This window comes from Thunnus thynnus, chromosome 11 (genome assembly GCF_963924715.1).
Source record: "Thunnus thynnus chromosome 11, fThuThy2.1, whole genome shotgun sequence".
Classification (NCBI taxonomy): domain Eukaryota; kingdom Metazoa; phylum Chordata; class Actinopteri; order Scombriformes; family Scombridae; genus Thunnus; species Thunnus thynnus.
Genome location: NC_089527.1, coordinates 6,094,143 through 6,166,231, shown reverse-complemented (window position 1 = coordinate 6,166,231; position 72,089 = coordinate 6,094,143).

The window sequence follows — 72,089 nt, the reverse complement described above, 5'->3', positions numbered from 1 at the left end:
CTCACTGCTGAGCCTAAATACAGCCTCAACGGGCTGCTAGCACAGCTGTATTGTTTATAATAATAGATTGCATCCACTCTCTCATCTTCCTCCTTTCTTTCATGCACTTTTCACCGTGCAGTTTTATATTTTAAACCTTATTTTATAATAAAAAACCTTGTGAGAAAGAAAGCTGCCTACTCCTGAAAAGATTCTTCCTCACTGACCTCATGACACACAACAGTAATTAGAGCCAATTAAACCCTGTGAGTGGCATTTTAATTCCTGCCTACACATTTGTTACACTTCTTTAGCCACTTGGATGGAAAATATTGCTCTTGTCTACCATCCGGACTGCATCTAATGTAATTTTAATTAAAGTTTTTCTTTCCACAGAGCCTCTCTCTCTCTCTCTCTCTCTCTCTCTCTCTCTCTGCTTTGTCCTTGGAGGTAACACGTTTGGGCGTGTAACTGTAGGTATCACATTAAGCTGCCAAGACAGTAACAAATAACTCTGGTGTGGTGATGATCATCATGACTCAGTGTGCAACTATTTCTGGTATCCAGCTGACTGCAAACAAGTAGCAAACCACAAAAATATGTTGATGACTTTATGTAAGTCAGGGTTTACACTGCATGAAACATCCAAAACTCATTTTAACGTCACCGTCGAATGAAAACGGCATTAAAAAAAATGTTAATTTAGTGACAGATTCCACATGAAATGAGAACGTACTGACTGAGGAATGTGTTTCTGTAGGCTCGTAGCTGATTCGTCACGGCTATCACGTCGCTATGTGAACACAGGATGGGTTTATCTCGGCGAATATAAGGTATCGTGAAACAGATGTCATACAGTGACTTCACAGTAAATCTCCTGACATCGAGGTCTTCGGTGATTTAGCAGTCGTTTCAGTACCATGATGATTCATTTCATATGTGCCTGGTGCTAACAGAACAGATTCTGTAAACCTGAAGGAAGACACATTTTTCTGACAAACATTGTGCCACAGTTGAATATTGCTTGAATTAGAGGTCAGCGAATAACAAAAATACTTTTGCAGGTACTGTATGAAGTACAGAGGACAATGTGATGCCCTTCACTCCGACTGCTGCAGGGACATTGTGCCGGGAAGTGGAAGAAAGAAAGAAAAGTACAATTATTTATAGTCTGAGCACCACAACCACGGGTGATATCCATAAAATACTTTGCTCTTTAAGAACTGATCAAGGATCGGTTACATAACCACACAGGACAAACTTCAGTATGAGATGAATTGGTCTCGGAGGAGCACGGGGGGAATAATAGCTCAGGATATATATAAAGTAATTCAACCTTTATTTATGCGAGGGGGAAGGTTTGCTGAGCGTGCATGCTCTTTTGCAGCGAGCACCATTTACACAGATACGTTCACACCTGGGAGCTATTCGGCACAGAAGTTTTCTAGGCTTTGACCGAGATAGGGTTTTTTTTTTTGAAGGTTGATACAGATACACTGAAATAAATGATTTGAAAAAATGCTAAATTACACTTCAAATTGGATAATTTTAATATATGTCCCATCGGTGAGCCAACCAATAAAACAAACATCTGATTTTTATCAGGTTTGCGTGCAGTCTGACTACAAATGACCCATATTTGAGATCAGAGAAACACATTGCACTCTGACATAATAAGCAGCAATTTAACTTATTGGCAGTGTGAAGCTGCAGAGAATCATCATCTTTATCTTACATCTGCTGCTCGAGGCTACTAACATTATTATGTTTCTTCACCACAGTTGGACAAATCACTCCAAACATTCAAACAATTACTAACTGCATATTACTAATTTAAAAAGTAGTTAAATTACTAAACTAATTACTCAACAGCAAAAATAATTACCTGTTGCGTAACTTTCTGTTACTCAGCTTTAATCAAAGGTGCCTTTAAACATCTCCAAAGCCTCAACGCCTACACACGGTATCTGCTGTATTTAACAAGTGTAAAATGGATTTAAACTATTCATTCAGTGCATTTACATGCATCTAAGTAAGCAGTTTTCTCCAGTAAACTGATTTCTTAACTGTCATGTAAACCAGAGAACTGGTTTCTCTGGTAAACGAGAGATTTCTCCTGCAGTACATTGAATTCTCTGCCATGTAACTGGGTTTCTAATTGGCTTTTTACAAGTATGCATGTGCATAACAAAAGACTACAGATGAGGAAAAACGCAGCTGAGTGACTAGATGAAAAAGTTTGACAAAAAGTGAAACACAAAAGTAACCTGAAGTCTAAATAAATTGGTTTCCACCTCTAAACATCTGTCTGTTCGCTTAAATTCATTCACTTTTGTGCTGTGAGGAAGAGCGCTGCTCTGTCAGTCTGCTCCCACACACACACACACACACACACACACACACACACACACACACACAGAGAGTTTAAAAGTCAGGAAGTAGTGTCTTCTATTACTAATAAAGTTAAAAATCAGTCAGCCACGCTTAATAAGGTCTGGTTGTTAATCTGCTGCGTGTGCACACAGATTTTTACAGTTTACAGTTTTTCACATAAACACAGTGAAATGTGTTTTGAAGCAGCCTGCAGTTCACTGAATAAAAAAAAAAGTAGTGTTGTGCGTCACAAAGTAATACCCTACTGCCAAACACTGTTCTTCATGGAGTTCATGTTAGTTCATTTTTCATCTTTCAAGTGAGGACTGGTGTTTTAGCCCTGAAATAAAATCCTACACAGCAGCTAATTCTCACGTCTCAGATACTTTCCACCACAACTTCCACACATCACAACACAACCAGACTGTTATCATTTCTATCTGGACTCACTCAGTTACTAGGGATGTGCCTGGTATTTGTATTTGTATCTGTATTTTGCAAAATTATTTGTATTTGTATTCGAATAAAAGTGGAAAGAGGCTTAAAAATCCTGTTTTTGTTTTTATTAGGATTTTAATTTTAGAAAATTAAAGTGTTATGATAAGTGTTATCATGAAGCGTGTGTCAGAAGGCTCAGCTTTATCTCTGGGGAACACCCACAACTCCGGGAGTGATGTCCAAATTAGGAAATGTGCGTCATGTAGCAGGTGGATGTGACTCCCCTCGTTGAGACCTGCTGATAGACGTAACAGCGGAGCAGAGGAGAGACACTGAGATAGTGATGTAACTGACCTGCACGCTGGTATTTGACTTGTTTTTTTGTTTTTTCCCAAAAACAAATAATTTTTTAAATATTTGTATGAAACAAATATTCGTAAAAACCCCACTATTTGTGCTTTGCCGAATAACATATTTGTGTTCGGGCACACCCCTATCAGTTACAATACGAAGCAATAAAATACAGTTTATTATGTAATGTCAGGTGGAGAGCGGGGTGTGGATCGATCCTACTGTTTCACAGTTTGTGCACTTTTTTTTATCCTTCTTCATTTGCTTTAATTAAGTCGCTGCTAGTGTCCATACAGCGTCTCAGAAGCCCCGCCTCCGCCCGAGCATCCACCTGTAGGCTCTACAACGTTTTTTTTTTATCGTGAGTCCCTGCTGTGCTGAGCTTTGTGTTTCCTTGTGTACATACATTCACATAATAATCCGTTCCACGTGAGCTGACTGATTGAACTGTTAATTTACATCACTGAGGTTAAATAATCAGTTAGTTTAATTCATTTTAGTGTAAGTGAGATAAGACCGAGGATGTTTTTTTTTATTATACAGTCTCATGTTAAAGTGAGAGCTGAACACACACACACACAATTAGATTTGCACACAAACTGATACATGCACCTCAAGACCACCGGCAGGAACCTTCATCATGCACGATCAAGCATCTGATTTCTGATTAGAACTTTCAAAGACCAAGACGAGAGCTGAAAGAGGCCGTCTGTGCGGCGGGAAATCAAAGCCAGGTAATCTGGCTTGCACGGCGATAGATAGCCGAGGTGAAACGAGTAATGCTGATGTGCTCTGATCGTATAAAGTGAAGGATATCGCACCACCCACAGAGAGCGAGGATTTAGGATGTCAGCCTGAATGCAAAAGAGATCGCACCCTGTGATACGCCTGAGATTGAAGGATTTCTCACCAGACCTTTTCCTGTCGTCCCGGTCTCATCAAACAACACCTGTCATTCATCAGCTTTGTCATGAGAGGGTTACACATTTATGCTCATTTGAAAATCAAAGCCTTTGCTTTACACTTAGGGGTGTGCCCGAATACAAATACATCATGCAGCAAAGCACAAATAGTGGGTTTTATACGAATATTTGTTTCATACAAATTATTTGTTTTTGGGGGGAAAAAAAAGTTTGCAGGTCGGTTACATCATTATCTCAGTGTCTCTCCTTCCCTCTCCACAAAGTTTGGTTGTAAAAAATAGGCAATAAATGAAAAGTGCAAAGCAAGAATCACCTTTGAAGATCTTCTGCATGTTACACTCTGTGCTGTCTCTGTGTTATGGGTGTATAAATAGGTAGAGGTCTGCCTGAAATGAGTCGATGAGTAAAGTAGCCAGTGCAGTCGTCTATGATCTGGGATCTCTTTCCACTTTTATTTGAATACAAATACAAATAATTTTGCTGATGTGGGAGACTCCAGTTTGAGACCTAGTGTGGGGACCTCCTTCATAAGGTAGTTTATTCATAAACACTTATTGTAACACTTTAATTTTCTAAAATTAAAAGTGTAATAAATACAAAAACAGGATTTTTAAGCCTCTTTCCACTTTTATTTGAATACAAATACAAATACAAGTAATTTTGCTGCCTCAACAAATACAGATACAAATACAAATACTGGGCTCTCTGCACATCCCTACTTTACACAAGAAACTGACCAACAACCAGAGTCAGAAAGTAGACTTGTGACAAAAATGCAACTAGAATTTCAGGGAAAAAAAGGGCACAAAAAGCATCTTCAACACTTTTTTGACGGACGTTACTGCTTTCACATGTTGCTCAGCAGTTTCTTAAAACTTGTTTATTTTTTGTGCCATATACAGCACCAGTCAAACGTTTGGACACACCTTCCTGTTCTCTTGAATTAGAAAGTGTGTCTGGTGCTGTAAACACCATGTAAATACAGTTATTATCACTGCTAGATTCTAAGTGAAAACCCCATTTACACCTGGTATTAATTTTCATTGTACTCATGCTGTGTTATGTAATTTAAGTAGGCGGAGCTGGCCGACGTCTATCGACATGAAGCATCTCGGTTCAAGGGAGGAAATGCAGGTTTTTCCTGAGAAAGAGCAACAACATCCAAGGTGATAGTCATGAGCAGGCGGAGCCGGTGTAACGTTACTTCTACTGTAAGATAATCAGAGCCGGCGTAGACGCTTGCTAGTACTGGCGAGTTTCCCTGAAGTGATGCTGCTGCTGCTGTGTTGCCTCTATTTATATTTTTGTTGTCATCTGTATCTTTTCTGATGGTTTGTTTGAGATATCAGTAAGAGGCAGACTCTGGTGATCTTTCATCCACCTGCAGGTGTGGTCTGGCTAATCTGATTCCAGTGCATTTACAGTAAACCTTGCAAACCCAAAGATATCCAGATAGAGATGTTAACACTAGGTGTAGGGTTATTTTTTTTATATTATAGATAGAAATAGTGGAGAGAGAAGGGCAACAAAGGTCCCCAGCTGCAGTTCATGGTGGTGTCCTCAACCTTAAGCCATTACTTTTTAATGAAACTTTCTACAGAAAAAGGATCCAAATGCACCTGAACTCAAGAAGGCATAAAATGCCCTTGCACAAAAATAATCCAGCTTTAAACCATGTCAACACCACATTTCTCTTTACAGCAGAAAGCGAATAACTGGACAACCTTGACACACTCCTCTCTAATCTTCCCTCCTACTACAACCTTCTGCTGCCCGCCGAGTAGCTACAACAGTCAGGGGGGGTGAGCGCTATGCTAAAGAGCGCTTTAATGGCAGTTAATTGAGGAAGAGGAGATCTGTTTTATTCCTCCAGCTCAGATCTTTGGAGGTGAAAGCCATGTGTGCTTCTGGTTTCTTCATCCTTCCACTAATAAAACCCTCCATTCCTCTCCTCTATATCCTCGTCCCAAACATTAAGATAAAGTCATTGTCTGCATGCATCCTTGGCAGGCTGCCCGCGACTCTCTCTCTCTCTCTCTCTCTCTCTCTCTCTCTCTCTCTCTGTGTGTTTTTTTTTTTTTTATATTTTACAGTGGCGACACGTATACACATCCCCGTGGCAATGTGAATAATGAGAACATGTACTTGAGAGGAGAGGAACAAATAGGGAACCGGCCGAAGATGGAAAAACAGGATAAAATAAAGATGACCTCCCGATTGGTTTAGAGGTTTCTGGGTACATACAATATATTCCAACAGCATGTATGGAAGATACAGTGTATGAATTCAAGCATTCTGTTGAACCAAGAGAGAAAATCCACTCCCTGAGGCATTCCTCTGAGGCTTTCATGGCAGACTGACCATGAAGGGAAATTACAATTACTATCAGAAATGGTGTTGTGGGTGGATGTGTAGGTCGGTGAGTGTTGCATCTGCTTGCATTTGTGTGTGTTTTTTTTTTTTTTTTTGCCATCAGCAGCAGCAGAGAAAATACAAGGTCTATCCAAACCTCTTCAGAATATCTCCCTCAACCAAAAGGATTCCTCTAGTACGGCGCTGCTGGGGCCTGATTGACAGGCCTACAATGCCTCATTACCATTCAACACAGAGATAAGTACAGATAAAAAAACACAACATTAAAAAGGCTGCATCAGGAGTAATTAATCAGCACGCACACACACACACACGTCCACACACACACACAGACAAACCCTGTTGAAACTCGTTTTAAACAGGCCTTTTATGTTCGGTCTTAATTGGTCAGCACAATTGGTAACGCGAGCCGCCATCGTCGGTCACATGTGAAGGCAGCGCTTCTCTCTCTTTGTTACGTTGCCAGCATGGATGCGGCGATCGCTGTCCCCGTAATCAGCAGGCCCCGTGCTTTGAGGTTTCACATAATAGAGGAACTATTCTCAACCAGCTACAATCAGTGGTTAAGTGTGTGTTTATATTTTTTTTTTGCAAAGGCAGGACAAAATATAATACTTCTTCTCATTCAGCTGATTGGGGAGAATTCAACCCCCCCTTCCTGAAGGAACTGAGCTATGAATTTGATATCTTTTGTTTAATCGTGCGGCTTGTTGATGATGTAACAGGGTGCTCGGATCTCGTCATGTCAGACAGCTAAAACTCATCCTCCCTGAGGTATATTCACCGATCCCCTCACAGTTTTCCTCGGAGCCACCGCATGTTTTGTGCTGAGTAAACACCAGCGTTTTCCCAGTGGCCGCAGGAGCAAGGCGATCCGCTTGTGCCACTTCCGCCATTTTGTTTGTCCTCTATAAGCTTGTGCTATTACCAGGGAGCCAAGTGGCAAACAGGCACAAACAGCACAGCTCAGCTTCCAGTGATCCAGGTCAGGGATAAGGGATTGAAGAATGAAGGGTATCTGATTTCCCCTGTTTCCCACCCGGATAAACACTCCCAACAAGCAGCACGGAGGGGTTTCCTCATCTTACAACAAGTCTTGTTAACGTGTTTTTTTGCTAATTAAGTGTGTTTTGAATTATCCTGCAGACAATTTGAGTCGGGAAAACCTCATCATTGTCATCACCCACCCCGACCCGAGGCGTCTAAACAAACATTAGATTGTTGTTAGCTGCTGTTAGCTGCCCAGTTGTTGTGTTTACATGGTTTAGGGGGAGGAATGGGAATTGTAGTCTCTCTCTCTGTTGTGTACATAAGAAAAATGCCACCCAAACCCAATGAAAATGTTGATATCACTGGTCGCAGAAGGAAAAGATAAATACACGAGAGGAGAGTCTGTTTGGAGTGATGGAGTTAAGATAACAAGGAAGAAGAAAACACGATCGGGCTGACTGGCGGAGGGATAAACAGTTTGATAATGATTCAAAAGGGTTGTTTAAAAGTTAAAAAAAATGAGGGTGATGTGTTAGGAAATAGATGAAATCGTCCTTGACAGTCACTCAACAAGCGAGCGGAGCTGTGAAGTTAGATACTTCGGGACACATTTCGCACATTTTTTTTTCCAAGTCGGGCATCATCTCCTTTTTTGTCTGTTTTATTAACAGCCTTTTTTCATCTTCACTTTCTTTTTATACCTTTAATCTTCATTCTAACACCCCCCCCCCTCCCCCCACCTACGCACCCACGTTGTGTTTTTTCCACCTTTGCTTTGACAGGAAAAGTAGTTTTCCCAGTTCGTTTTTTCTCACCTGGACCCACTCCTTTTTTATTTATCCACCTCTCACTTTCTCTTTTATCATGCAAATTTCATGAGCTAAGCATTACATGTTTTTTATTTTATCCAATATGATTTCTAAATAATATTTTTCTCTTTATCTATTTGAACCGGATTGATGCAGTTTCCAGATTGTGCAATTTATTATAAACATTCATTAATCTGCTTAAAAATCATAGAGAACAGTTGTTCCTTCTAACTGCAGGTTTCACCTTGTAGTCATCATGTTCAGACATCGTCTTTAGTTTCAGAAGTAATCCAGAGATTGTTGGATTATTTACATTGTTAAAGTGTAACTAGGAACTGCTAAGAGCTAATTTAACATGAGTTTTCATGGCTATAAAAAACTGGGCTCAAGTGTAACCCAAAGCTACCTGGATGGGAACAAAGGTTGTAAAATCTGAAAATACACTCACATGAAACACAATCAAATTAACAAAATCCTTTAAAAATTAACCTTTTTTTATTTTACACTGTAAAAACTTTTTTTAAAAAACCAATATACAAGCAAAAAACCTCAATAATTTCCAGATTCCTGATTATTTCTTTCATAAAATCTGTGCATGAACTTGTACTTTATAATACCACTGATATTCAAAATGAAGTCATTACTAAAATAACATTTATAACAAAGCTTAACTAAAGCATGACTCATGATGATTTAATATATGAGGTAATGCAGGATGTGTCATGAATTCCTGCTCATGTCACCATGACTTTATGTGGTTAGATCAACCTTAATAGATCAGTTAAGGAATGTTGATTCACAGTTACTGATATTATACTTTATCAATTGATATGTGACCAAATTAGCTTTATTCCTCTCATATAAAAGTTTATTTAAGGGCCATACATTCCCTCTCTGTTTAAATATATATATATATATATATATATATATATATATATATATATATATATATATATAAATGCAGCAGGTTGTGAATACTGCTGATTTTTGTTTGTTTCTTTGTGTTTTGTTTTGGCTTTTTTTTCCTTCTGTATTTGTGTGTCATGGTTTTTGGTCTTGTCTTAATTGTAGGTCTTTGTAATGTATTATGTTGTTGAAAATCAATTAAAAACAAAAAGCTTCATATTTCTGAGAGAATAGACCCAATGGTATTTTTTTGGACACATTTACAACATAGAGGCTGAAAGATCAGTTGGTGTTGTTGATTTTTATTTATTTTTTTATTTTTATTGTATTTGTGTTGTTATTGAAAGCAGTGGAGTGTATCAGTGCAGAAAGTTGAATGATCAGAGACCTTCATAATAAAAATATGAAGTTGCAAAATGCATGATCCTGAAATGAACTTATGTGTAAGAGGAATTCAACTAATTTGGTTGCATATCAATGAATGTATGAAGTAACTGTGAATGAACTTAACTGATGATCTATCGAGTGTGAACTAGTCACATAAAGTCATGTTGACTTGATCATTTGTTATAGTGAGAAACAAGAATTCATGACACATCCTGCATTAAACCAGCATGATTCATGCATTAGTTAAGCATCATGTAATTGTATGATTTGTACCCTGATTATAAAGTGTTACCAAAAATAACAATATATGACATATCTGGTTTAAAAGATAAGATAAGATAAACTTTAATGTCCCTGTAGAGAAATTTATTCTGGACTCCATCCTGCAGTTCCACAACAGCACAATGACTTCTATACACATGCACAGTTTGCTTGTACACATATACACATACACGCCTACTGACGATGGCAACATATTGCACAACATCTACATCACATGTGAGTGTAGAGAAGCTTTATGAATGTTTATAACGGTTCAGTCTGCTCTTGGGAACCTTGAATCTTCTACCAGAAAGTATGACATAAATATGCATACAAACATGGATAATATTAATTGTTTAAAATGACGGTTTTGCAAGCAGGGATCTTTAACTTCTGTCCCATATTGTTCACATAATCTTTTTAATCCTCCCTTTATTACAATAATATTACTGCCCTCTTACTCTCAGACTACTATATAATTATTACCACAGTCTCATCTGCAGCTCCTATTGTAAGATTCCCTCATGGACACAGCGTCCACATTTGGAAATATAGAGTATACTGAGCGTCAACTACAGCAGAATACTAATGTCCATTGATCTGTTGAAGACATAACATTTCAATCCCAGAGACAGCATCTTCCAAGCCTCCGAAGTTATTACGATCAATGTGCAATAACCATAAAAGCTATCGAGCTTGAGGTTGAGGTTTGGGGGAGGAGGGAGGAGGAGGAGGAGGGAGGGATTAACAATCATGTACATTTAAATGAAAGGTCGCCACTCCGCACCGCTATCCGTCCATCCGACGTCACACACGGCTCGGTCTCACAGTCTGAGAGGAAACATATTGTGTTTGTCAGTGGGAGACAAAGGCAGGAAAAGTTTTCTCGCTAACTTCGAGAGGAAAGTGGGAGTTAATTAAAAAAAAAGTGAGACACCTCGCTGAATATGTTTAGCGCTGTTTCTAAACAGGCTTCTCAACGCCCAAGAGTAAACGAGAGAGAGAGAGAGAGAGAGAGGGAGATGGGAAAATTCTGAGTAGGTGAGACAAAGAGAGAAATGAGTTGGAGACGGCGAACGCAGCACTATTTCAGAACGCAGATCTGACTAGACAGGCTGAAGCTGCAAATTGCTTTTAGCACTCAATTTCTCACCTTAATTAAAAGAGGGGAGAGCTCCAGCTACAGGCTACATCACTTTCAGCATCTGCTTTCCATGACAAAAAAGTGGGACAATGGTGGGTTTGTTGTGTTTTTTTTGTTGTTGCTGTTTTTTCTGCCTGCAATCTGTTGTTACTGATCAACCCCTGAGTGGTGTTGAGTCAGGTCAAACACTGATGCTTAACCTGCGGTGTAGAATCTCTCGGTGGGTTGAATTGCCAATTAGTTGTGCTTTTTCTAGCCTGTCCTGTGAATGCCGTCACCCCCCCCCCCCCCCCCCGCACTATAGTTGGCCCGGTTAATTAAACTAACAAATCATCCATCTTTTGCTTTTGTCCACATTGATCACTGCTGGAAAATGTTTTCATATGACTGTTTATAATGAACACATCAGGAGGTAGATCTATTCAACCTTCCCCAATAATAGATTGAATAAATATAACGTGTCATCGTGCAGTTATTATGTAGCGTTTGGTGCTCATTCATTTCACTGTGACAGCTACATCACATCACCCAAAACAACACCAGCTCGTTCACCAAAACATTAAAACAAGGCTCAACTTTTACTGCAATGCAACGCTACCCAACAGGATGCTGAGTTACAGCATGAATATCTTGTTTCTACTGTTTATCTATAACAGTAAGAAAAATAAACACCTGTTGCTTGACATTTAGGCACAAAAGTTGATTCTTGACATTGGAAAGTATCAAATTCTAACCTCATGAACTTTCATCTGCGTTTATGATCTTCATCAGCATTTTGAGTTTGCTCAGTCGTTATGAGACGGCTCGGTTATTGTACTTTAAGGTGGGACTATAGGTCACAAACATGATCAGTAACATAACCAGATTCTTCCAGTCACAAACCGTTCAACTCTGTAGCCGTCAGCAGTCCAGTCGACATACCGTACATCCATCGTCGACCCTCAACCCTCCGTTCTGTGTTCCTCAACTCTCACACCTCATCCCTCCATCCCTAATCCTTCATCAGGTTCTCCAACCCATCCATCAACGTATCAGCTCTCTTTCATCATCTCAATTAATCTCAGTTAGTGAAATCGGTACGATAGCAATACCAGACCAAAATCAGTCCCGACATGGACAAGGAAAAGGTCAAAGGTCATTGACCACTAGCCAGTGGATGACTGGGGACAGATCTAGGAGGACAGCAGAGACTACATTTGAGCAAAGCTGCTATTCAAACAAAGGTTATGTTTACACTGAGTCAACACACATTGTGTATTTCCTTGAAGTTTAACATAAGTGTTAAACACATTTCCTTCCTCATAAAACAAAGCTGTTTTATAAAATAAAATTGAATAGTTAACGCCCATATTTACTAGCTTGCAGTTTTCCTCTCTCTTCTCTGCCTTTGTTGGCGCGTCGCTGTGTTTCTTGGCACATCACATCCGTCTGTAAATCACAGGAATGGTGTGAAACAATCGGCAGAACTGAGATTTATGTTACCTGTGAGTACATGAGACAAACAACCCACTCATAAAAAAACTGCTCCGTAATGCTACTAGAGGTCAGAAACTCCACCAGATACCTTTAGGTCTTTCTTTTGTAGTTTATCATTTCCATCAGCTCTGATAACATTGTACTCATCAAAGTAATTGCAGAGATTTCGCAACTCGGCATCATCATCGCCAAACTAAGTCTGACAAGCAGGAGCAGGTAGACAGACTGTAAACAAGCCGACAGGTTTACCAGAGTGCTCCCGTAATGTCCTGTTATAATCCTTTATTGCACCAGAAAAGTGTGAGTGCACACAACTAGGGTAAATACGGTAGGTCAGAGTTGAACCAGGAAATATAAGTTGAGTCACTGAGGTGAGTAAATACAGTTTTTTTTTCCCTTGAGCTCACTGTGTATCCAAGAATCTGTGACAGCAGCTCTTCATATTGTAAATGAACCTTTGCCCTGAAGCTGTGAGCCATGCCGCCCCCCTTCCTCCCCCCTCCACCTCCCCCTGCCCTCCCGCCTTCAGTGGAATATCTGCGTGAGTAAAATACAACATTACTCCCATTTAACAGCGTCTGCAAGAAAAATGTTGAGATCACCATTATTGATAGAATCATTACCGCAATCTCATAAATCCCAGATGGATCAGGAGGTAATTTTTTTTTTTTTTTTTTTTTCTACTTCATGCCCATAATCAGCTCTCTTGATCAAATCAAGCAATGCCCCGACGCCGCGAACGATGGGAGAAGAGGAACGTTTTCTTGTCGGCAGTTGAGAAATCACATGGATGAATGTCAAAGAAAAACATTCAATTATCTTAAGCGGGTTTACACAAGTGATTGCCCTGTTGATGGGGAGGTGGGGGGGCGGGCGGGGGGAGGAGGTGGTGGTGGTATTTAGTTGGGACACGGGGAGTTAGAAATGGCCGACTGGAGGTCTGTTTGACTTGATGGGATTCATTCTGATGGGCCAAGTTGACGTTTCCTCTTTGTGGTGACGGCTAAGGAGGGAGCAACAAATTACTCCTTGTTGGCTGAGGGGCAGTGTGGAAATCTGATGAGGGAAAATTGCACATCACATCTGCCCTCGTTTTAGGGGGTAAAACGTGCCTAAAACCGTAATTCTCCAGTTTAAAATGTTGCCTCAAGCTTCAGAAGAGCTCGTGTGTAACTGCGGGAAAAAAAAAAAAAACTGAATATGAGCCTTTGTGAAGGAGCACGTATTTGTTTTTTAGCGTTCGTACTGTACCGTCTCCTGCCAGCCGTCACTTAGTTGTCACAGATCAGACGGTGGGGGGGGGGCGTTTCATAGCCCCCGCTGGATTATGGGTAGAGAGGAAACATTCCGCTCATGCTCGAGGCTAATCAGGCTGTTTGTTCTTGCTCCGTTTTCCAGAGTCCAAGAAAATTGGATGATTAAACTCTTTAAACCCCTGACCTTGGGCAGATTACTTATGGGTGCTGGGGGGGGGGCGGAGAGGTGAGTTAGGAGTTCACGGCCGCACCTGACAGGCTGATACGCGTCGTACGGTACGTGAAGTTGGATTTGACGGTTGCGGTTTAGCAGAGAAAGCTGAAGGAGGAGGAGGAGGAGGTTGTGGAGGAGGGCGGTGGAGCTTTAGGGAGCTGGCTTTGCAGAAAGTCCACTGACGTTACAGTTTCATAGTACGGACTCTGTCTCACTAGTTTACCCTTGATCATGAGTTCTGTACTGTACACACACACACACACACACACACATACATACACATGCAGGCCTTTGCCTCTCAAGATTCGAAGCTTGATCTTGGTCCACCTCTGGAAACATGTGAAACATTAATGTATTCCTTTGACAGCGTAACTCGACAACCCTCAGATATACTGCATGCTGTACATAATATATATATATATGTCTCAGTACTCGCACACACACACACACACACACACACGCACAATCAAACACTGTACAGTACAGGGTGGCAGGGTGGAAAAAGTCACTGACCTTGAGCTCGATTACCATTTGAAAGGAAGGTCACACAGATGCTCGGCACCTTTGAAAATGAATCACATAAGCAAACTTCTTGTTTCTGAGCGACCTCCTGGAGGCGACTCGGTTTTGTAGCTCAACATAAACATCGTACATCCATATGGAAGCAGGTTTCCATGTCAACACCGCATGTATTTTATGTGTTTTATTTCATCCATGTGTCACATGAACATCATAAAATCCATACATGTGCTCTGATTTTACCAGTTCGCCCAACCAGGCAGACGCTAAAACGTCCTTGTGGGTCTCCAAAAAATCTCACCAGAATGATGCGGTTGATCCAACTTCTATAAGAAGGAAAAACAAGAACAAAAAAACCAGTTACATCTCGGGGCATCTAGGGGTTAAAGCACCCAACATGAACCACAACGCCCCCGGTTCACATCCAGATGGGAACCTTTGTTGCATGATGTTCCTCATCTTACATTCCCTTCATTTCCTGTGATGTCTTTGGTTAGCTATCCAAAAAAAAAAAAAAAAAAAAAAAAAGCATAGAATGACAAAAGAAATCTAAAAAAATAAATAAATAAATAAATAAACCACACAAATATTGTGGATCTATCCCCCGTATATGTTCATTAACCTGCACTTGAGAGAAGTACGCTCCAGCCTGTATCACTGTGAAGAGGCTCATCGTATCACGCTCGCAGGCAGTCACTCACTATCTGTGTGTGTGTGTGTGTGTGTGTGTGTTTGTGTGTGTTTGTGAGGTCTATTTGTAGTCCTGTTTAAAAGCAAATGTATCATATGTGAAACACATTTCACATCTGTCACACATGGAGAAAAAAAACTTTTTTTTTTTTTCAAAGTGAAAAGTGCACATATGGAAATTTCTCAATGATAAAAAAAAAATCACATAATGTCGACACATGTGACTTGAAATGTGAAACAACTGCTGCACATATTCTGTAAGTGAAGCTGTTTCCTACCACTCCTCAACAAGTGTTTATTTATTCAAAATGCAAGTATATGTGAGTATATGTAGGTAAAAGTGTGTTAATACATCAAATCTTTTAGAAGACTGCGTGTTTGACAGCTGACTGGCTTCACTTTAAGCAAATATAACCTGCACCACAAGCTTCCTTCAGTGGTTTCCTGTATGTTTTTTTTATTATTGTGCCATATAGCATGTTTATGGACTGTCAGTGTGGATGTGTTGTGGCAGGAAGCTTTGGGAAGGAGTTCAGGTTCAACCAACAGCAGTACTTTACAGTTCTGGTTAAACTTAAGTTTCTTTCTGAATACTCATTTGCAGTCAGTTTTTCATCTGGTGCCCTCATGTGACATCTTCCTTATTCTGCAGAATAGTCAAAATATAGAGACGGAGATGGAAAAAAAAAAAAACACAGCCAGGATAGATGAAGCACAAAAGAAGAGAAAAACAGAAGAGAGAGAGAGAGGAGGGAAAAGATTAGAACAGATAGACGGCAGAATCAGTAGTGACATGTAAAGCAGAAAGCAGGGCTTTAAAAAAAAACAATGTTATAGTGAAAATGTGGATATTGAGGAGAGAAAAAAGATATGACAGACAGAGAATACAAATGAATGGATACAAAGTGAGTGAGAATAAGGAAAGAGGAGCAAAAAAATAGAGATGAGTAGAGCTGCAGGTCGGTGGAAGCTGTGATAAAAGAAAGCTTCTGGAAAAGAGACGGAGGTCACGGAATAAGAAAATAAGATCATATTGAAAAATTTAGATAAATTGTGGTAGTTTGGCAAGTCAGAACAGAGAGTAAAAAAAAAAGCAATCCACTTTATAGAAATATTGAACAGATATGAAAATAGAGGGTCAGACAGAGAGATGGAGGTAGAAGAATGAGAAGAAAAACGAAGCAGCAGCAGCAGGTGGAATAAAGACGGAATAGAAAAATGGTTAAGTGTAGGAGAGCGGAGTAAAGGCAGGTCTTTGGTCTTGACCTCACTTCAGAAACCATTCTCTCTCTCTCTCTCTCTCTCTCTCTCCTTTTTCTCACCTATATTTTCCATCCAATTCGTTTGGAGCTGAGTTTCAAAGAGCCTCCTCCCCCTCCGACGAGTCTCATCACGATAGTCACACAAGAATAGAAGTGGGAGGAGGACGCCTCCTGCGCTTCACAGAGCGCCGGGCCCCAACCTGCTCTCTCTCTGTGTGTGTGTGTGTGTGTGTGTGTGTGTGTAGAGCGAGGCGGCAGAAATTTATTATTTAAAAAGAGTTTGAAAATTGAAAAATGCTGCTTGAGTGAGAAGTTACTTATCATTCTTAATTGATTCGTCACAGCCTGGTGGCTCTGAACTGCCTCATGTTAGATGTTTTATACAGTACTTACATCTCTTTTTTTTTCCTCTCTTTGCTTTTCTTTGCTTTTCCATTTCTCTTCTAATTTCCCCAGTCTTCTTCGCACTTCTTCCCTTCATGTGTCACAGTCTCCGTTCACACTCCACAGTGCCCTTCTGTCCCTCTGCCTCGTTCTCATAGCGGCAGGATGTGAGACCTGCTTGGGTCTGCTGCGGTCTGCTGGGAGCTAATAGATTCTGCCAGCTCTCTCGCCAAAAGGCCCCTGCTATGGTTTTGTCACTCTGCCCAGCCTGCAGCAGGGCTGGAGGGGTTGGATGGACACACAGGGGTCCTGGGGGAGGATGGAGGTCTGGCTGCAGGGCATAGAGCAAATAAAAAAAAAAACGGAGAGGGAAGGGAAAATGGAGGTGGGGTGTTTGGAAGTGAAGCATGTTTAGCTGGAGAGATGGACAGAAGCCAGAGCGGCAACCTGCACCAACACCACCAACCAAAAAATCTCCAAATCAACAACTGATGGGAGTGAAGTGATCCTCTGTGGTATTGCAGCATTCCAGCGTTCCTCGCTCAGCTGGCATGGAAACTAGTGGCATGCAGGCCGGCCAGAGTCCTATTTTTGGATCTATTTCCCATCACCAGTGGAATGGAATTTGGTGGAGCTGGTTAAAAGAAGATGTAAGTCTGTGTTTCAAACGGTCCAGAACCATTCCTGAGAAACACACGGAGAGTTACCTACCGTAGCTATCTCAGAGTGATGGAGTTGTTTATGACGACTGCTGGGAACAATATGATGTTTAGTTTGGTTTATTATGTTATTTGTCAAGGATAACGTACAAAAAACATACAAAAGACAGGTTTTCATCTAAATTGAATGCACATATTTGGAGTTGGTTCTTCAAGATAAACAATCTTGATGCTATTTTTTTTTCCAGTTGGGACCATTAAAACCATTATTATGGAAGAAGAGGGTGCAACAAGATGGTGCCATTACAAGAGTTGCGACTTAAAACAGTCAAAAAATAACATGACATGATGGAAACATGACATTAGTTTGTTTCATGTCTTAGTTTGAGGAGCGTTATAGTCTCCTCACTGCTCTGCTATCACTATTTTATGTCTCTTCAGTGGACATTTAAGTCACATGCTTCAAATACTTCATGATTTAATCACTAAATCTGTCTCCATTGCACTTGGCTGCATTTTGTTTTTATTAATACGTCATCTTTTCCATTTCACCATAGTGTAAAGAGTTTTTTGAGTGTTTTCTATGTTTACAAATGTTTCATTTGTCCAATACTGTTGTTTATGAGCAAATACCTGCAGAACTATTGATAGCTGTGCTTATGTGCTATGTTAGCATGCTAACACGCTGAACTAAGACATGTGCTGTGTCTCAGATCGCGTACTTCTGTACTTACACTTAACATTTTGAGTGCATAAGTGCGTTCACACTGAGAAGTATGGAAAAATGCACTGTGAGAACCCGGATGGTGCACTCAAAACGGTCAGAAAGTTGAGTGTGGAACTACGTAGCGGAAGGGGAGGGACCACTTTTCAAACTGGAAATGGCGGCCGAGTACGTTGTAACTACAGTGAACAAGTTATACATGTGTTTTTTAGCACTAAGCACCACTATACTGTTGTCGGATATAAGTCATCAGTATGTTTTTTGGGTTAATTTAGCAGTCTGTAATGATTTGGTAGCGTGAGCGATAACGCGAATGCTAACGCTAGCTAATGCTAACGCTAGCTAATGCTAACGCTAGCTAATGCTAATTTGCGATCGTCATTTCCGGTAAGTGCACAACCGCCGTGTTTGATTTGAGACAACACTACCTTGTAGAAATTCACGCACTATGCCAGTAATATATAGTGTACACAGTGTACTACATGAAAGTGTACTAACAGAAGTATGTGATTTGAGACACAGCTAAGGTAACATGGTAAACATTATACTTGCTAAACATTAGCATGTTAGCATTGTCATTGCGAGCAAGGCCTATAAGAGGTCTGCATCTTGCATGTGTTATATATATTATATTGCACATGCAGCAATGAACTCTAATATTCCCTTAAAGGTAGGAAATATTTCTGTGATGCCTCCCAGTGTGGAATTACACAGATAAACTCTTAAATATAGCTCCACAACTGGTTTTTAAATAAATAAATGGATAAATAAATAAATAAACCCACAATTACTGTAACATGAATGCAGCTTTTTCTTCTCTCCCATAGCTTCATGCTGAGCGATTTGGAAATTAATGAATCTGTGCAGTTTTTCTGAGGAGCTGTGTGAGCGATCCAAGTTTGATTTATTACTGCTGAAAAATGTTGGTTGTGACAAACCCAAAAACATCATGCAAAGCTACATTTTCTCTGCTGCCGTAAGCTTGCAATAACCTTGGATTTTCGCAGAGATAGATTTCCTTACCTACTCTTAGATGCATGATAAATAGAGGCTCTGTGTTAATGTTGTGCTCAAAGTTTGACAGGAGAAACAGAAAGGTAAGATAATATCTGTTCAAGAGAAGCCGTGTCCTATCAGTCTGTCTGGGTTTAACAACTGTGGCAAAAAGAAGATGAAAGAAATTTTCCTGTGACAACAATATGTCAGCTGTTAAATCCTGCTTTGTTTTTAGCCTGAGGGCCGCTCACTCTCCCATGTTCTTTAACCTTGATGAGAGGAAAGATACCGTCTAACCCGGCTGCCCCTTTTCCCCGACCAAACACGCCGACTCACCACTCACAGGACTGCATCGCCCCAGGTTACCTTGGAGGCGCGCAGCACTTAATGAAATAAATACCATCTGCCTCAGAGTGCCTGTGACCTTCGACCTGTCAAAAAACCAGAAGGACAGTGGTGTGTCGACTCTCTGTCGTTTTCTCTGTGAACTCTGCATGCGGGCCGCTCTTCTTCATAATAACAATCCTCAGCTTCACATTCTTGCACAGCTGATAGCATGTCTGGGCTTTTATGTCTTGATAGTGAGAAATGCTGGTGACACAAAGTGTCAGACCAAAAAAAAAAAAAGTGTTGTCCTCATGTCAACAGACTGTAATGTGCTTTGATTTCCTCAAGATAACACTGCACTGAACTGGATTAATTTATGAAGTCATTGATTGTTAACCACCTAGAGGAAAAAAAAACAGACGTATCACGTTTCAAAATGGAATAAGATAATAAAGGCGAGACGAGACGAGACAAGATGAGTACTGGTTTTACTTCAGTGTGAGAAGATATTTGTGTAAAATAAACAGAAAAGTCACGCATGTCGTCTGACGGATGTTGAATTACACAACACACTGACACACCGACACACACCGACACACACACATATACATATATATATATATATATATATATATATATATATATATATGTATGTATGTATGTATATATGTGTATGTATATATATATATATATATATATATATATATATATATATATATATATATATGTGTGTGTGTGTGTGTGTGTGTGTGTGTGTATATGTATATGTATGTATATATATGAACTTGAAAAACATAGATAGTTGTATGGCAATTATCTGATAACCAGTGGTGAAACATGGCAAAACCTTCCAATCATCTCTCTATGACACAAAGTGAGTGAAAAAATAAACACAAATAGTGGGTTTTTTAACAAATATTTGTTTCGTACAAATATTTTAAAAAATATTTGTCCTTCATAAGGTAGTTTATTCATAAACATTTATTGTTTCCACTTTTATTCGAATACAAATACAAATACCAATAATTTTGCTGCCTCAACAAATAGATACAAATACAAATACTGGACAAATACTGGCACATCCCTAATACACATCCATATAATTTTGTAGTTATAGTATCAACAGGTGAAATCAAAGGTTAACCCTTTAACATCCAGCCAATTTTCACCTAATTGGCACACCGAAATGGAAGAACTGTAAGGCCGTGATGCAGGTATTAGGCTTCATTTGACAGGTGACATCTTCTAGTTTCTGGAAATGTGTTTGTTTAGCATGCGGCTAAAACACAAACAAAACCACATCAGTTCAAATAAGGCTCAAAAAAGTGTTTTTGGTCCTCATTTATGATGAGTCATATTTGAATAAATATAATTAGGACATGCTTTATGCCACAACTATGCAGAACACCATATTCCTGCTACATCTTTTCAACCTGTATACAATGCCAGACCTCTAGGCCTAACCTTATGGGAGTTAGGGAGTTTTTAGTTTGTGCTGTCACTGGCCAAAATGTGCCAATTTGCTTGGACTCATTACTGTGTGATACTACTGCTTACAACTGGCGACCCGGTGGATGTTAAGAGGTTTAACTGCTGCACATTGCAGCATTGTCACATTGAAACACTGAAGTTCATTTCACAATCTGTTGCCTTCACTGGAACAAAAGAGCCTCGTTCAAACCACAGACTGTGGATTGTGGCGTCCACATATTTTTGGCCATATAGTGTCACTTGCACAGTTTACAGCGTAGTAACTGTTGGAACAAAGATCACATTATACTAAAGACTAAACACCCAAAGAGATAATCTGTCACGCTGCATATAACTAACCTAACCTCTTTTGCATTTGCATCAGTCTGCAGTGTGCTGATGCCAAGGACTTCTCACTTCTCACCATTTAAATCTGATCAGTCTTCATGATGCTCTTTTATCTTCTGTTGTCACCATAACAGCATCAGTGGGAGGGAGAGGCAATCAGCTCTTATTGTCTACTTAATTAAGTTTCATTTGACGGAGATGATGATTTGTAATCAGCGCCTCAACCTGCAACAATGTGCCAAGTAAGAAGCTGCGGTTACAAAACACAATTTGATGTGTTTTAGAGCACATTTCAAACACCACGGTCGACGCTGAACACCGGCTCGATCTTATGGTTTGTTGATACGTAGACGCCTTCATTTTCAATCATGCGTTGATTAACGCGACATCAAAAGGCTTGACGGATTCTGGAGAGCTCATTCCTTAAAGCTTTTCTATTTTTTTTACTCTTCCTTCCTGTCTGCTGCTTTGTTTCACACAAAGCAAAAGTCTGCGATGACGCCCTGGGTCACCTGGGTCGCTTGACTGAGAGTCAATGAGCAGGAGCCATTTCTTGGTAAGGTATGCTAGCAAACTGGTTTGACAAAAGCCTCCGTTTGCTTTGTCTAACTTCTGGGAAATGACAGCAAAGGTACACATCAAGACGGTCAGGAGAGTTCATTTTTCCATGCATGCCCGGCATCACTCGGCGGTCTGCACATCTGCGCCTGCCCCTCCACACAGAATGGCCCACTTAACTGTGCATGGCGCCATATGGGAGCCCTGTTTGAAGCTACTAGAGTAAAACCACACGATTAATTCTGAATTACGCCAGACAATCTGCTGCAAGACGGTCCTAATGAAAATGACGCGGATGGGCTTCCGGGCACGAAGGCAAGAGGGCTGAGAGGCCTTTTGGTGCAGAGACATACATAGTCATGGATCCGATTCACACAGGCACGCACAGACAGACAGACAGACACTTGCATACACGCGAAAACAGCGCGGCAGCCGGTGCATTCAGGAAGCGTCTGCATGACTGCCCTAAATTTGCCTGACGTGGGCCTGAAATTGAATCTAATGTAGCACTCCCCTGAGACACCGAGCAGCACACTGGCAAATTGTTTAAAAAAAAAAAAAAAAGGAGGCTTTGGACTGCATAATTTAAATGAGGAATATGAGAACAGAATGGTAACTGAAGACAAGTGTCTGTTGACTTGTAGTGTGGCTCATTTATCACGATCGCAGCATGAAGAGAGTGTGGTGGGAGTGTTTGTGTGTGTGTGTGTGTGTATGTGTGTGTGTTTGTGAGGATTCAGCCGACTACATCAGCAGGAGATGTAACAGCTCCTGAGAGAGGAGAGGAGGAAGTTTTATATTGTTCATTATGATTTTGAAGGTTATTTTTGACATCACTCTGCTACATAAACACATTTAACAGCAGCCTTTATCGAGTCTGCATATATATATAATCTGCATTCATGTCCAAACACTGGCATTACAACTAATAAGCCTCTTAGTCGCAATCTCTATTTTCTATACCACTCTTGTTAAAACAGTTCAAAGTGTGTGTGTGTGTGTGTGTGAGCTCACAGCATCAGTCTCCACTACATGACTGTGCAGCAGCACTTTGCAGTTAGATGGATCTGACAGGAATACACAGCAGCAGCCCTGTATACGGTGGCAGCTAGTGTACCATGCTTTAATTCCCCATCTCATTTCTCATGCACAAATCAGACGGGCCGCAGTGCTCTCGCAGCTTGTCTTCATCTGCAGCCTGCCTCTTTGGTTATTTCAGCCTCCCTTCAGTACTCGGCCTGAGCAGACCTTCAATTATTTATAAAGGCTTCTTTTCTTTTCTCTTTTTTGGAAAAGAGGGAGTGAAAAAGCTGAACATGGTGGCAAGGGAGGCAGGAGACGCTGTCATTTCTCTGCTCTTCCATGTGTATATATTTCCCAGCCTCATAATCAAGTCTTGCTGTACAACCAACAGCAGTGACATTGAGAGGAAATAACTTTGCAGCATTAAAGGAGATATGTTTCCATTTCCAGGCAGATTAAATTAATCTACTATTATTGAGTGCCTTAATACATTCAGCGAGCGAAGTCCCACAACGCAACCTAATTATATAAATTGGTAGAAGATAGAGAGAGAGAGAAAAAAAAAGGGAAGAAAGGTGAGTTGTAATTTGACAAACTTAGGTTCGATGTGCTCCCGTTTTATCTCATCTGAAGGTGATGAGGTCGACCCTTCTGCTTGATAAGAGAGGTCAAAGGGGTGTGTTATCTTTATTAAAAGTTAGTTCAAAGGACACTTGTAATGATGATCCACTCAATTCACCGCTGGATTACAATCTCTTTGATGGGTTAAACACCTAACATATGTGCAGGCCTCTTACATGTGTTCCCCACCAGCTGTGCCGCTATCACATGCCTTGGTAGTTCACAGCTATAACCTCTCTGTCTGTGTGTTTCCCTATGGGGCACATTCAGTAGAGCTACCCATGACACTGACACTAAACCCCCTATAGAAAGTTTGATGAGATGACAAACATCTGTATGGGGACATGAGGTACGGCCACTACTCGACTTGCGGCAGTCAAACAGAATGATATCTCTGTTTTGGGGTTTAGTCTGAACATCTGGTAGACACCATGAAATTACAACTTTCAGAACCCACCGGGGTTGAGTTATGTCAGCCAGCCAGCAGCAGGGTCAAAGTTTAGACTAGGTAACAGCTGGTCACAGCGAAGTGTTCGAGGGTGTCTCAAGGTTGAGAGTGTGGAGGACGATACGGATACAGTCGCCGCAGCGTTTTTAAAAAATCTTTATTTGACTGATAATCATTAAGGCTTGAGTACACTCCTATGAAGGGGCGCTATCTGTATTTTCAAATTAAGAAACCATTAATACGTCCATCTGTGCGGTGGAGGAACATAAAAAAGATAAAAGCCTGCACATTAAGTGTGGGGCGGAGGCACTCTGAGATCAGTGTGTCATGGCATGTCGGGTCACATCTGGTGTTGCTGACAGTGCCAGTAACAACCACCATACTGGAAGCAATGTGTGTTTATATTTTCTCACTGTGATTGCGCCTGAATGATTGCATGTGACAAATAAACTATAGGTTGTTATAACACTGTACTCACAAAAGTAATGAGTTGATATCTGGCAACACGGTGGCTTGGCTGACACTCGATCATTCAGACAATCAGTAAACAGATTACAGTATCTAAGCTACTATATCGATGGCTGAAGAGCAAAACCTCATATCTGAAAAATGCACTTATTTTGAAAAAACTTGTTTAACCCTCCTGTTGTCCTCGGGTCAAATTTGACCCATTTTCAAATGTTTTTATATCAGAAATATGGATTTCTTTCATCTAATTGCCTGAAGGGATGGTTCCATACCACACACTTTGCAAGTAAAAGTAATGATCACTACTTTCATTGAATTTTGGGTGTTTTATTAAAGTTTATAGCATCTGTGGACTTTTGTCGGGTCAATTTTGACCTGGGAGGACAAAAGCATCAAGACAACAGGGGGGTTAAAAAAAATTTGTTGTTTTCTTGCAGAATGCTATTTGTTAAGGATATGTGGTAGTGTTTACTGTATGTTTGTATGGTTATTACAGTATTGTTAACACATAATATAGTAATATAGTCCAAAAACAGTGTGTTATGTATTGGGTATCCTTAACATTTTTCAGATAGGAGGTTTTGCTCTTCAGCCATCAATATGTGGAGATAAAACTGAAGCTAAGTGCATTCAAAGTGTTGGAAGTAATCCTACATTATCAGGAAAATTGTATTAATGTTTACAACAAACAAATTTGGTACTGACATCAGCAAAACTAAAGAATTAGTCACCAGCACTGAAAACCAACAACTGACCAATCAGCACCTGTTTAAGTCGTTGGAAGTTTTTGGTGACAGTATTTATAACGTCTTTAAATCTGTTAGTAATAGTTTTTTTTGCCAAGTATCATCAGATCTGCAGCCCACTATTTCTGAAAGATACTATTTATGATCAGTTTTATTGCTTCCCATTAGGAAACGTTTTCAGATGCTCCAAATGTTATTTTTATTAATTTAATTACTTAATGTATTTATTAATGCTTGCTCCAACTTTTATCCCTTAGTATATAGATATTATTGGCAGAGAGCATCTAGTTGTCTTAATGTTGTATTCTGTTTGTTGGAAAATCTGTCTGATAGACGAGTCAGTTTTATTTATATCATCCAATATCATAAATCATAAATCAGACGCCTCAGGAAGAACAACAAGGCAGACAGACATGTAAAAGATGTTGTGTGCAAAGAATAGACAAGAATAAACAGTATGTTAGTAAAATCTGACCACTTGCTTTTTTTGTCCCATCAGGTTTCATTTTAGAGACGTTGCCATGCGACCAGATCCCAGAATTTAATCTGTTGAGTACAATGTAATGGAAACAATGACTAAACCTTTGGTTCCACATTGTAATTAACCAGAAATATTCTTTAACTATGCTGTAGATCTCTCTGCGTTACAGCATGTACCAAGAGCTGTAGGGTACACATTTAAGCTTTATGATTTTGGCAACGTTCACCAGAATTTCCATGTAAATCAATCAACTCTGAACATTTTTAAAAGCAACATTTGTCCTGGACTCTTATTACTGTTCTGCGATAAAATAACTTTCAGCGGCCACTGAAGGAAAGAGTAACACTGCTGATGAAGGACAGATATAACCGTCTGTGATGGGAACCGCTGCAGGACATTAGTGGTAGAGTCGTTTTCAGCCCAAAATGGCTTTTTTTTCGAAAAAATACCCAGTGGAAAGCAACGCTAAATAGAACTACCAAGGGGCAGGAAATAGTTGGAATTTGATGTCACCCCTATGCCACTTCTCTTACCCTACACAATTAAGAACTCTTCCCATCAGTGTTGCACTCTCTTAACTTAATCCATCTGTGTCACCATCCAGGTCCCCAATGCAGGACCTAATCTAGGCTAAATGCAACTATAATCCAATTAATCTGTCATAGCACAGGCCCGCTGACGATATTTTTACTTTCTGCTGACACGTCCCATTTCCCTCTTGGCAAAATAATGAGGAAGGATAACTTAATTTGGATAACAGAGAGCAATAATGAAAGACAGTTAACACAGCAAAGACGGAGATGGAAAGAAGGGATGGAAAGAGCAAAAAGAGTGTAAGTCTTTTTTTGGCTTTATGATGAGTTGCATTCGCTGGCAACAACCTTCTGTTTACTTACTGTCCATGTTGATGATGAGCAAGCATCACTCACATGTCAAACACTGTTACTGTTAATTTCATTTACATCTCGGTCGCCGTATGGAAAGGTAATTTGGTTGTAAAGTGTTTCAACATCAGCTCTTGACAGTGTACAAGTGTGGCTGATAATGGTAAAGTGCTGACGAACTGCTGATTGATCATTCAGTGATGTGCAAACATTAGAAGCATTATTAGCCCAGATGGGGAGCCTCATAACTACTGAGTCAAAGAAAGGTCACTCACTATCACCGGAGCACTCCTCTTCCTCCGTATTTCCTAACTGATTGATTCTTCATTGTTCTACAGTAGGACAGAGTCATGTCATCCAGGTGAGGATTAGAACATCTCACCTTGTTCCTTGTGACAGCAGAGAAGAAGAAGAAAGAAATAATCATCTGATTACATACAAGGCTTTTCAACATCCACTTTGATTTTTTTTTTTTTTTTTTAGTTTGATGTGTCTGACATTTCTATCTTGGCAGGAGCTCTTGGATGAAATGATAAAACTCATGCTCTGTTCTCCTGATGGAGAATGTCACACACTCACAAATGTTCTCAGTGTCTACTCGTTGTAGCAAATAACTATAAGCCTCTAACTTTAAGGTTAGGGAAACATCGTGACATGTTTATCTTGCTGTAATCATTCCTCCTGTTCATACTGACCATTAGAAGATCCCTTCATAATGCACTTACAATGGAAGTAATGGGGGGGACAAAATCCACAGTCCTCCTTCTGTGCAAAAAATGTGTTTAAAAGTTTATTTGAAGCTAATATGAAGCTTCAGCTGTCCGAACTTGTCAAATCAAGTCACTATTCTTCAAAGTTACTGTCATTTTGGTGCCAAATTCTGTCTTTTTGTTACAATCTTTCTACTGCAGCTGAACAGGAAAACACTGTCTGTCGAGACACAGAGAGAATTTTTTACTAAAAAGACTATAACTGTGGAAGATATCCACTTTATTTGACTGACTGATGGCTGAAGCCTCATATTATCTTCAGATAAACTTTTAAATACATTTTTTGCTCAAAACGAGTTCTATGACCCCATCACTTATATTGAAAGAGCATTGGGAAGGGATCTTCTAGTGGTCAGTATGGACAGGGAGAATGGTTACAGTGAGCAAAACCTGTTTCTATTATCATACGAGCACCTGACTTTTGTTTTAAGACAGATTTAAAAACCTGTGAACCTGCCTTCACTACATGCTACACCCCCGTCCACCACACCGACCTCCACATCCTCGCCACATAAAGGCCACACTACTTCTTGCTTTGCTGCTCAACGATGCCACCAAACGTAATTTGTTTGGAAATTTACAATATTTTCCTAAGACACTGAGCTGAATGAAGATAGCACAGCTCACAAGTGGGTGTTAACTGCGTGTTGCGAGAATGCAAATGTAATGCTCTTTCAGCACTTTGAAATCTTGTTCTTGGCATTACTGCGCTGGAAAAACTGTCATTTGAAATTGTTCCATGCTGCAACATCAAGTTGAGGGTGAATGTAATAAAAAAAAAAGTGGGAACTTATTGCTGAAATGCCTGTAAGAAAATGACTTATTATCACAGCTGCCCATCAGTAGCTATAGCACAGAAATGCAAAAACACTGGAACTGAACATTAGCAACTCACTCTCTCTCTCTCCCCTCACCCTCGTCTTATTTCCACTTAAATGTCAGTGCTTTAATAATCAGCTGCTACGCTTTGAAAAGTCAAATGCAGGAGTTGATCCTCTATTGAACTCGGAAAAGCAGGTATAATCTATGTACATCTGTGTGATTTAAAGAAATTCAGGGGAAAAAAATGAAAGTCTTTAGTGTGGTTGGTGACTAGAATGTAAGTAGCCATCATTTTATGCCTGACATTGAAGACGGTCTTATAAATAATGATCCAGAGGATGTAATTTATGGTGTTTGATGGTATGGAATAAATGCTTGCCAGATCATATTCTATTTAAATCTTCCACAAAGTGAACTCGGATGAATGAACCAAATGAGGAGGGTACAAAGAAAACGGATAATTAGCTAAATTAGCTCCCTGGTTACCACAAATTTTTGGCATAGCAACCATTAAAGGCATTCAAGGTTTGTTAAATGGCCAAAGAGGGTTCAAAGCGTGTTCAGTGCAAGAGAGGAAGAGACAAGGATACATTTGTCTTGTAGAAAGAAGAAGTTGTAGCTGTAATGATACAGATGGACACAGATTAATGTAATTAAAGCCCCTCTTTGCATTTGAAGAGTAGCTAACAAAGCACCTCAACACTCATTCTGTGTCTCAAATCACATACTTCTGTTAGTACACTTTCATGTAGTACACTGTGTACACTATGTACTTACTGGCGCAGTGCGTGAATTTCTACAGGGTAGTGTTGTCTCAAATCAAACACAGCCGTTGTGCACTTACCAGAAATGACGATCGCAAATTAGCATTAGCTAGCGTTAGCATTCGCGTAACCGTAGTTACAACGTACCCGGCCGCCATTTCCAGTTTGAAAAGTGGTCCCTCCCCTTCCGCTACGTAGCCAAGATGGCGACCATTGAGGGCAAGAAGTGTCCATAGTTCCACACAACTTTTTGACCATTTTGAGTGCACCATCCAGATACTCACAGTGCATTTTTCCATACTTCTCAGTGTGAACGCACTTATGCACTCAAAATGTTAAGTGTAAGTACAGAAGTATGCAATTTGAAACACAGTATAAGTTTTTAGCACTAAGCAGCACCATAGTGTTGTCGGATATAAGTCATCAGTATGTTTTTTGGGTTAATTTAGCAGTCTGTAAACGAAAGATAACACCAATGCTAACGCTAGCTAATGCTAATTTGTGATCGTCATTTCCAGTAAGTGCACAACTGCCGTGTTTGATTTGAGAGTAGTACAGTAAGTACATAGTGTACACAGTGTACTACATGAAAGCGTACTAACAGAAGTATGTGATTTGAGACAGATTCAGTTGCTCGACACGTATGTTATACATACACTAGACGCCGACGCCATGCTAAAGTCAAACACTGGAGCAGCGTTATGTCGGCTTTGTGTGGTTCAGCGTAACGAGGAGTCTTCTTTACAGCAGTATTGTGGGATCTCTGTTTAAAACGAGCTGAAGACTCAGAGGAAAGAACCTGTTGCTTTTTACAGCCTGATTTTTTTATGCCTTGTGATGTTAAAAGGAGACCAGCAGGCTTGTTGGAAGTACAGATTTTAGTATGAAGGGAAGGGGGGGGGACACACGCACCCCCCACTGCAGCAATTTGTTTGATATGTATCTGTAGGAGTGTAAACAAACAGTCCTATGAGTTCACATCGTCAGAGTGTGAATTAGCAATTAATAAAACATGCTGTGGGCCTCTATGTGCGTTCATGAAATACAAAATAATGAATGGAGTTTGTTAGGATGCAGTTAGTGAAAGGCACATGTGTAAAAACATACACTGTGTACTGAAGGTTTACTTTTTTTGCAGCATGTGAGACAAATCAGATAAATATGCAACGTCCAAACATTTCACACCCAGACTGAGCTGCCCCAGATTGTACTCGTCCTTTTTTTTTGGCATCATGTTTCATCATTAATTCATTTTTTGAGCCTCCAGTTTGTCCAATTAGCATCCACAAAATTATGGGGTTTTCTTTTTTTGTTTTTTTTTTTGTAAAGAGGGCTAAACTGAAACAAATATTTTATTTTTCCCTCCGGGGGGAAAAAGATGATTATTATGACTTTTGCACTAATTTTTAATTATAGTCAAATTGCTTTTAATTGTGTACACTCTTCATCAGATAGTTGCACTCTGACTGATGTGAATGTGTGTGTGAATAATTTATTGATCTGAATGGTGTCTAATGATAATAATTACTAACATTAATGTCAATTTTTTATACTTGAACTTTAATTGTCATCTTGGAGACAAACAAAAACAATCTCTGTGACAATATAAGCAAATTCAAAGATGATATTTTTATGAAAACAAAAATATAAACACACTATATAGACAATCTAATATTCTTTATATGCAAAGTGAAGGACATGTAGTACTTTCATAAATATTTAAATAATACCAATAAGAGCTTTAAACCATCTTCGGATTACAGGAAAAAGGAAATCAATTCCCTCGATGTGAAAATCACAAAAACAGATGACGAGGATTTACATACTATACTATCCATGATCGAAATACAATCCATCCGAAGACTCTTATAGACAATCTGCCGTTCGGACTCAGATGTGTGTACGTGACACAGAGGAAGAGTTTGATGACAAGGCTACAGACGTGGCAAACCGCTTCACCGGACGACGACACGAAAGAAACAGAATCACTTCAAAGAGCTTCAAAAAGTCCTCGAGTAGAGAAAAACAGTTACTACAAACCAAAAAAAAAAGAAACCACATGAGTCTTCAGAAATATATATTTTGTGACGCAATACAGCAAAATAAGCATCTCAAATAAGAAACATCATCAGTCGGAGCGACCCTGAAGAGACGAGGTGGTACGGAGCTGTCCTCCTCCTCCTCCTCCTCTTCCTCCCACGCACAAACAAAACAGATACAAAAGCCCTGTGAAACTTTTAAAGTTGTAATTATTGTGATAATGTCGTGAAAACTAGTTATTTTTCAAGATGGGAGCACATATCAGACGAGACGCTCACACACAACACAACAACACGTGTTGTTTATAGACCGGAGTTCCCTCTGTGGTTGTTTCTATGTAGGACGAACGAACAGAAGACTAAAAGATTTGAGTTGTAGAACATAAAAATGCCATCTGCACAAAGAATGTGGGTAATGTTATGGCATCACATTATGTGAGAAGGGGACATGGAAAACACTAAAACACTGAAAGTCATTGTGTTAGAAGTAAGGACATCAGAGGAGGCGGCTGCCAAAAACGTCGACTCCAACGCGAGACCTTTAGATCTGAAAACAACCAAATACTTTGACTTTTCTCCTTTTTTTGTGAAATATTACTTCAGAGATTGTATTTTAATAAATGGAACTATTAATAGTTGTGGTGATTTTTCAGTCGATATGAGTTTGTAGTGTGCAGCAGGTTATAGACTGATGAATTTATCATGTGTACATATGGGAAGGATTAAGTCAACCTTGACTTGGTAGCCGCATTATATCTGTCTTCTTTTTTAACATTTAGGTTCATCCTCCTCTCCTCTCCTCTCCTCTCTCTCCCTCCCTTCCTTCCCCCTTTCTCCTCCCTCCTCCTCCACACTCAATTCTCCTGATGATGCATCACTTCCTTGTTTTTGACCAATAGACTCACACGTCGATAGAGAACCATCCTCCCACTCAGCTCATTAGTGTAACACCATACAGGTGTGTAAACTACTGCTGACAGTGAGCTTGATGATGTGGGTCGCAGTGTGTTGGTTATTTTAAATACATATCGCCATGTTAAAATAAAGACATTTTTAATTTTTTAACTCTACAGTCTGTCTTGAATTGTTTTGAAGGAGATTTGCATTTTGCATGTTTGATTGAGATCATATTCCACCAATGCAATGAACCCTTCATAACATGTAAATGTAAACGTGATTTGAGAATTAAAGGCAGCTCTCTCAGTTATCATGGTGACCAGAGTGGTGAGCAATACAAAGATACTGAACATATTTATGAAGCATATTAATGATATACGGTGCTGCAGCTTCAGGTTTTGTTGCAATTATTACTTTTTATTCTAATTTTAGGTTTTTAAATTTATTTAAATTTAAACCTGCATGTTTTTTCCTGCAACACTGACATAATATCTCCTTAGAAAGTTGTGTCAATTTGCCTGTTTACACATCCAGAAGACATGCAGCATCATTAGCATTCATTTAGAGTCTTGTTTCTGCTCACCTGATACATGTAAGTACATATATTGACTCTGTTTTGGTCTCCACCGGTTCCTGAGAAAAAAATATCTGTCTGTTTAGCTGCTAAACGCTCCAATATGTTTATGCTTCATCACTAAAAACAGCTGCAGCTGCTGGAAAGAAACGCTTGTGAGAGCTGAGGTGAACCGAAACAGTAAATCTGTGGGCCGCAAAGTCAAAACAATGAGCTGAAAGACGCTATAAAACTGAGGAGAACTGCAGGATCAGGTGATTTGTCACTACAAGTAACCCACTTTAACACATACGTAGTGTTTTGATTTATTCTCAATATAAAAGTATTGATTAAAGCAGTGTAAACTGTGGGAAAATGCAGTCAACAACCAGATGATGGGTGTGGGGTCTCACCGCTACCACCACCCCCCAAAAAACAAACAAGCTAACTACAAACACAGATTTCAACATGCCTGGAGACCACCTCTTTAAACAACAGCTTATTTCATTATGCCGTTGTGTTAAATGTCACAATATAAATTCCAGCTGACTGGAAGAGAGAGAGAGAGAGAGAGAGAGAGAGAGATGTGCCTGTCAGCTGAAACCACTTCTCTTTATATTTTTCGTCTTACCCAGAAAGTGCTAATGATTTTCAGACCTTCCTCCTAAATTCACCCAACAGCTGTACTTACAGCTGTATGCCCACAGAGACAGCCAATCAAAATCGGAGACTAGTGCATTTTTCTGTCAGTTTCTTTTCTCTTTCCATCTTTTTTCTTTGTGTACTGGCTCACGCTGACATTCTTTCCTTTAAGTCTCTACTGTCCTGTTCTGGACAGTAACTAATTTGGTGTGTAACATTTTATGCACTTTATATGTAACCCAAACCTCCATGTTTAAGCTCAGTATCATATTTAAATGTGCTGCTTGGAACATACTTGTTCCCCTTTGTTTCCTATAACTTTATCAAGAAATGACTTGAAAGTTTCTCAAGCAAATCAAACAAAAAGCTCGTCTCTGAGGCGTCCTGGAGGTCGAATTTCATGCAGGTTATTGTCCTAATCAGGGGCCCAAACATGGCTGTGAAAGGTGAACAGGACTAACACGATTTCACAAATTATATTATCTCGAGTTCTGTGTTTAAAATCGTCCTTCATTTATGGCAGCGGATCCTGATGTTCTCAGGAGAAGAGTGGTATATTCCTGGGAAGTCATAATTTGAAAACCACAGGAAAACCTTCAGCCATAGTGCACACGTGTGAGTGACCACAGGGTCCATTCCCGGAGAGTTCTCAGATCGTTTGGACGACGTCTGAAGTGGACGTCTGGAATGTAAATCTCAGCTCTGTCTGATTTTTTTTTTTTTTTTGAGGAGGGAGAGACAACGTGTCTGAATGTGCAGCTGAGTGCAATTTTCTCACAATCACTCTGAGTGCTTCTCTTGCTCGCTAATTAATCCGAACTGTGAGAATACACACACACAGAGACACAGTTGCGGCGCAGGTGGACACGCACACACACACATACAGTACACAGAGAATCAGACACTTTAGTGCGTGCACATGCAATCAGTCACTCCACCCAAACTGCTGCTGTTCCTCAACATCTCTTTTCTCTGGGAGAAAAAAAATAAAAAATAATTTGGCTGGTCCCTCTGGCTCAAGAATCTCTTAAGTAGTGGTGGGCAGCAGATCCTCAGAGGGAGGTACAGCTTTTTGGGTGGAGGAAGCGCAATTACTCCACAGGGAAGCTCTGGAAGCAATTATTCCACCATCCAAATGCCCCTGAAACAATTCACCACCCAGCCGCTATCAAACAAACACAAATTGTTCTGCCAACCTATTGTACCGAGTCACCACATCATCGCTCGGAGATCGTGTTAACCTCATTTGCCGTGCATACGCCCACACGAAAATAATTGAGCTAGAACAAAAAAAAAAACCCCAAACGGCTCAGATAATAACTGGCAAGACGGTATAGGAAATGCGGTGTGTGTGCTATGATAGCAGCCTGCAGCTCCCTCTACCTCTCGTTCACACCCTGAGGATGCATTTGTTAATACCTTGAAACATACACTTGTACTGAGATGTACACCTGCACAGACACCTGGGAGCATAAAACTTGCATACTCACTCTTGCAGTAAACACACACACACACACACACACATGCAGTCTGTGGGCGCATGTATCTTCAGACAAGTGCATGCACACACACCCCTCGGGGAGCACACACACACACACACACACACTCTGACAGTTGTAGATGAAACTGAGTTGAAACACATTTCCAACACCAGCAGCCAGGAGCTCGACTGTAGAGCAGCTACATCTGGATGAAATGCTGAGCAGAAGGAAGAACAACGGGCACCGAAGAATTTCTTTCTCTCTCTCTTTCTCTTTCTGTCTGTTTCTTCCCTCCTTTCACGCTCCCTTGCTTTTTTTATAAATTTTATTTTTATTCTCTGCTCGCCTTTGCTCTGTCTCTGTAATCATTTCTGTCTGTGTCTTTCTTTTGTTAAGTGATACTGAGGCAGAGCTCCAAATAGTGTATGAAAAGTTAAACTCACATAGCCTTCCTGGCAAAACACTCACTTTAAATTTGATTCTATTAAATTTTCTTTATTGTGATTTTCTAAGTGGACAGTTTAAATACTCGGTATCGCTTTTAAAGATGTAAATCGTCCTCGAAATCTAAAACCAATCGCATGACAAAGACGTTTTAAACTCGCCACAAAACTATTAAGTTTACAAAAGTATGTTTTTAAAGGATAATTCTGATTTATTACAACTTTTTTTATTATTGTAGTTCATTTCTATCAGAATTATTAACTTTGTGCTCACCGAGTCTGTTGCAGAGATCCGGGACACAATTGCAACATCGCTGCAAAAACAAAAAATGGGGAAGAAAACATGAGCAGTCACACACTGAGGTTTTGAAGGCTGCCAGTAGCCTTTATTATTCTCACTGTCAACAAATCCAACGAAAAGACCAAAAAAACGATGATAAATTCATATACTAACAGATATTGTCGGTTTATTCCTCTGTGCTCGTCTCTCTCTGTAATCATTTCTGCTTATATCCCTCTTTTGTAAAAAAAAAACAAAAAAGAGGGACATGGAGTTCGAGGTCTAGCTAATGTTTGAAGAGTAAAACTAACAATAGACGAGGCCTTTCTGGTTAAATGCGTGTTTAAAATTGGATTTGATTAAATTACTCCTGTGCGATGAGGGGTTATTACTGACGTTTCAGTTGTTCCTACTTCCATTTTTACTTCCAGAAGAGAGGTTTAGATAACCGTCGGTGTGTTTACAACCTGCCTGATGGTCTGACGTCATCGTTCTCAGAAATCAGCATTTATTTTGGTGAACTCGATGTGCTCATAACTGACAGAAATAGCAGCCAAAACTATGAAAATAAGACTCAAGTTGCAATAAACTAGAATTATTATTTAACCCTCCTGGTGTCTTACAACTTTTGTATCCATGTAATCCATCCATGTGATTTTCGGGCAATTAGATGAAAGAAATCCATATTTTTGATATAAAAACATTTGAAAATGGGTCAAATTTGACCCGAGGACAACAGGTTTTCAAAATAAGTGCATTTTTCAGATAGGAGGTGTTGCTCTTCGGCCATCGATATTGTAGCTTAGATGCTGTAATCTGTTTACTGATCGTCTGAATGATTTAACCCCCCTGTTGTTTTCCCATCGACCATGCAACTTTTGTCCTCCCGGGTCAATTTTGACTCGGGAGGACAAAAGTCCACAGATGCTATAAACTTAAATAAAACAGAAAGTAGGGATCATTACTCTTACTTGCAAAGTGTGTGGTATTGAACCATCCATGTGATTTTCAGGCAATTAGAAGAAAGAAATCCATATTTCTGATATAAAAAAAAAATTGAAAACGGGTCAAATTTGACCCGAGGAGGGTTAAACTGAACTTTATGTCTGCTTGTTGTGGTTTTTTTCTAATTTGTTGTATGTTGAGGATGGGAATAAGAACTTTTACCCCTACTGCTTTTTACTCTCAATGATTTTAATGTATGTATATGTTTAAACTGTCACATAACATTATTCAGTAATTCAGTCACTCATTATTACCCTGTTTTTGTTTCTCTCTGCTGTCTCCCCTCTCTGCTTTCAGTAACCTTTCTCCACTAATAATGAACCCACCTATAATAAAGGTAATTACAGTTTTTTTTTGTTTTGTTTTAAATCTTTAAGAATACATTCCGAGACATTTTCTCTGCACCAGTGTGTCCAGAGCTTGGCCCCCCCTAAAAAAAAAATATACATCAGTTGTAATGAAACTGAATCCAGCCGTCTGAAAGCACTTAACCCTCAAAGGCTTGCCTGGGAATTGGCCTGCTGTTTGGATTTTCAGCCTATACATCCACGCCACATGAAGGCAGACAGTGTGTGGTGGGCATGTGGATTTGAAGTCTTGTGTCTATGTGTGTGTGTGTCTCTGTGTGTGTGTGTGATTCATCCCCGGAAAAGCAGCGTTTTTTTTTTTTTAAACTCTCCAATTATCATGATGAGGCTGCACGTCATGGTGACCGCCTCCCCCCTCCCCCCCCATCCGCATCCCAACTGAAAAAGGGAAGCGATGCTGACGCGGCACAGGATGTAAAGTCACCACCGTCTTAAAGAGCGAGGTAATTCCACCAGTCGGACACAACATATGGAAATTGTTTGGAGTGAGGAAGGTGTCAAGGCGGGTACACATCTCTGCTGGATTTTTTTTTTGGATGTAACACCCCCACCCACCCCTCTAAGTCTGAGCCAGGAGATGTCTGGTTGGGGGTTTTTAAAAGTAGGGAAGAGAGACGTTAGATCAGATTAACTCACTCCACGTGCCTAATGGGCTGTTACATAGGTCTGACACACACCATTACCCACCATTTACACCTCACAGGCGTAGAGGCGAAACATAGAGACAGTACCTCCAGATTGCATGCATGTGTATGTGTGTGAAAGAAAAAAAACAAAAAGTGGCATTAGAGAGAGACAGAAAGATACAGGGATGAGATGTTTGTGTGTGTGTGTGTGTGTGTGATTGCTCTTGAACTGGATGGGTGGGCGCGCTGAGGTAAAAAAAAAAAAGAAGCAGACTTTATTGGATAATTAAGAGGAACTGAGTTGCTCTCATTACTCCGCCGCTGCTCTCTCCCCTCTCTGTTGTTGGCCTCAGATACTGACAGAGCAGAAAACACTAACAAAGACTCCACAAGAGGAAACGTCATCCTGCCACTTCGCGTCAACCCGCTCATTCACTTCCTGAACTAAGACTCTCTTCCTCTTTGGATCATAACATTGTCCCCGAACTGTATCGCCGTTGAGCAGAGCTGTCCGCACAGGCCGTGGGCTCTTTACACCCCCCGCGGCTCTCAATTTGCTTTGCAGTTTCGGCACGCTTCGCTGTGGATGAGAATGCGCCGTATGGCATCGCATGGGTTTAAAACGTGCAGCTGTGCAGCCAGAGAGGATCCGATGAGTAGTAAATCTTTGCAATGGGGGGGGAAACAAGCAAGAAAGTAGCAGGGAACTTGAAGTTATCTTTGAAGCTACAAACAACAAATCTGGCAGCCCCCCCCCCCGACTCTCGTTTCACATGGAACAGGTTGTCTGTATGAGAGGTATTTCAAGACAGAGGGTGCAACATAAAAGGAGAAAGGAGAGAAAAAAAAACAGAATAAGTGAAAGAGAGCAGCAGAGACGGTGTCTGTATTCCCTTGTAAGGGTGGCAGCTGGATTGTGTTAGCGCGTCGGAGCGCGTTATCGCCGGGACACAACACAAAGCAGGCCCCGCTATGCATTCTCCTTGCTAACCACCGCCTTTACGGTAAAGACAGACTTTGGCGTCTTAGCCATGAACTGTGGGCCTCGGAGACCAAACACAGGCTGACAGAGCGGCTATAGATAAACCAGAGTTTGTAGCGTCCCGCTGACTCTGACTGGTGTGTTGGAACAGGCACGTCTGGGCTTTGTCAGCCCATAAGGCCACCGTATGGAGAGAGGAAATGAATACTGTTGAATGGGAAGAGGTGTATGAGCTAAAAAGGCTTGTGTAACAACAGAATGAAAGACTTCCTGATGAGTTAAGGAAATGAATACAGTAACGACACTAAGGGTTGTGAATAAAAGGAGCTCAGAGGAGGCTTTGCGTTGCATCATTGGAAATTAAATCTAAATCTGTGGATCGTGATAAAAAGGACAGATTGCAGAAAAAGCCATCGTAGGATGAATCATCACGACTAAAGCGTTTTGTTTGTACTGCGCTTCCCAAGAAATGCTGATTTTCATCAGAGTGAGTTATCTGAGCACTATATCTACAAGTAACAGGATTTAAAACAGAGGGGAGTCAGATTAAAAAGGATGCATTCGGCCAAAACCTTCATGTAGAGAGAAGGAGGAACAAAACTGGAACAAATGTGTAAAAGTCGAACCTGGAATGACTTATTCATCTTTTTTAACTCGATAGAATTTCAAGGCTCTTTTGCCTTTTTGTGCAGCAAGACTATAATTTTCATAATCCATTCAGACTTACTCTCATACAAAAAGGTTATAATACAATACAAAGATTGCATCTGTGAGTCAAGAACATTTTGATAGCAGGCTACAGTAAAAAGCTAAAATGGGCTAAAAGTGTTCAAAGGGAGGAAGAAAAGAGAAAATGCTGAATTAGGTTCATAAGGTTACTACGTTTTAGTATTTCTGTCATTCTGTCACATTCAAGCATTGTGATCAAACGCTACATAAAGATGACACTTCACTTCTACCTGTAGTTTTTTTTTTTCCTTTTACTATGACACACACACACAAAAAAAATAATAATTCCCTCCCGGTTCGGGGTCATTTACCTCCCTGGTGGAAACTGCTCGGACAATAGAGAGCAGCACAATGACTGCTGATTAGATACTCTGTCTGATTATTCCTGCAGCCTGCTGATTGTTAAACTGAAGGGAATTTTTGTCGTTTTGCTCAATCGTGGGTGAATATTTCAATTACAGGTTGCAGAGCTCAGTGTGTTGTCCTGATCAGAGGTTACACACATGAACCGTCTCGGTCCGCTATGTGGACGAAATACAGCGTGCAAACCGCTGAGGGACCTGTGACACCGTGTACCTCCTGCATACATATATGTTTACACAGTATATACACAAAAACCATGCATACGTGTTGTTGACAGTGCTCTCGGTTCTGGTAAACAAGGGCAAAGGGACAAAGGATATGTAATACTACACACAGCTGTTTGATAAACCTTGGCAGATTTTGGGCTGAACAGGAATATACAATACATGTAGTAACATAGAAACCTAATAGAAAGATAGACAGGCTCTTAAATACGCAGCCATTACATTTATTCCAATAAAAACAACAGATGAGAGTTTATTCATCCTTGTCTCTTTCCCCTTTAGTCGCTATGCTGTGATCTGAACCTCCGTCTCCCTCCAAAGGCTCCTGCACATGCGCTTGAGCTGCATGACAAGATTTAAATGCAAAAACTCTTAAATTTTTATTACTTGATAGCAATATAAATATAACTGTTGGATATTTTATCTGTACAACTTGTGTCACAAAGGCTTATCAATCTTGATAAATGCAGCATGTATGTGTTGCTTCTTGCTCTTCTCCCTCCGCTGTCTTACTAAACTCTAAACCTTTGCAAAGACAAACCTCAGTAAAACTTTTTTACTGTTGATGCCAGTAACATATCTTTTTACTCAACACATAATAAAACTCTCACCTTTCACCTGTCAATTCTTTCTCCACTCGGCTCACTCACTGCTGTTGTTACTGTATATATAATCTTCTGCCCTCACTGTGTGTGTAGGTGCACAGCTCTGCAGAGAGCTTTTTTACTGGAAGCAATTGTGAAACAGTGAAAACAGTACCGGACAACAAATTCAACAAAAAAGATACGATAGACAACAGTCAGATCAAAGTTATTATAAAAATGAATTAGTAGAGTAAAAAAACAAAAGTATAATCTGGCTTTTAAATGAGTTATATTCATGTCAGAAAGTATCATCAGTAAAGATCAACAGTGGTGGATAATTTGATTAGCAGGAATATGATCATAGAAAAACTAAATCCTATAAAACCACAAATCAATAATCACAAAACAGCTGCAATAAAAATAATCTACAAGATGAGATCAGTGGTTGCTACTAGCAACAGAGTGATCAACTGGAACCTGCTGCTGCTAGTGCAACTATACATACATATATATATTTATAAAGGACATTGTTTTGTTTTATTTGTGTGCCTTTATGGGTCATCAATAGTGAGGAAAACAAAATACTGTCATCTAGAGGCTGGAGGTCCATCACTCACTTCATCCAAAATACACCAAATCCAGTCAGTTCAAACACACAGTTTCAGCTTTGTGCTATTTTGGAAGTGTGGTGATCAGATTCTCTCTGAGCATGAATAAATAAAGGAAAAACAAAACAAGCAAACAAACAAAAACACCATGTTATAGCTCAAATACTGAATTTATCACCAATCAAGTTACTTTCTTCTGCTTCTCTTTCAACAGTAGCCTAACACTGTTACCACTGACGGATTGGTTCCAATCTTTTCTACTTCCAGTTTTATCAATCAGTTATGAAGCTGCTGTGAGTGAAACTCAACACTTTCCATTTAACGTTTCACATTAAAAGCCTACCAGGAAAGAGAGGGATTATAGACTACCCTTAGAGCAGCTTTTATTGTGAAACACCTATGCAGGAAGTGTCTTACTTTTAGTGACAGTAATTCAATAAAGATTGAAACAAAACAGCAAAGTAAAAGTTTCTGTTGAAGAGCAGCGGTGGTGAATATGACCCGACTGTTGTTGAGCGCTGATGCAAAAAGATATGATGTCTTCTGAAAATAAATAAATAAATAGGTATTAAATAATTTAAAATATGCAAGGTTTAGATTACGAGACAGCTTGTTTTACCCCAAAATATGCCTCATTCAGAGAATTTGGAGAGAGTCCTCAGTTAATACAGATCTGTAATGATCTATCTATGTTGTCTTACAGTCATTTTAAATACATTATGCTGAGAGGAAGTGACTGTAGGAGGATGAAAAACGGAAAGCAGAGCATCGAGTTCGATGTTGAGCTCAGCCACGGAGCTGATTGTGTTTTTTTGGCATGACGGTCAGATAATCTCTGCGTCCCTTTTGGCCCTTTTCCCCAACACTTCCAAATAAGTTGTCATTTTCAGCTCCAACAAAAGTCTCTCGCACACAACCAGCAGGCTGATTCTTGTTTGTGATGTGTGTGTTCATGTGTGAGTGCTGAGACACTGAAGAGCCTGTCGAGGTTCCCAGGCGATACGGTGCGCTTGATGAAGAAATCTGGGAGAAAAACGGAGGATGATAATAAATGGGTTTATGCTCTGGAGACGGCCATCCACTTAATTGCTCAAGAGCTTGTTTACGAGGAGAGATTTGGAGAGGACGAGGGAGAGAAAGAGTGTTTCTGTGTTAGGAGAAAATGTCAATTTAAATATGTTTTTTTTTTAATGTATTTTGCACCAGCAGATGCTTAAACATACCACTCTACACTTTTAGGGGCAGCGCAATCAGCCAAATGCACAAAGGCAAAGGCAGTCGGATATAATTAGCATTCTTAGTAATATCCTTCAGAAATATTTAAGTTAGAAATTATGTAATTAAAAATATTGTCATAACAGGCTATTGCAGTGGATGGAATTTCATTTAAATCTGTTTTGACAGGAAGGTCATGAATATTTCAGGTGGAATTTACCAAAATATTACAAGTAATAAACAGTACTTGACAAGTAGTAAACTGGATATTTGGGCGTCCTTTATTGCTTAAAAAGATTCATATTTCAGACAGTTACAGCCTCACTGTATCTCTGTGAACAGATAACAAACAGACAGAAGTTCCAACTTCCTCTGGCCAGACATTGACTTTAAAACAGCTGCTCTGTTTCATTATCAGACACCATAAAAGGTCAGCTTCCACACACAGCTTTCAGGAGAATGACGGTGCAGATTTATTAAATATAAAACACGATAAAGTTGTTAGAATTCTCAAATAAAAAGCTCAACATTTTCTTTTCAGTTGCTACAACAAAAACCAAACTCAACAGCAGTTTCTCATTTATCCAAAAAACCCCCCAAAATACTTGTTAAATTGTTTTCAACGGAATCCGACACTTCCTGCGAATGTCTCAAATTAAACACTTTTTCTCTTGAAAGGACGAGATGATGGGGTTTTAATCTAAACCAAGAAAAGTTGCAGCTCAACTGTGATCAAAATAAGCAAAACCGACCGGAAATAATAAATGAAAACACAGCAGGGTGACTGTATTAATGTGCAGGATGTCCATAAAGAACATTATGAAACAAAGGGAAGTAGAATCATTTAAATAATGCAGGAAAAGAAAGAATTTACAGTAAAAATTTTGTTAGACTTCACTTTTTGCAGTGTAGGCCATTTTTTATGATTTGTTCAATTCATTATTCATATAGGACTTTTGTTGTAAAAGGTTTTTCAAGATAGATTTCCATATTAATACACAAAGAGGATCATTGTATTCTGTAATTCACGTCATGGCTCAGTCATTGGCTGCTAGCGTTGTGTGGTTGACTCCCTTACACATTAATCACGAAGCAGACGACCTATGAGTGTACAGTTATAAGATAAAGATGACTTAGTGGGAGGATGTTTCACACCAGTTTCACACTGTAAGTATTTCTCCTCATAAGTTATCAGTGATGTATTTCATTTGTGCTTGTGAAACGCAGGACGATCCAGGAGGTCTGAGATTAGAGGGACGTTCTCATAATTGGTGAGTCATACAGTAAAACTGCGAATTTCCGCCTCCAGTGACATTAATATGATATAAAAAAAATAACTTGTGGTAAAAAAGGGAGTCATGTTCTGCAACAAGCTTCCAGCTGATGCTGTGTCACAGCTTCTATTGAGAAAAGATGCTGATAAGAGCTTGTGTGTGGCGGCGTTCGAAAAGGGGGGGAGGCAACAATTTTAAGCAACACTTGTTAGCGCAGCTGTGTGGTTGTCTGAAGCTCTCGTTATTTCCATGGAATTCTGCGAATAAAAAAGAAAGCCACAATAAAGAAACGAAGAGAATCATTGAAAATGATGTCTTCTTCAAAACACAGGAAGTAATTTGCCCTTGATTTCACTCTTTCATGTTAATAGAGTTGCAATAATGTCACAGCCTGGCCCCGAGTCTGAATCATTTCCACACTGTGGGTTTATATGCTGGTCCTGAAAGGAGAATCATCATTTTCACAGTTCTCAGTTGACGTCACATGTGGACACAACGTGTTCGTCCCTTTGAATTTAAATCCAGCTTTTCATCATCTAGTAATTTCCACACAATGACACATGTGAGCGTTTTCTGATCTGATCAGCAGTTATCAGCTGGATGACATCATTTGATTGTTCCCTCCAAAACTTACAAATTGAAAAATAGTTTTAAGATTTTCAATTTGTTGCGTTTTATGATGTGACGACGCTGTGGTTCACGTTTGGTTAAGTTTAGGAAAAGATGGTTTTGGTTAAAATGGCTACTTCCTGGAGGTTAGGAGACTTCATTGTTAAGATAAGGGGGATAAACTTTGGTGTTGGAAACGGATATTGAACACTGATCTCCCGTGTTTATCTTTTGTTGACTCATCCATCCACCCCGACGTCCCTCCTCCCTATAAGGAGTAAATATAAATTGTTTCAATAAGATGCTTAGTTTAAACAACTTTTATTTTATTGTTTGTATAACTCAATATATCAATAAGTTTGTTGGTTTTACTAGTCATTTTATGTTGTCTTAACTAGGATTTAGGTTTGTGCAACGTTTGAAATGCCTTGTTGGTATCACTAAATTAATTTGTTGATTAAACTTGAAGTATAAAGTTGATGGGACTATTTTTTCACCTTGACCTTTGTCACCCCAGCTCTTTATTCTAAGTTTAACTCAGTTTTCTTAGTTTGCTTAACTCAACATTTAAAGGCAGCCAGGTTACTATACATTATTTTAAGTTAAACCTGCTATTTTTTTTTTTTTACAGTGTACATAGACTTTGTCACTATATATCTACGTCATCTCATTTCCTCCTTTGTTCCCATCATAATGATTGCGGCGTATATGTCGTTTGTTATTTCCTTGATCATCCAGACCAACCAAACCTTACAAAACCTGTGAATTAGCTGCATTTAGCTGTGCAGAGAAAATAGTTGAGAGTAACAGAAACAAAGTTTTTCCAGTTGAGAAAAAACTTCCGACTCAAAATATAACTTTGCATGCTGGTATATTGAGGCTGCTGTCAGCTGATAAATTGCTACCTCTGGTTCACCTTGTGTCACTGATAAGTGATTTTTTTAGGAAAAAGTCCTCAGTTTTTGATTTGAGGAGCTGACACTACAAACCGGCCTTTATCTCTGACAGTTTCAGATAACCTGCCCATGTTATGCCATTAAACTCCAATTTTGCTTGTCCTGGAAATAGCTTGAAGTGACATCATATAATCTATGTTTGGTGAAGGGAATGAGAGAAATATACCATCAAAAAATCAAAATGGACACAGAAATGTAACAAAAAAATAACAACAAATTGCTGTTTTCCTCTCAGTGCTTTAAGTGTTCCAGACAGTTTAAGTCGAGGAGAAACTATGAGCTCGGACAATGTGGAAGAATCAACATTTATTTTTACACTAGTCACAAATATTTTCATGACTAAGTTAAACGGTTGTAAAGGAAGAGTCTTTTGGCTTGTGTAAGCGTCGCTATCGGCTCCAAGCTTGTCTCCCAGTAATTTGTAGCCCAGCATCCAATCAGTATCCATCATCTGCCCATCTGTCACTGTTGATGTTCTCCCATATTGTGGCCTGTATGTAGCAGATTTTAATTTAATACTTCTGAATAGACCCGCTCTGTGGTGCTAACATTAGTATCTCACGTCCTGTCTAAAATGGCCGACGAGTGATGAATCACTAGCCAATTAGCTTTCAGAAACCAGATGGAGGCTGCTGACTCCGCTCCACTCCACCTCGCATTAAACTCATAAAAAAAGAAAAAAAAAAACTTGAGGAAATTCTGCCTTTTAAAGTCACCACATAATTGGTGTGATGAGAAAAAAAAAAAAAGTTTGAGGCATTAAAAATCTGGGAAAATAAGCCTGAGGTAACTGTGGGAAACAAAAAGTCATGTGAAAAACACCTAACAGACTGAACGGCTGCTCTGTTGTTTTATGCTGCAGTGCCGAGCAGAGAGCTACTGTAAATTAACTTTATAATCCATCTTTTAATTTGCATTTCTCTATCTCTCTCGCTCCGTCTGTCTTTAGTAAATATCCCCCTTGGACTCTTTTGTAGTTCAAATTAATCTTTTCCTACAAATCTAAGAACAAAAGTCGGCGGGGCAACGACTGAAACACAATGAGCTGTCATTAGATGGTACATTTGTTGCTACAAGAAAAGAAAAAATGACTATTCTGGTTTTTCCAAATGAGTAGCTGCCTCAGGATTATCAAAGTCTTCTTGCCCCCTTTTTTTTTGACAACATATTTGTCAGACCTCATGTGTGATTGAGTCAGAAGTCTGGTTATATGTGATAACCTGAAAGGAAAGGAGAGTCTATTGCTGTGTCTCAAATTGCATACTTCTGTACTTACACTTAACATTGTGAGTGCAAAGTGCGTTCACACTGAGAAGTATGGAAAAATGCACTGTGAGAACCCGGATGGTGCACTCAAAACGGTCAAAAAGTTGAGTGTGGAACTATGGACGCTTCTCGCCCTCAACGGTCGCCATCTTGGCTACGTAGCGGAAGGGGAGGGACCACTTTTCAAACTGTAACTACGGTGAACATCACCACATTATACAAATGTAAGCTATACATGTGATTTTTAGCACTAAGCACCACTATACTGTTGCTGGATATAAGCCATCAGTATGTTTTTTGGGTTAATTTAGCAGTCTGCTAAATGCTAATTTGTGATCGTCATTTCCGGTAAGTGCACCACGGCTGTGTTTGATTTGAGACAACACTACCCTGTAGAAATTTGCGCACTATACCAGTAAGTACATAGTGTACACAATGTACTACATGAAAGTGTACTAACAGAAGTATATGATTTGAGACACAGCTTATGTTTTTGGTTGCAACTTCACCTCATTTGCTGGCTAAACGTCGAGGGTAACTTGTCTAAGCGGGATACACGTTACGTATTACACACTTAAAACATAAAATCTTGTAGCAGCTCTTAAGCTAAATAGATTTTACTTTGACATAATGTTTTGGTGAGTCTGGCCGTTACTTTACTGCAGTGATGGCTTACACAACATGATGGATTATTGATGGTGATAAACTGGGGTTTGTCCTTTCTCACATCAGCTGTACAGCTTAACAACTTGCCTTGGCGTTGCTCTAATGATGACAGACGCTCAATCAGTCGGTCCACCACCTTGTTCCAGACTGAAATATTATGGTTTGTCATGATTTAGTACAATCATGTTCCACACAGGATGACTTATAGTAACTTTTTTGACTCCCCTGACTTATTATACTGTATAGTAAGTAATTAAGAAAGCTTTTATTTATATAGAACTTTTTAAAACACACAGTTACAAAGCGCTTCACAGACACATGCGAAATTGAAACAGATAGATCAACAAAACAGACAAACATGACACAGAGAGAAATCAACCAGAATGAAATAAAGCAGGGCATGGGAACAAAAAGGCAGGTCTATAGAAAGGCCTGCTGATATAAATGAGTCCAAGGATTCAGCCGATCTAACAGATTGTGGACGATGATTCCACAGAGTTGGGGGCTAGGAATGCAAATGTGCGGTCACTTTTTGATTTGTGCTTTGTGTGGAGGATAGATAGATGGCTGAGATTTGAGGGTCGGAGAGGTCGTGAGGTGGATTGGGGAACAAGGAGCTCATGAATGTAGCTAGGGGCGAGGTCATGGAGTCCTTTATATGTATAGTGCCATCATTTCAAATTTCAGTTTGTCCAGTACTTTAGTTTGTGACTGAATACCTGCAAAACCAGCGGCTTCCCCATCAGAATGAACTGTACTGATTAGTGCTAAATAGCAAATGATAGCCTGCTAAACCAACATGGTGACCATTCACATTCACAAGTCAAACAAGAGATGTTTAGAAAAACTTTTCTGAGGATACTCTTTTTTTTTTTTTTTTTTTTTCCCAGAACTTTGATTTACTTTGATTACTCGACACGGCGTGGGTGGACTGATTTTGATGGATTTCAACGGATGAATTGAAGTTCTTATGCTGTTACTGATGATTGAGTCCCTCGCTGCTTTTTGCAGACATTGTCCCCTGCTGAGTTAGCTTTTAGACTTGCTCACACACACTCACACACACACAGACACACAGAGACATGCACACACCTTGATATTCCACAGCGCTGAGAATACTGCCTCCAATCTAATTTCTGCAGATGTAGTGACCCATGAAATGGTGCCAGGTTGCTCTCTTCTCCTCAGCGGTATGTAAAAGCTGCAGATTGCCTCATTCAGCCTCCAAAATTAACCCTTCGGCCACCTCTTAATACCTTAGCGTCCCCTGCCACAATATCCCTGGCTGAGCAGAATACAGGCCACACATCCAATAACTCGGGTATGCAGGCAGGCTGCTGTTTATGTGTGGGGCTTTTAAGTCGCTGCAAGGTTTGTGTGTGTTCGTGTGTGCACCTGAGAAAATGAAAAGTGTGCATGAGAATGTGTGTCTATAAGGCTGCTGGTTCAGTTCAAAGATAAATACTGTATTGAGAATGAGATAATCCTCTCTAGAGGGTTCGATGTAACTCTCACTCCACCAACTAAGGGGAAAATTTTTGTTAATGTTATCATCTAAGAAAAAAAAAGAAAACTCGGCAAATGTTCTTTTAGTGAATCTGGAGGCTATCTCACCTGTCACTGCAGTAAGTACTATCTCCCAGATAAAGGGATTAGAGGATAGAGGAGAGATACTTGAAGAGATGCGGGTTGTATAAATACGGATTTGAGCAATCACCAGAGATTCTTTTCTTTTTCACAGTGGTGCCAAGCTGTGCTTTCTCAAGGCCCAGTTAATATCAAGAATGTTCATAAACAACTCAATCTGACTCTCAAAGTCCCCTCCACCCCTCCCCCCCACCTCCGCTCCAAAATATGTTTTTCTCCTCGTTCTTCTTCTACAGTTTGATGTTTGGGCTTCAACTGTGCAGAATGACGTATGTAGAGTTTGACAATAGAAGGCTGTTTGAACATTCAGATAAGAGTCTGATTTGTGACATCACAACCAGTTTGGAAGCCAGTTGTGGTCCAGAGTGCAACTTAAGGTCTTTGCACACCAAGTCTGTTTTTTTTTGTCCAAAATTGTTGCACGTTAAAAAATAAATATGACGTCACGTTGTCAATCATCAAAAGTTTTGTCAGTCATCAAAGTTTTCGGAGCAGGTTCAATTTTCTGTGTTTTTTTTTGCATCTGTCAAAAGTCTTTACAGAGTTGTTTGACCGCTCAGAGCCACCGTACACGCAAACAACACAGCCTCGAAAACACTGATACTACCAGCTCTAACAGAGAAGTTATACACAGACTGATCACAGGACGACTATTGATCATGATCTTGCAGGAGGTTGACGGTGCAGATTTATTAAATATAAAACATGATAAAGTTGTTATAATTCTCAAATAAAAGCTCAACATTTTCTTTTCAGTTGCTACAACAAAAACCAAACTCAACAACAGTTTCTCATTTACCCAAAAAATACCAAAATGCTTGTTAAATTGTTTTCAATGGAATCAGACACTTCCTGCGAATGTCTCAAATTAAACACTTTTTTTCTTGAAAGGAAGGGATGATGGGGTTTTAATCTAAACCAAGAAAAGTTGAGTTTCATCGACGGCAGCTCAACTGTGACCAAAATAAGCGAAAGCGACCGGAAATAATAAATGAAAACACAGCAGGCTGATTCTGTTCAGGATCAATTGGACGGTGGAAACTGTTGGTCTTCTTTTGACTGTGTGGTTCTTTCTTTTTCTTTAGAGGACCACAAAATCATCCTCACTCACTGCTTGACGACTCCATTTTGCCTCCTATTGTGAATTTTCGCAATGAATATAGTAATAAAACGCATCGGACTCAGCGTGCAACGTTTCTGTGTGTAACCATTTTTGTCAGGTGACAGATTAAAAAAACATATACAAAAAAAACAGACTTGGTGTGCAAAGACCTTTACACAAGTGTGATGTGGATATGTGACTTTACAGTGACGGAGGAGACTTTTTGTGTCCAGCAGTTAAACTTTTCAAATGAACAATATCTGCATTTTCATAGATTCTGGATTCTTTTTAATAATAAGGATAATAAGGAGGTGATGACATTTTAAGGATTTTAATGAGGTAATTGGACTTTTCATGTGGAAAAAACCATATCTGACATAAATGATTATACAAAACAGAAGATTTTTATATATCTTACAACATGTCTGGTGCATTACTACATAATTAGTAATAAAACACAAGCAGGGGCCTGACTTGCAAGTGCAAGGAAGGTGCATTACTTATTATTTGAAAACTGTAATCAATTATTCATCACTCGTTGAAAACTTATATACACTAGGGTTAATTAGTTACTTGTTACATGACTTTCCTTTAGTCAGCAACAGCTCTGTCAAAGGTGACTTCCAAAGCCTCCAGACACACAAAACATCCTCTTGTATTTGACACGTGTTGTTTATCAAGCAGCCAGACTCACAGTACGTCTTGGAGGTATTTATTTATCCCCGGTGACTGCACACGGCACTCAAGAAGAAGAAGTTTCGTCCTCGCAGTGAAGCTTTGTGTTTCTAACTCCGAACAAAACACAGCTGATTCCTGATTCCTGATTATATTTGAATGTCATACACTCCCAAAAAGTGATGCGTCATGGTCCTTCTGATGTTTTTTTTTTACATGTGTAAGAGAGACTTGAAAGTGTCTGACTCATTGTTTATCTAGATGCTGATCTTATGTTATGCTGTCGAATCTGATTATCTCCAAGGCGGAGGTGTGCGCCAGACAATGAGGGTTTCTACTGACATACTGTAAGTCCTGTTTACCTTTCAATGGGAGCCACCGACATTTTCTCAGTTATCAAAAGTGAAAGTTTTTCTGAGACAAAAAAACACCAACGTCATGTATGTTTGCAGCGATACGCAACAAAGGATTTCTTAAAATGAATTGCGGAAGTATAACCAGACTCGCTCTGTTTAGCAGAAACCTTTGATGTCCCACCAGATAAGAGCTTCAAAGAGAGACATGTCTGAAGTATTGTTGAGAGAGAGAGAGAGCGAGAGAAAAAAAAAGATACTGCACAATAAAAGAGCCAAACATAAACTCAATCAGCGTGCCGAGCCTGAGTGCATCTGCAGCCTGTATGTATTTTTTGCGTCCGTGGGTTTTCGATCAGCTGAAGTGCTTTCATGGCCTCCGGCTTTAATTTCAATCATGTTTCAATTACTGCAAAAAACTCCCCTGCATATGAAGTTTGTTCCATAAAAACAAGGCCAAGATATTACTGGACAACCAAAGGGGCCAAGCTTAATGTATGCCGTAAAAAATAATTCATCAGCGCCCTTACTCTAATGTGATTATCGCTTTGGGGAAATATTTCTCAGCTCACCCTCTATGAGGAAGGTCATTGCTTCACGGTGAGGCTGCAAAACGTCCAATAAAGTGATGGGATAATATTAAACACCATTAATTAAAAAGAACTAAAATTGATGGTGGTATGAATAAATCCTCCACCATTATCACCTTATAAAGTCAGTTAGTAATGTTAGAGTTTAAACGTGGCCCCTGGGACCTAATGTATGTAGGAGAAAATGGTAGTGCACGATGCAAAGGAGGAAGGAACGATAAAGACGAGAGTGGAGATGGAATGAGTAGAAAGTGATGGAAAGAAAAGAAATACAACAGGAGAAAACAGATGGAGGCAAATCTATGGAATGAAGAAGGAGGAGAGAGGAGAACAGATGCTGATCAATGCATGAGCTCCTGCAGCTTCTGGAGTCTTGGCTTACTGCTTCGCGCCTCTAGTCGCATCACTGCTGGAGCAGCACTTTCGCTCACACAACAGAAGTGCAACGACAGCAACAGCATGTGGCGAGTCAGACAAGACGATGAGCAAGGACAAAGTGAGCCAGGTGCGGCCTTTGGTTTTTGCGTTGTGCAACATTTTCACATGCAAAAAAAATAAATACATTTCTCATCACCAGGACACGTCTGTAGCCTTCTGGTTAACACACATACCACATAATTACAAGGGTCATGGTTCAAACACGGCTGCGGCATCCTGTCTCTCTTTGTCCTTTCAACTTTCAAAATAAAAGTTTATCACCGACTGTTTTAACCCTCCTGTTGTCTCGCAACTTCTGTCTTCCCGGGTCAATTTTGACTCGGGAGGACAAAAGTCCACAGATGCTATAAACTTTAATAAAACACCCAAAATTCAATGAAAGTAGTGATCATTACTTTTACTTGCAAAGTGTGTGGTATGGAACCATCCATGTGATTTTCAGGCAATTAGATGAAAGAAATCCATATTTCTGATATAAAAACATTTGAAAACGGGTCAAATTTGACCCGAGGACAACAGGAGGGTTAAACTGACAGAGAGAAAACGAGCATTTTATTCCAACAGTAGCACCACAAGTTTGCTGATAACAGCAAACAGATTATTTTACCACAGAAAAGTATCGACATGGACAATATATAACCTAAAAAGTGCAGATACTGCATTCTCTAGGCTTTTGACAGTTGTCAGGGAAAACAATGGAAAAATGCAATATCTACAAAAAATGTGGTTTAGCTTTCCTGTCCTTTTGAATTAGTTCAATAAAAAAAAGATTGATGGTGCACAGTTCATAGTGATTAAATGTACTGTATTTTTGCTTTGGTACGGTATTTGTTTTTCTGTCCATCTACTGTTTGTAATCAAAAACCAAAAATCAGCTCCTGAATACATCTTGAACTTATCCCTAGTGGGACATTTTGCAAAATAATCTTCAACTAATCTTCAGAAAGGACTCTAAAGAAGAGGTAACGACATTAATCAGCAAGAACAGAAGAGGAAATATCATCTTTGGATATATTTTTTTAATCAAATCAACTAGCTAGCTGTCAACTGCTAACTGCTACCTGTTACCAACATCCCAAAGGAGAAATAGCACTTAGGAAGCTAAGCTAAGCTAGCTTATTTTGTGAAGACAAGAAGAGAAATTAAAGAAGTGCTGCACACTTAAACATGTTTTTTGAGCTGTAAACTAAATTATATGACTGTACTGGGATGACATGGTAGAAAAAATGCTGACATAGAGTTCACCGTCTGGGACTTATCTATGTCATGAAATACCTCCAGTGTCACACACCATGTAGCCATGAGTCCACACCCCTTACAGTCATTCCCCTGCAGTCCTCTGCTGCATTTTTTAAATATTCTGGGAGGGAGGGAGCAGAATTTGGGTCCTTGTTGGTGGCATTTTCTCCCTCCCTGCGTGATGGCGGTGTGACTGATGTTTGCAGTGGCCTCTGCTAGTTCCGACTATGTCTGTGTCATCATGTGGAGTGCAAAGGAAATATGTCTATGATTTGGACATTCATAATAAAGGTTTTTGCCATGAGAAATACTAGCTGGGAGAACTAAATCAGCTGATTAACCTTGGTCGTCTACATCCAGTGGGCCCAAAAGACACCACAGCCTTGCCTGGAGCTGTGCTGGAGAGGAAACATTGAAAGTGGTGCGTCAGGACTTGCAAGTGGGGAAAGCGCGGAGGCAAGCTAGGCTAACCGCTAACCCATACAAACCGGCAGTTCCAACAATCATGCTGGCTAATGTTTGTGGTTGATCTCTCCATATTGAAATATATTTACCTTTATCAGAAATCAATCAATACTTTAATACATTTAATCACATCAAATTACAGATATTATAGTGTTTAGATGGAAGTTACTTCTTCTCTGCTAAGCTAGGCTAATACTTTTTAATAGTTAAACAGCCTTTTATGAGCGATAACAAATTGAATGTCTGTTCATTATAAAAGATGTTTAATCAATCAAGAAGAACAACTAAGGGGAAAACAAACAAACAAACAAACAAACAAAAAATGTAAGTATCTTTAACTAAGGCTAAGCTTTGCTATCTCACCAGCTAGCTTTAGCTTGATATTTCCGTTAGCTGTTTAGTCAGTATCAGTTAGCTTATTCTGTAGTCATTTCACATGCTGTTTTCACAGGTATTTTACAGACATAATACTTTATTTTACTTACTTTACTTTATCTGGTAAAACAAATGTCTAAAATTCAGATTCTGATCTTAACTAAATATTTACTTTAATGTTATTTAGGTCAAAATTGAGTTAAATATATAATATATGTCACTATATAGTAATAATGTATATTTGTAGAGCAGCGTCGTTTACCACTGAGATTGGTTTTCTTGCATTCTCTCCATTTTTCTGACTGAATTTCTCATTTAAGATATTAAGTTCTAGGTTATCAGTCATTGTGTTGGTAATGAATTCTATTGAAATGTATCCTTTGATGAATGTTTACAGCGTTTAGCGATGAGTGAATAGAAGTGAAGACATGTATTCATTCTTTTATTATCCGTATTCATTGTCTTATTGGCAGTTTCACCTCAATCCAGCGAAAACAGAAAAATACAGTATGTAGACATATCACGGATTTGAAAATAAAACACATTTTTCTATTATGCTTCAGCCTAAATAAAAAAAACACACACACACACACACATTTTTATTTGACTCTTGCTCAAAAACCACCAGCCAAATACACTTATGTAATCACTGAAAACATCACTGTGAGGTTCTTTGTTGCACATGTCTCTTGATTGGAGAATTCAGCCTGGGGTTGAAAATCCTTTTTGCAGAAACCAGACTGCCTAATTGGTCACAGCGTGAATTTTGGGGAGGAAATGTGTAAGCTGGAAATCTGTGAAAATGCATGCTAAGAACAGTAAGTAGGTGTTAATTAAGCATGGGCTGCCATGCTTTAATTAAATTGTTGTTCTATCGGGAAAAAAAAATCAGTTGACAGCAACCCTGTGATGGGGCTGGCGACTGGTCCAGGATGTTTCTCAGCCTTCCGCTTCTTGCAGACTGGGATGGGATCCAGCCCCCCCCCCCCCGTGATCCTGGAAATGATCTAGCAGGTAGGGGAAAAAAAAAATAGATGCATGAAAAGTGCTGAAATCTTTGTATCTTTAAAACTTTATTTCCAGCTTCATCACGTCAGCTACAAGGATTATGAAAGTTTTTTTACAGGCATATAATTTCCATAACCCACAGTGAGACATGTAATCTGGAGTCAAGGCGAAACTTAGATATTTTTAGTCTAAGGAATTTAAACTAATGCAATACAGTTATCTTGTCTCTTTCTTTTTTTCCATATCTCCAAGCTGCTCTTTCATTTGACCCAGAAACACCACAATTAAAGCCGTAACTTCCACCAGTTGTTTTGCTGTTTATCAATCTTGAGGAAATGCAATTATTACAGATTTGAGAGAATCACATGCAGCTGCATACATCAGATACTTTTCCAGATTTGATCATTGGATTGCTTTATGTGGTCATTTAAGCAGATAATGAACAGACATGAGCAGCATTAATATCCCTCACCCCCCCCCCCCCCCGCTGACCTTCCACCTGACTGACACAATCTGGTACAAATGTCACACTTCTTTTTCTCAGAGTCATAACTCAGTCAATCCAAACAAGTAGACATATTGCACACACACTGTTACGATCAGTGGAATTCACTCCGGGATCTCTGACGTCCAACAAGGCTAGGCGTCCATAAATCACTTTAGAAAATCTTCCCTCTTGGCTCTTAATCATCAAGACTTTTTCTTCAGGGTGTTTTAGAAGCCGAAGCAGGATGACTCTCTGTAATTCAGATCTGCTAAAATGACTACAAACAGTTTTTCATCAGATGAGTTCATCAGTGCAGGATACAGCTCGACTGATCCTGCAAGGGTGATATTTTTACCTCATGATTCAATATTGAAACCGGTCCCCATGTGTGACAACAGACTGGAGTCTGTGTTTTACAGAAGAGTGAACATAATGACATAAAAACAGACCAACAGTAGCACATCGAAACATTAGGACTTATCTTTAATGCAGACAAAGTCAGATGGATACAAAGTCAAATCTGTGTCATGCTTATAGTCATAAAAATGTGTCAGATATGAAAAAAATATAGCAACAGTAATATAATCATTTAAGAAAGTAAATAATTAAAAAGGAGAGAAGTGACTGAAGAGATCATGAGAAGAAAGGACACAGTATTTAAAATTATGCAAATGTAAAAAAGTGAAATAAATAAATAAACTGAGTCAGTCAACAGTCCCCAAACCTCAAGAGGAAACTTGGTTAGGGATCGTATGAATACAGCATTCAGAATGACAATGAGGAGTTTTTAATGTTTATGTCACACGACTCTGTCTTCACCTGGACCTCCTCTCATTCATCCTTACATCCTAATTTTTTATCATCGACAGTACAAACCATTTTTACACTCATCCATACAATCATTCAACACATTCAAGACTTGTATTTTTCCACTATTAAAACCTCATTTCCACTAATCTTTTTCCATCCAGACTATCAACAGTCACACAGACTCGATGCAGACTTTACACTTACATCTATCTATTATCGTTCTTTTGTAAAATGAGGCCTCTGATTGTCATACTGGAGCAAGAAAGGTGTGCCTAAACACAAAAACAGTTTACTTCCTCACTTCATTTGACTCGTTAAGCTTTATTGACACGCACGAATTGGGCCATAGGTCTGCTCCAGCAGGGTGGGTGACTGACTGCCAGTACAGAGATGAGGATTTGGCCTTGGCAAGCCAGGGCATGCTGCCTCCAAGTGTCTCTAAGGTTCATCAACCCCCCCTCCTCCCCTCTCTCCCATCCTCCCCCCTCTCAATTAAGAATCCTTCCCCTCGTTAGGACCATCTGCACTGGAGATAATTAAAGAGAGACGCACTCTAATGCAAGACTGCCCTCGTGAATCGCTTCATTGATCTTACGTCCTGGATATTTCCACACGGGACAAAAAAAAAAAAAAAAAAAATCTCCCCCCCACATCAATACTCAACTGTATGCATAATGTGTAATAGCTTGATGTTGATTAGGAAGCTATTGGCATATTTAATGGACGCTGCTGGAGGGAATCGCTCAGACCGGCTTGGGCTCAGTCATGCCGTGTAACCCTGAGAAGCTGTATTTTTGGGTGTATTTCTGCAGGTTGTGTGTGTATTGTATGTGTGTGTTTGAGCGGTGCGAGGGACCCGCGAGTGCTGACTGACATATATTGGCAGAACCAGACCTGACCTTAGAATGTCCACAGGATTTGGCCGCGACCGCTGGAAATCCGTGTTCACTGTGCCTCGCCATTGATCGGGCGGTCGGACTGTGATGCTTACAATCGATGTTTTACTCTTAGCCGCATCAAACTGCCATAAGGTTTGTGGAGGAAAGGGTCGGTCAATATCTCACAAAGCTCCTCCAATGCCTAAACAAAGTTTGTTTATACCGGGGGACTTTTCTCCTTAATCACTACCTCTTTACGAGGTGTGCTGCCATCATTAACTGAATTAACGGTGGGAGACAGAGGAGAAGAGATGGTTGCTGAGGCAGGGGTCGGTGGTGGCGGCAGCGGCGGCGGTGGTGGAGGAGGAGGGGGAAGGGAGGAAGAAGGCGAAGTCAGGACATGGCAGAGTAAACATTACCGTCTGCCTGCATGGATATGACCGGATTCTTATGAGGCAACATTAGAGCTGATGGCGGGAGACACAGATGGTGGTGGACATTAAAAGGGGAGGAGGGATGGCGGAGAGACTGCGCGTGCGTCGGCGTGTGTGCACGTGCCTTGTTCCTACCGTGATGAGGTGAGGACGGGGCAGATGGGATATAGGTGATGAAAACGTGCTGCTGAAACACTGTTCGACGCAGGTGAGGGAAAAGCTGAGGTCAACGCATTGGGATTCTCCGTGGAGACGGCGGGAGTGACAGGTGTATTATGGCCTGTTTCAGCAGCGGAGGGCTCGCCGTATGGCCGGGGGTTTATACTCCAGGGGACGGTTTGCAAAGACTTTGCGAGTCTGTGGAGATTATACACGAGTCAGCATGACTCTATTTATGCAGCTATTGCAATGTGACAAGTGCAGAGGAAATCTCTTGTGGTGTTATTGTGCTAACTCCCCCCCAGTTTGGATTTTTGCTTGTAACCATTGGAAAGAGTTGGCCCTGATGTATGTGTGTGTGTGTGTGTGTGTGTGTGTGAGAGTTCATGTATCTGTATTTAGCAAAATGCTGGCAGGCAGCTGGTGCCAAAGTTTTTCTTCTCTTAAAGTTGCTGAAGGTGAAAAAAAGCATCAAAACATGCTGAAAGTACCCACATGTGGCTGATGGAGAAAAAAAAAAAGAGAAAGAGACGGGAGAAGTTTATTAATGATGCCCAGAGTCTGTAATAATAGCCTATCCCTCTCTTAAGAACGGCTGACTTAATCTTTGACTTTCATTAACTATGTGAAGGCTAATGATTTTCTCCCACCGTTGACATTGTGATACTGTCTTTGGAAAAGAAAGAGACATCATTAAAGTTCCATGGTAATGTTCCTTGTTCTTGGTGACACGCACACACAGACACACAGACACACACACACACACACGTACACACAAACTCACAAATCCAGCACCACTCCAAAGGGGACCTTATTATAGATCATGAGGCCCACTCGACCCAGCATACGCAGCCGTTCATTTTTCCTGGCAGGGCCCAGGTGACAGAGTAAAGGTGTGTAGAGGGGCGCCAGAGACCTTGGGCTGTGGAAACTAATTACCCTCAGTGGTAATTATGAGAGCAGAGCTCAGGTCTGACCTTGGAGAGGTGATTTAGTGGCTCGAAGGGGGAGGGGGGCGAGGGGGTGGGGGGGGACATTACATGTTGCTTGAAAACGATAGGGGTGGTGAGTAGATGATGCTGTAATGTGTACCAGAAGAGGGAGGTGATGCTAGATTAGCATTTTAGATTTTCTGTTTTATTGCCGTTGCAAAGATTAAACATAACAAAATGCACTTTAGTATCTCACCAGGAAGTGTAAACAAGCACAGATGAGGATGATGACACTTGTGGACTTTGGCTTCATACATTACAGCAGAAACGGTTCCAGTTCAGTCAATTTTTGCCCTGAAATGACAGTCGTTATTCTTTCAAACAAGTATGAAAAGCAAAAATCTACACGGTGAATTTATATTTGAATGTTTAACTGGTCAGTTTAACTCGGATAAAACATTATTACATCATTCATGTGTGACAAAACAAAAAAACCTGTTGTTCCTTTATGAAAATATGTCTGGCTTTATGGTGTTTAATTGATGCAAATGTCCACCTACAACAAATACTCAAGGGAAGTCAAGTATATTTCTATGGCGCATTTTATACAGAAATGTTTTACTTAATGTATTAAAAACATTAGACAGGAAATACAACAAAAAAACATCAATTACAACAGTTTTGAGTCCATCTTGTGGACTTTGGCTTCATACATTACAGCAGAAACAGCTCCAGTTCAGGTTGTTTTTGCCCTGAAACAAGTATGAAAAGCAAGAATCTACATGGTGAATTTGTATTTGAATGTTTAATTGGTCAGTTTAACTTGGATAAAACATTATTATATCATAAAAAGGATGTAAACCATCAAATATTCCAACAGTTTTGAGTCTTTGAATCTTTTTCCTGCTCCAGCTAAGTTGGAAGTTACCATCCACTGCAATGCTAAACAGGTTATAGTGACCAAAGCTGCACAGTAACGGACAAAATAGTAATTGAAGATATTTTGTCACTAAATACTGTCATACTGCTTAGTTACTATGTGAGAGTGGATACAAACATACACACATGTATCAGTGAATGAGCAGATGATCTGCACCAACAGCACATGCAGAACTGAATATATATATATATATATATATATACATATATGAATAATAAGACCATATAGCACCACAGTATGGCTCTCTACAATCTGATCGGCTTGCATCGGCCAAGGTAGCGCTGTCTCTTCATTGGATAAACAGTGGTTCTGCAGCTGGGCCCATGTTTGAATGACAGAACAGAGTAACAGAATAAAAGCCTTCTGTTATTTGTATAAGTTGACAGATAAATTAAGCGATTAACTGGACAAACCTCAGACTGAAATTGATGATTTAACACTCACGACGTAGGAGGCACAGGAAGCAACCTTTTCATACTCAAAACATTTTCCATAATGACGCTGAAGGTGCTCATTTCTCATTATGTCACCTTTATCTAGAAACAAATACTGTAAAGCTTTAATCTTCTTTAAAGTCAAACAATGAAACGTGTTCTTGGTCCAATAATAATAGAAAGTGATTTACTAATTGAGCCTTTTCTGCTGTGACCATCATCTGTTTCCTTTCATGTCTTTATCGTTACATCTTAAACCAACAGTATCACAGCAGCAAAGCAGCATATCATAGGAATAAACTTGGTGGTCATTTTTAAACATAATAAACAAGTTAATACATGCAGTATATAATAAATGGGGACAATTTATCTGTAGAAAAACAAGACATGGAAATAAAGCATAACAAATATGCAGTTCTTACTCCTTTATGCTGTGATTTGTAATATAAAACCACGGATTTATTATCACATACATGAAAGCAAAATATCTTCAGCTGTTCAGTGCAGGTATAAATATAATATCAAGGCTTTTTATACATGCAAGTTAATCTTTGAGTGTGTATTTGAGCATAAGAGGTCACAAGTGGAGACGAGCCTTGACAACTGGTGGAGAAAGTGTATTTATTCATGTCTAGGCAAAAGGAAATGCATAGATCATTTAAAACTTTCTGGGTTTGGTTTTCTGAACTGGTTCTTGGTATCAGCAGTAAAACACAGACCCGACGCGGCCTGATAATCTGACTGAACTGTCATTTAGTTTTACTTCATTGTGTTCATGTTAGCTGGAGTGGCGGTTATTTAGTGATGTTTTATGCAAACCAATCAGTCGTCTTTTATTATTCCATACATTCGTTTTCCCTGTCAAAACCTGGTGCCTACATTACCCACAATGCAGCTCTACCGCCAACAGTTGGAGGTTGGAGATTCTGGTGTGTTATGCTAGTAGCAGCTAATGTAGCTTGGAGCTGCTAGCTTCCACCTCTTTCTAACTCCAAACTCGTAGTCTTTAGCCCCAACCGACACTGACTCAAGTGACATCACTTGAGGCGATTTTCAGACTTTGCGCTGCTTTCTCTGAAGGCTTTATACAACTTTTTTTTTGCAGTAGGACCTTAAAACAGACTTTGATGTGTAAAATGAATTTTCCCCTCGAAGCAACACTTGATAAAGAGCACTAGTCAAGAGAAAAGTTTGTACTAATATCAGTTTTATAATCAATTAGATCTTTGCACTTTCTACAGTTACTTTGGTGCACATTCTCACCGACTGAAGGAATAAACACTCTAGTGTTCGCTAAATGACTCCAAACATCCTTTGTGTGAAGAAACTCTGACGAACTGCTTTGCATTTGACCCGGGTCGGTTTAGCAACACCGAGCAGTGAGTAGTGTTGCACCATATAGAGTCTAGTCATCACAGTCTAGCATGTGATGACAAGCCAGATGCACTGTAGAGCTCCACCATCTGCCCTATGACTACCCCCTCTCTGATAAATATGCACGAATACCATGGAAACACACACACACACGCACACACCAATACACCCACACATGTCATACAGACACATACGGATGTCCTCTAAACGCAGGTATTGTAATGATGCATGACAAAAAGATAGGATCAAACTACTGCTTCTACAGAACAGATCATTACTCAAATTTCTCTTTGCACTCTGATGAACTGTTACTGCCCCGTCTTCACACAAACACACAAACACACATACACACTCATCTACATCAGTGTTTTCTCTGCAGCCTTTGTCTCTCATACTCAGACTTGTGCCAGATGGGGTAAGGATGAGGTGAATTCCATTTGCCTAATTTACATTCCAGTCACATGGCTGAAGTCTACAGTTGGCATTCGGTATGTCTCAACCTCCCCAGCCTTTCGTCTGTGTTGAAAGGTACCCCGGCATCCTAACTTTAAAGTGCTGAATAATGACAGTGAGGATCAGCAACCTCTCAGCCTGTACAGCTTTACACTCGTATATATTTTATACTCTCTGAAGATTTCATGGGTTTCTTTTCATTTCTCTCTATGTATAATGTAGTATGATTTCATATTAAACTTTTTTTTTCTTCTTCTTCTTGTCAGTCCCCCTAATTACTCTGATTATAATTTTTATTATTACCCAGATTTTTCTTTTTAAAGTGACGCTTCGAGGCGTTTTGCATCAGTTGGGTCATCAGTGGTTCCCTGAGATTACACCATTAAATTTACATTTCAGTTTTGTATTACCTATATATTATTTTCCTCTTGCTTTTTTGTTAGGGGTGGTTGTTAAGAGGGAGCTTAAATGGAGATGTGTGGGAAAAAAAATGGAGATGTTCACCACTTCCAGAGTGAAATATCTCATCATGTATTGACTGAGACGTCCATGATCCGCAGATGATGAATACCTATGTCTTTGGTGATCCTCTAACTTTTCCTTTGGTGCCACTGTGAGTTTGACGTTTTTGGTTTTGAGTGAAATGTTTCAACAACTATTCATGTCCCCAGAGTGAGTTGTTGCTTGATTCTGACTCAGTGCTGCCAACAGGTCAAGGTTCCTGTTAAAAAAATGTCTTCTTAATGACCGTTAAACAATAGAGACCGGAGCCGAAGTATCAAAATTTAACAGAATTTATTTTCTTGTGCAAGAAGGAACATTTCACAATGCAACACACAGGATGAGGTTACAAAGAAAAAGGCTTCTAAAAGGGTTTTATACACCTTAAGTGAGTGTTACAGTTCTTTACTTAATCTATCAAAATACAGACTTATAGATAACATCATGTCTGTTTTCAGTTTTCCTGCCCATCTGACCCCCAGATGACATGTCTCATCCTGTCTCCAACGAATTTCAAATTTCTACATCTTCCTCTTTACAAATATAATGCTGAACTTCCTTTAACCTCAGCTGATGAGTTTGCTGATGTTGCAGTACAAGACAGGAACAATTCATCATGATCCATGTAAAATAGTAACACACATACACAGTGTAATCATTAATTTCCCATAACAGTTCTCCTTATCCAGTAAAAATCTCAAATATCTTGACATCTCACATTGGCATGAGTCTAACATTTCAGCTCACAGTGAAATGACATGACAACTGTGGGGTGAATTGTACAGACATTCATGTCCCTGCAGGATAAAATTGTAATACCTTTAGTGATCCTTTGACTGTTAATCAACGCCATCATCAGATCACAATCAACCATATACCTACAAAACTAATAACATTCCCGTTAGCCTCAGCTGTACTTTCTATTTGTTTAGTGCTAGTTTGTGTGTTAGCAAATGTTAGCATGCTAATATGCTAAACTAAGACGGTGAACATCGACATTACATTCTGATTGTGAGCATGTTGGCATGACAACCACTACTGTCATTATGTTTACTTCACCATGACTGCAAAAAAAACCCCCAAAACAACAATTTTTATCCATCAATGTGGTTTTCTTTACGTGGCTGTAGACTTTCCAAGCTGTGTTCCAACTCTTTACTACATTCTGACTCTGAGCAGGTTTTCAGTTTGTGGTGTGTTGATGCTGGAAAAGTGGCACAATTAATTACACTCATTAAACTCATTATGCATACTCAAAAATGTTATTTTTGACTGTTCAATGCATAAAGGAAAAACTGGGAGAATCTACGTACATCCCCAGAGTTTGACTGATGTTCAAAGAAACTGCACCCTTTCCTGTTAATATAAACTATTAAATATGTTGTTTATTCTAATTGCAAAAACAGCATACTTTAAATATTACTATATACATACTATGTGTTAAATGTGCATTACCTTTGGAGTGTTTCAGCATATTGTCAGCGTGTAATGACGGGAAGTTTTCGATCAGCATCGCCACACCCAGGGGTGATGAAAGGTTCCCCTCATGGTGCGTGGACAGATTGTTACAAAACCGCAATCATCCAGTTATGTTTCCTGAACAATACCCCCCCTCTGCACTACCACACAGAGTATTTAGAGGTCAAGTACACACACCTACACACACACACAGTCACATAATGCTACAGACACAGAGGTCACAGCCATTCTCGGCTTGTCCTTTCACTGAGTTTGGGGTAACACACACAAGCAAACATTCATATCCACACATCGCATCAGTCTCTCAGGTCACAGCAATTCATACATACACCTTTTACTGAGGTCAGGGTTACACACACGCACGCACACACACACACACAGACCTTCCCTAGTGAGTGAGACTGCGGCTCTACCAATAAGGCCTCAGGTCTGCAGCAACAGCACACTCCCCCCATAGAGACCAAAGCCAATTTATTTCAGTCAGGCTACTGGTGACAGAAACGGAAGCTTTAACAGAGGTCAAGCTGACCAACCTGCCCGCTGGGAAATACCAGCCAGCCCATATACTGCGTTTATATACTGGGGAACTGAGCCGTTTACTCTTCCTTTACCACAGCACAGGTAGTTTTACTGTACGTTGTAATAGGAGGGGAATTAGGCCACTATACAGCAGCTCACCCACACACCTACTTAAATGGTCAGTTCCCATTGATAGTGTTTAATGTTTAGGAAAACATATTTGATGACTTATAGCTGTGATTTCTTGATATAGGCTGCCTTGTTGACCAATCACTAGACAATAACTTCAATTATTTCAAAGCTTTTAAATGTTTGTGGCTGATGGTGACTAATAAAATCTTAATTAATAACCTACTGGAAACCAGTAGATGGAAACATTACATATGAAGCAGTGTCTGTAGATGAAATAGAAACAGGAAATAAAGCCTGAATGGAATGGAAATACGTTTCATGTGACACATTATTTTTGTTTTTGCCACTTATGAAGTGCTCCTTGAATAATACCCATTATATCCTCTGCATATTTAGTCCAGCATTATTCTACATTTCTCTTACTGTCAACAAATTCCATGAAAAGACCAAAACCAATTATGCGTTGTTCAATTAATCAGCTCCAACATCAACCTCAAGCTCATTTATTCCCACTAAAGACATAAAAACAGCTCACAAATATATAGTTTTGTTCCTAAATCACCTGGGCACTGTAGTTTCTTAGCAAACATTACTCAAAACAGGAGAAAATAATACATTTGTTGGGGGACTATTTTCATCTGTGGATTAATACATATTTGGTGCTCTAGTGAGTATTTCTAGCAGCGGGATGGTGTGTGTGTGTTTGAGTCAAAATGTGTGTTTACAGTGATGAAAGAACATGTCATCCTGCGCATATTGCAGCTCATTGATCGTTTCTGGACTAATAAGATACAATATATCTAAAATATGTGTTAGGGTTTGTTGTCAATAAGAATATTTATAGAATATCTTTATCCTGCAGAGCATCACTGACTGGGATGGGAAACATTAGCATGCTGTGTGTAGTTCACTGACATCATACTCCATGATATAAAATACCATCCCCCCTTTCTAATAAGCGGTAAGGTTGCCCTTCAAATATTAAACATTTTATTATCAATCAATCATTTAATTTGTTTCCACAGCACCGGAGACTGTGTGGTTTCAAACATATGGAGGCACATGGAGCCGCTCACAAACAGTCCTCCGGTGTAGTCCGACTTAACAACCCTCATATAACTTTGTGCAGCACATGACAACGCGAGGCTTTGGTGAGTTATTGTCGAGGAAATACGGGAGGAATTCACATAAATTATATTGTACTTTACCTCATAAGCAAACTGCATATGAAAACATGAACTTTGGAGGCGATCGGGATCATGTGCAAATCCATGTGTGCGAGTTAAAACACATCATCACATCAGCTGTTTACCATGTAAACAAAATGATTGATTTTGCTGTATGGATGCACATGACCCCTTGGTTCAATGGGCAACCATCAAGCCACCTACACACACACACACACACACACACAGAAAACTTGCATGACCACTGCTAATGCATATAACATATGCTGACAGAGGCATGCAAACATGCTAGCAAACATGTGTGTACTTTGTGTGCTAATAAATATTCAAAGTCACACTTGCATATACAGTTATGAAGGCATATAGTAGCTATGTTTTATCCTAAGTGGTCCTCAGGGAAAGTGTGCACCAGAGTACCAGAGGAAAGAGACTGGAGAGACATAAAGAACAAATGAGAGGGAAAGAGAGAAAGACTCAGCCATAGCTAATCTTTTTTGCTACTGCAGCTCAGTGATGCGGAGGGGGAAACCGTCCGGCCTGCCAGCATTCATTGGGATGATAAATCGAACTGGACGTCACCGTTTGTTTACTGAAACCACTCCACCAACACCACTGAAAGGGCTGGGGAGAAGAAGAAAAAAAACAAAAAAAAAAAACAGGGTGAAGACGCACGAGAGAGCGAGGAGGAAGCGGAGTGAGGACATTAAAGACGGAGAGAAAACAGAATAAATGAAGCATGTTCGCCATTCAGCCTCAATAAGTGGTGAAGAAGGCGTCTGCTCTCGAGTGTAGGGGGGAGATGAGTGTACTGGCTCTGAAGCAGTTCTCTGGAGAGCGCAGCCTCCTTAAAGGGCAATACCACATAATTTAAGAATTCGCCATGGTGTAGCGAAGATCAATTAACATTTATCAACATGAAGACATCTCTCTCGAACCCGTAAGCTCGAGACTGTAATCTGCAGTTTAATAGCGATGTTCAGCCTTGAGCTGCTGCACTGAAGATAAAGACTGCCTGTGCAAAAATACTGTTGCACTGAACAAAAGCATCTGCCAAATGAATATGTGTGAATGAAAGTCTCTATGAACATTTATATATATATATATTAGGGATGTGGAGAGGGCACAGTATCACAGTATTTGTGTGAGTATTTGTATCTGTATTTGTTGAGGCAGCAAAAGTATTTGTATTAAAATAAGGTGGAAAGAGGCTTAAAAATCCTGTTTTTGTTTTTATTAGGCTTTTAATTTTAGAAAATTAAAGTGTTACGATAAGTGTTCATGAAGCATGTGTCAGTAGTTCAGCTTCATCTCTGGGGAACACCCCCAACTCTGGGACTGATGTCTAAATTAGGAAATGTGCGTCATGTAGCAGGTGGATGTGACTCCCCTCGTTGAGACCTGCTGATAGACGTACCAGTGGAGCAGATAGTGATGTAACCGACCTGTGTGCTGGTATTTGACTTGTTTTTTTGTTTTTTGTTTCCCAAAAACAAATAATTTTTAAAAAATATTCATATAAAACCCCACTATTTGTGCTTTGCTGAATAACGTATTTGTATTGGGGCACACCCCTAATATATATATATTATGTATTAAGCCAACGCCATCTAATCAAGTGCTGTCAGTACCTGAACATAGCCATAAAAAGTTTCTTGTCTTCTTTGTCACAATATTTTACTCGTATCATATATAAATATCATATATTCAGTATCAACAGTTTTGTGACCTACTATACAAGTTAATTAATTTTCTAATTATCATGAACTAGCATTATTACCGTTGCAGTTTAGTCTTCCAAGTAGTATATAAATGTAATTTCTAGGATTCAAGGTCGCTTTATCTGATATTTTTTTCTTCACAGATAATCCACTTTGCTACTTTTTTAAATGGGTGAACAGTTTGTGAACCAGCAAAGTTTTCTGTTTGAACATGAGGAGGAACTGGGTAGGCATATCTTTATCGTCCTCATACCGCAGGAAGGATGATGAATCATGTTTATAATCCCTCCAGAGGTGCCCCTATAAACATTTTTTTGCTATAACTGTGCCAAACAAATCTTTCATCTCTCATCACATTTAAGACACCCCTGTCACTGTCAAATCACCTTTTTTTTTTTTTTTCCCCTACCAAATGTTACAGCCACTCCTTTATGTCTTCATCCTCCATGGATTCCTGTGCGGTAACAGTGCAGAACAGGAGGTCAGAGGAGGAGGCATGAACACACAGTTGTTCCACTCGCCTCTCTCTCTCTTTCCTCCCTTCCTTTTCAATCCTTTTTTTTTTTTTTCCCCCTAATCCTCCTCCACTCAGCTGCTGTGGTCTGTTCAATGGCCACTTGGTTGGGTAACCTTGGAGTCTGCAGTCTTTATTGCTGTGATTTGTGGAACCTCACTCCCTTTCACTCCCTTTGCTTCTTACAGTATATCTGCTCTTAGCTGTGGAAAAAAAAAAAAAAAATCCTATCCTCAACTCCTGAAAGATGATTGTGTCCTCCAGAGGAACTCCGATGTTTTATCTAGAGTGTTATGAGCTTTCTTAATGTTATTTTTTTTCTCTTTAAAAAGAATATTCAACATCCTCAGACAAATGCTTTGTGTCTTTTTTTTTGCTGTGTAGTTTCCCAACAATCTACCTTTGTCAGGTCACTCTATGCTTTTGCCTTCTCTGTGTGACTAAAAGCTCTCAGCAGGTCCCTTTTTCTCAAAAAAAAAAGCATTCTGTGAAGTGATCAAAAGCACAGTGGGATGTATCTCCCACTCCTTGATGCACTCACAGATACATAAGCATCCATATACCACCTTGCCAACACACACACACACACATCAAGCAGTAACGGTAATTCTACCCAACTCTATCATCCCCCATCTTCCTCACACCTGGACCGCCCCATCAAAACCGTAGCCCCGAGGCCGGCCTGCATCCCGCATCAAAGTCTGACCTCCGACCCCTTCTACGGCTCTCTCTCTCCGGCGACCTCTCCCGACCCTGACCCCAGACCAGCACCTTGAACTGATTTCACTACCGCCAGTAAAACAGAGACCGGCTGACACTGCGGCGTCCGGTGTCGCTCTCTTCACGCTGTGGGGAATAAGAGGCGGCGTTGAGGAGACTCCTCGGGAGGCTAAGTGCTTTCCTGTTCTCTGAATAGAGACAGCTATCACTTTCCGTCTCTCCGGGGACAAGCGGGACTATTCCAGAGAAAACTAACCCACAGGACTTGAGACGTCTCCTGGGAGTTTTTCCACATGGTGTGAATCATATTAGATTTTTAGGAAGTATGTCTGCATGTGGTTCTGTATATGTGTAAGATGACTGTTTTGAAAGGCAAAGACAACCGCTGATAAAGATGGAACTGACCTTGAACTTTTTCTGCAGCAAGAGATGAGGAAATTTCTTGAAAATATTGCTTATCAGAAGTCTAGTTTGCAGATTTTGGTGCATATTTTATTCTCTTTTATGTAAAATGCTTTAGAAGGCATCCTTGTAGGTAAAAGTGGCATACTTTGAGTATCTGATGCCGGTTACACCCGTAGTGTAAGTGTAAATAGTACATGACGTTCATTTGCATATCCTGGCGAAATATGTGGTGCTAGAAGCTTGCTGACATAACGTCCTCTCGCACGGCTAGTCGGAGAACTACTTTAGCTGGTGGTTTTTTTGGATTCTCACAAAATAACTGTTGTTAAACTTTGTTAAAATTAGAAAAGGTTGAACTTTAGATGGCACGTGCTGTAGTGGGTGCCAATTTCTCTTAGAATATGGAAAGTAAACCATATGGACATTCTTCATTATTTCAGAAAGACTGATAAAAGAAATGCTAAATGTGAGATTGCACTGAGTTACAGAAGCTAGTGGAACTGACGCTAGCTAGGATGTGATGTCATGACTTTGGTTTCCTCTTGACTCTGGTTTCTATATGTTTCCCAGCACTATCCTGAATATAGAAAAAAGAAAGAATTAGGTACACATCTGCAACTGTTATCATCCATTTGCTAAAGTTCTGAAAATACAGATGCAAAGCTGCACTGGCCCACGTTTTGGTGCTCACAATATTGTGTCAGCCAGCATATTCTGCATCAATATATGTCATACTACAATTGGTTGGTGGTTTGTACCATAGATGTCATCACATTTCTCACAACCTTTGCTTGCAATCATTCCTGAAATCACACAGTAAGGAGACACCTGAACAGATGTTAAACATTGGATACAAAAAATGTTCTTGAACTCAACTGCAATAGATCTGAAATCCTAATTACTGGCCCCTTATTCCCTTACCATCTCCACCCAGGAGTTTTCCCTCAACACTGATGATTCACTGTTACCCCACTTGCTTCAAGTCTGCACCGTTTTCTCCAAAACCTCCACTGGCTCCCAGTCATACTCTGAATAAACTATAAAATCCACCTCACAACCTACAAGGCCTTCAATAACTCAGCTACTCCTGATGTCTTAGAAGTCTTCCACCTGTTCACCCCTGATGCCAAGCTCTTGCAAATCCACCTAACCAAACACAAAACCTGGGGCGATGGGGTCTTTTCAGTTGCTGCCGCTTCTCTCGGGAACTTTCTATCATCCCACACTGAAGAGGCCTCCATCCTGTCAACACTCAAAAGATTTCTCAAATCTTGCCTGTTCAGTCTTGCCTTCCCTGCCCCTTTTTATATTGCAGAGCTTCTTAAAGCTACATAAATCTGATTTATTATTGTTATTAACGTCCCACCTACTGAATCTGGAACCTAGAAGATGGGTAAGTAAGCTGACAACAAGCATGTTTATAGTATGTTCAGCAGCAGGTGCAGAACTTCAGCTTAGCAACCTGTTACCCGATCTGCATGCAGCACCGGATTCCTATCAACCCCAAAGGGTGTTGTCCTTTTGGCACCTCGATGCTAAGCGGGAGTTGCGTGTCATTGGGACTCATGTAAAGTTGTTAGAGGTCGTTTCGTCTGGTTGGCTGGTTGCAGGGGGTTGGTATTTGCTGGGCGGTCACGGTGGCGATGTAATCTGGTCTCTCAGTGTGTGGGAGCGAGTGATTTATGGCCTCCGTGTTTGTCTGTGGAATTACCGTTTGATTGCTTCATTCCTTCCAGAGCCCTTGAATCCATGCTAATGAGTAAAGTGCTTATCTATCAGAGCATTAGGGGGTAAATCCAATTGAGCTTGTTAAAAAAAAACCAAGGGATGCATAGAAGTACAGTTTCAGCAAGTCTGCTTGACTCCTTAAAAAATAACGGTACATAGATTATAGATTGTTGCATCTTTATTAGCCGTAGTGAAAGTATATCAGTGGGTATGCACATGCAAGCCTTTTTAATTACTCCATATTCAGTATTTGTTAGATCAACAGAGAGCAAGTCTGTGAAGAGAGAGGGAGGTAGAAAGTGAAAGAGCAGTACAGAGGACATGGATCGTTAGTCCCGTAAAGAAGGGAAGCTGTCTCACTGTTTGTAAGGAGCATTACCCTTCAATTATATTTAATCTGGATAGCAGGACTTCAGCCCCTCGCCGGAGAGACAGGGTCAATATCAGGGCTAGCTGACGAGATAAGCCTGTGACTGACTGATCAGTCGAGTTCGATGCCAGACTCTTCTGGTCTGCTTTAAATCCCTCTTATGAAGCAGAGTAGGAAGTGAAGGAATCCTAATGCTGTTTTTATTGTGAGTTTTCTGCAACAGACAGGTAGTTTAAGTATATGCATTCCTTTCAAACATCATTTATTGTAACACCTTCAAACATGCATGTGGAATGTGTTTTTTTATGTCTCCCCCTCCTCCTGGTGCTTTCATATTTTCACGTCTCCAGTACACTTAATTGCACATACTTCCAAATCAAAGTGCAACAGAGCCTCGCCACAATGTTGAGGGCCAAGGCATTAATCTTTTTTAATAAGGGATAACTAGCTATAATCACTAGCACTTGTTCGGGACATGTTCTTCAGAAGATCCATGCCAAGAATCACTGCACCAGCGCCGCCGTCGTGTTATGCCGACTGACAACGTTCCTCGGGCAAATTGCTTTTCCACTTTGGAAGCTTTCCAGAAGTCGAAGAAAGAAATAAAAAAGTCGAAGGGAATGGAACTTGGATGGGAATTTCAGATAGGGATATCAAGACTTTTTTTTTCCTTGAGGAGTGTTGCTGCTCCTGTTTCACTGACAGCCTCTCAGTACTGCGGACAGCTCTGGGTGCTAAGGCCCGGCTGTCAGTCAGCATTAGCAGCAGTGTGGCTGACAGCTACTGCTGTAGGAGCAAGGCCCGACGCTCATATTCACCCTGAAGGACCGCCTTGAGGTAACCTTATGCTCCTGATATCCTCAGGCGAGGACGTGGATTACCATTAACCTGTCATTGTTAGCCATTCAAGCGTACTGGCCACTTCTTGATCAGGGATATGGATGAACTGTGGACAGTCAAAGCAGTTTGGGAGCATAACTTATGTTTTACATATGTTGCACCTGTTAATTATCTTAGTATATCAGTTTATAGAGATGCATCAAATCCTCATTTTCATTGAGGTGGTGTGGTTGATGGAGACAGTGTAGGAACTCCTGGGAAGAATATATATACGTAGACAGAAAGTCCCTTTGAAGGGTGAGATTAATGCATGTGGCTGCAGCTCTGATGCCAGACACAACTTTGATATTGTAAATTTCTGAAAAAACACTAAGAAGGATTTATATCTATCTTCTACATCAGAGCGTAGCAGCTATAATAGTAAATGTGTGGTTATGGTTGAGGTTTGGTACCAACTCCATAGTCAAACTCTTAGAAACTACTTTACTTTTTAAATTTGGAAAATAAATCAAAGTTCTCGAACTGGTAA